The 55,308-nt window shown below is 36.0% G+C and overlaps 1 protein-coding gene across 2 annotated transcripts; it reads left to right on the top strand.

Moving 5' to 3' along the window:
- The first annotated feature begins 24,033 nt into the window (after positions 1-24,033).
- LOC106059870 (putative ferric-chelate reductase 1) lies at positions 24,034-48,290 on the top strand. 2 transcript variants are annotated; one of them, XM_056006756.1, is made up of 20 exons: positions 24,034-24,101; positions 24,221-24,527; positions 25,434-25,561; positions 25,689-25,780; positions 28,183-28,261; positions 29,906-30,091; positions 30,432-30,527; positions 35,048-35,198; positions 36,143-36,273; positions 36,837-37,028; positions 37,973-38,074; positions 38,856-39,009; positions 39,212-39,334; positions 42,930-43,045; positions 43,798-43,884; positions 44,888-44,959; positions 45,261-45,360; positions 45,467-45,643; positions 46,319-46,401; positions 47,753-48,290. In XM_056006756.1, the coding sequence occupies exons 2-20, from the start codon at positions 24,326-24,328 to the stop codon at positions 47,849-47,851; spliced, it is 2,370 nt and encodes a 789-aa protein (XP_055862731.1). In that variant the 5' UTR covers positions 24,034-24,101; positions 24,221-24,325; the 3' UTR covers positions 47,852-48,290. The 2 variants fall into 2 exon arrangements, with proteins under 2 accessions (XP_055862731.1, XP_055862724.1); XM_056006749.1 differs by having other exon boundaries at positions 24,044-24,527.
- The last annotated feature ends 7,018 nt before the right edge of the window (positions 48,291-55,308 follow it).

Here is a 55,308-nt window from a genome sequence, read left to right as displayed (position 1 = left end):
ATTCTGCAAGATGTGGCGCTATGGCACTATGTGCCCAAGGGTCACCACCTTATCTTATCGTATCTTATCTTATACAAAACAGACGTTATTTCCAAAAAGGAAGATGATTACGTCCTACACGTCATGCATCTAGTCATGCATGTTAACCAATGATTTAATTTCTGCCAATTCATTGATTTTCCTGGCTAGCTCAGGCAACCCATGCCATGCTCTAATAGCGCTAGGGAAGAAGGAGCATTTGTACCAAAATTTGTCCTAGCATATGCAACAAGGAATATGCCTTTATCTTTGTGTCTTTTCTGGGTATTTTATTACATTTTTGTTTTTGTATTTGAAGATTATAGTTCAGTGTTTTATTTATAATTGTTACTTTACTTTTGAGTCTTCTATCCTGAAGGCTTTCTAAATTTAATGGTTTATTCCTCATGGGTTGACTCTCGAAGCCTCTTCCAGGCTTTTGTATTGTAAGGCAGTAGAGCTTTGGATTCGGGAGATTATTTCGTTTAGGTGGTTAGCCAGCCAAGTCTAGGCTAATTAATCAAACATAAAAGTAATGCAGTCAAGTGTAACAAATAGAAAAAGAAGTTTCCAGTTCACTATGAAAATGTACATAAGTAAAACAAAGAATGCCACATCAATAGACACGATTAGTCATTTGGCTAAAGCTAGAAGGACATTTGGCAGCGTTCCAATGAAATGTTCTATTCACCTGTAACATTACCTCCCTTTCCTTACACAAATTTATCTCCCCTCAAGGTCTGAGGTCTATACTGGTAGCGATGTAGCTCTCAGGGGTCGTCTAACTCCATATTACCTTAAGCTCAAGCCTTCTAGTCATTATTCATTTTTATTTGTTGTTTTTTCCTCCCCACATAAAAAAGTTCATCCCCTAAAAAGAAATGATATCCTCCCCCTTCCTACAGAAATCTTCACAAATCTCTTGTCAATACTTTCGTAATCACGTGATTAGTGCATTTGGAAACACGGTGGATTTATTCCTCTCTGTTATCTCTAACAACTTTTCATTTCAGATATTGATTCAACAGTTTCCTGAAGAAATCAATAAAAAATAGTGTGGCTATCAAGCTCTCGAGAAAGTCATGATTGATTTTAGAAACTGATTGACATTAGTGAAATGATAATAGAATAGCAATCACACATTGCAGAGAGTGGGGAAAAATTCTTTATGATAAAATAGGAATTACAAATCTAAAAATGTTGGAGATTTCCATGCAAGGGAAGCAAATCTTCTTTTGATGTCTCCGATGTACAAAGAGACTTATTGTTAAGCGAAGAATTGGAATAATTTAGACAATAGTTTGTGTGCAACGGACAATCACATTTCTAAGTTGTTTTTTACAAAGTTTGCACCAACTCACTCTGTCTGTCTGTGTGTCTGTCTGTCTGGCCAAAAGTATGTAAATGTTATTTCTCAGAAACCCAATCTCGGATCAAGCTTAGTGAACACAAACATGAAATAGAAACAATAGATAACTATATCATCTTTCATATTCATAGAGCCTTCTCTTGTAGAATGGTTACCACGCCTGAGAAGGCTTTAGCTCACAAGATCGAAATCAGGTCGTTCAATTTTTGTTTTTAAATTTATTTTTATACATGCTTTTTTACTGTTAGTCTAGATCTATTACAAATTTAATTACAGATCCAAACTAATTGAATAAATTAGTAAATTATACCCTGCCTATCTTTTATAAGATTTCATCACCAATACACACACACACACACATCTTTTCCAATACAGATACTGTGCCCAGTTCACTGTAAGCAGACTTATTTGTTAATTTCACTTGCAAAGTGGGCGGCGCTTTGTCTAGTTCAGTGCATGATCTAATCTTCTATGTGATCATTTTCCATAGACTTGACAACTGTTGTCACTGACCTAGACAAATATGTCCCAGTCTTGTAAGACTTCCTGACTGTTTTTGTTTGAATTCTTCTCATGGAGGTGCCACTACTGCTAGTACAATGATCTAGTCCAGGGCAATAAGAATGCTAGTCAACTCTCTGCTGTTCCCCTGGCATCAAATTATTAAATCAATTCAACCGTCTGATATAACATTTCACATGTAAATTATGAATGAGTCTGGTGTGAATGTATATTTTGGTTTTCTACCTCTTTACCTCTTTTGGGGTCCCTGCATTTTGCGTAATATTTTATATTTCGTGTAAAAAACACTCGTTTTGGGGGACCTCTCAAGTGGGGGCCCGGGGGGATTTTCGAATTCTCCCCCCTCCTCCCCCCCCCAGCTACGCCACTGTTTCTATAGTTATAATGTTTTGTTTGATGTAGTGCGCAAATGAAAAGACACATTTTCTTATGGATAATAAAGATTATTATTATTATTATTTCCTAGTGGGACAAATAGTTAGGACTATATAACTTCCATGACAGGATAGTAACCCATTGCTACCGTTATCATTATAAATGAAACAAACTCTTTGTCCCGCCCTAACATTTCATGTGTAGTAATTTATAAGTCGTTATCAGAGGTTGTCTGAAGCCATAACTAACATTTATTTGGTCGAGGAATACTAACCTTGAAGTCGTAAATTAGTCGTCAAGGACTCTTGACTTTGTGTGCAGATTGAAGACACAGATTCTTTTCTTGACAAATACGTTTTCCTGTTGTCGCTGACAATTTTTTTAACTTTGTGTTCTGCTGAGATGGACATTGGGTTCGTCCTGGTGCGTGGGTCCTTCTGTGGTGCTCAGTGATAAGTAGCGGCACGTGCGTCCTTATACAGTTCTAGGCGTCTATAGGATAGGGCACAAACTACGATGTTTTATTTAGGAGATGCTTCAAACTTGATCGTGGGAATGGGAAGGACCTGTGTTTATAGTGGAGTAGATGTTTGCGTGCTGGGTGTGGGATTCACCAGTCAAAATCAATTAAATAAGTACTTAGTACTATCGCTGCCTTTTTTTTTTTAATTCTTAATCTCTCTTGTCTGTCTTCTCATCTTTATCTCAATCTCTCTCTCGACTGTCTTCTCATCTCTCTTTCTCTCTCTTTCTCTTTCTTCAATCTCTAGTCTCTTTCATCTATCTTCTTGTCTCTCTCTGTCTCTTTTCTCATCTATCTTCTTGTCTCTCTCTGTCTCTTTTCTCATCTATTTTCTTGTCTCTCTCTGTCTCTTTTCTCATCTAACTTCTTGTTTTTTTTTCTCTCTCTCTCTCTCATCTATCTTCTTGTATCTCTCTCTGCATCTCTTTTCTCATATATCTTCTTCTCTCTCTCTCTCTCTTCTATCTTCCCGCCTCTCTCTCTCGTATCGTCTCTCTCTCTCTTCTATCTTACCGCCTCTCTCTCTCTTGTATCGTCTCTCTCTTTTATCTTACAGCCTCTCTCTCTCTCTCGTATCGTCTCTCTCTCTCTATTCTATCTTACCGCCTCTCTCTCTCTCTCGTATCGTCTCTCTCTCTCTTTTATCTTACAGCCTCTCTCTCTCGTATCGTCTCTCTCTCTATTCTATCTTACCGCCTCTCTCTCTCTCTCGTATCGTCTCTATCTCTCTCTCTCTCTCGTCTTGTCTCTCTTTCGTATCGTCTCTGTCAATCATCCCCCCCCCTCTATCTCTCTTGCATTTATCGTTATCATTGGATAATATTGGTTCTTCAATTTTTTTTTTTTTTTTTTTTTTTTTTTTTTTTTAGAAAGAAACTACTTAAAGTAAAACAAATATTTGTGTACAAAGCTTATAGCGTACACGCCCCCACCCCCCTTTATCCAATCTCGGATTAAGTTAAAATTTCACACAATTATTTCTTTTACCTGACAGCACAAGAATCAATAGAAAATTAACCAATTAGTTAATTAACTATTTGTAATTAATTATTTTTGTTTGGTATCTTGAACAAGGAAAAGAAATTATACTTGATGGATGTGATGGTATAAGTTAAAGTTAGTCCCCTTGAAGGCTCTTGGCACTGAATGAAAGTACCCTCCCCTTTTCACATCTGGTCCTGACAAGTGATACGATAGTAGTGCATTGGGAAGGCTAAAAGCTAAACAAAAGGTTAGGGTTAGGGATTTACTATATCTAGGTCAATCCTACAAATAAATACAATTACACTTAACACAAGCTTTTTTAAAAAGTATTTTCTTAAAGGTTTTTTTTGTTTAGCATTTTTTTTTTCATTTACGCTGGTCATACGTCACATCCTAAAGAGCTCTAATGCTCAGATAAATATAAAAATATAACATCCGTTGTACATATAAAAAGTATTGATATGTTTTTTTCAATACCTTTTAGCACTGCAAAATCAAATTATTAAGCTATTTCTTTTGTAGCATAACCTAATCTCAATATGGAATCAAAATTTCACTTATTGATTTTGTACTCATTTGAAAATAAATGAGCAACTAACTAACGCTAATAGAGTAGATTTAATACAAAGATTGTAACTGACACTCATTGAGATGTGTTGTAATTAGAGCTCAGTTGGTTTTATTTAGTTGGCAACAATGACGTTCAATTAAGCGACCTTGACATCGTAAAGGTTATCTTGAAAACTTCAATTGTCTTGACATGCAAACACATTTGGGTAAATTAGCTCAAGTTACTTGTTCTTGACGAAATTTCGGCTTACTTCCAATAGCCCAGTTGTTATGATTGATCTTTGAGATATTACAAGTAATTCCAATTCTTCTTTGCTTTCTGACAACATTGAGTTTGATCTCATGTCACGTCTGTCAATTCGTCCTGTTCAATAAAGATTGTATTTGTCGCTAGTTAAATAAAGACAAAAAGGCAAAAATAAGCAAGCGCAAAGAGACTCGAAAACTTACACCCGCCCACATCTATACACACACCCATGCACTTAAAAATAATGAACTATGTACTTGAAAGCATGTCATGGAATATTTGTGAATTTGCAATCAAATATTTGACCCTTTTAATGCTATTCCCGAATCTGACCCATGAGCATTCAATAACCTTTTCCTTTGATTCCATATTTAGAATATTTGTTAACCGCTTAAATATCTGACCTGACATTAATTGCCGCGTTCTGACGTGACTAGGTTATGCCAGTGGGACCATAGTTCTGTTACCACCTTTGGTCGTTCTCGCCGTCTTGCGTACTGTTTGATCTGTCTCTCACTGTCTACCTCTCTCTTTCTCTCACTCACTCTCACTCTCGCTCATTCTTACTTAATTTCTGTCTTATCTCTATTTTTTTCCAAATAACCTGCACTTCCCCCATTGCCCTACTTTGATGGCAATATGAAGAAATAGGTGCAGAATGGAAGAAAGATTTGTCACTTAGATTCAGAGTAGATACTAGTAGATAACATATACGCTTATGGATCCAGGGAAGGACTCTATAGTCGAAAACCCAGAAAGAGGTGGGGTCGGTATTATTTTCAGATATAGTGGGGTAGGGTTACGGGTAGAAAATTATTCAAAATGCCCATCAAACTTAAATTCTAATTAATACACACAGAAACACTGTTTACAAAGCAGAGCGAATGGTTGCATATTTGTGTTCCATTTTTGGCTAGAGAAGAAAAAATCCGCTCTATGTTTTAATTGTTTTAAAATGGTTAATATTTATGTGCATAAAATATGCATTATTAATTAAACAAAGTAAAGGGCAAAATTCAAAGGATCATAAATAGCTGTCGTTTGAAATATGGGCGTGAGAGTTACATACGTGTTACTTAAAAACTTAAATACTTTAGCAAACAAGGGAAACGCTTTCAGAAGAAAATAAATTACCACTGTACCTATTTTGAACACGACGAAGGCGATTATGAAATCACAATTTTTAGTTTTTGAGGTTGTAACACGACAGACATTCAGGAGATAAAATCAAATAAAAACAAAAACAAAACAAACCAACAAAAAAAATAATATCAGCTTTCCCCAAGGAGTAGGTCTAATTCATTGGCCTCCTTCAGTTGTAGAACAACTATGGTTCATCTCAGAGCACACCTCAGCCCTATTTTGGAGAGACACTCCCGTCCACAAATAGCGCAGGTTACTATGGTGGCTTTTGCTTCGGTGGTAGAGGAGCTGGCCGTTTTTCGGATTGTACGTTTTTCTTCCTTAGCTGAGACCCATGTACTTTCACTGTCCAAAGCTTTTTTGGTCACTGTCTCTCTCCATCTGGTGCGGTCTAAAGCTATGTCTTCCCAATTGTCAGTGTTGATGTTCACTGATTTGAGGTCACGTTTTATTACATCTATGTAACGGAGGTGGGGGCGACCAGTTTTTCTAGAGCCAGTAGCGAGTTGTCCATAGAGGATGACTTTCGGGATGCGCTTGTCCTCCATCCGGCGAACATGTCCGGTCGAATTAAACAATACCAAACACATCTTCATAGTGTTCACAGGAACAAGGGAAAACAGAATGTGTGTGAGCAGTAGATGTATATGTGATAAAACTTTACATGCAAAGTGTTTGTGAGTTTGTTTCGTGTTTTGGTCTTGTGTTCGATATAAAGGTAATATTGTCTTTCTTTATATTTCACAGAGCTACACTTTCAACAACATAGTTATCTTCACCAATACAAAAGAAAAAAGAAACTTTATTCAAAGTTTTCATGCAGGTTGACCATTACATGTCTTATTCCAATGGCTAGACCCACTCGATATTGTATAGTGACACTGTCTTACAGTATTTAATTAATCAAATCCATATTACATTTATTATATGATTTTAAATAGGCAATTGATGCCTTGAATATAATATTGAATATTATTCTCCATTAGAAGTTGACTTCACAATTCTTCATATGTGTTGTCATTTGATGTTGTAAATAAGGTAATACACTGTAGTAAAGTAATGTTGTTTTAAAGTACTGATTTATTATTCAAAGTAGGCCCAATATATTCAATATTGAAACAAAGCTTATTACTCTCATCAAGCCTGAGAATCATCGCTAGACAAAAAGAGCCAAGATAATAATACTGGTAAAGTAAAGTGAATTTGTGACGTGAGATGAGGAGCTCTTGACAATGTATGTACCCTAATATATGTTTGCAGACAAAATGAAAAAAAATTGAGTTTGTATATTATATACCAAAGTATTCTGTAAAATAATGTCCTGCTGAATTAAAGTGATTAGCACAGAATGACTGAAAGCAGCAGGGGTTAAAACACCAGAAATTGCATTACATTTGATCAGTGATTATGTAAGAACCTTGTCAACATTAAAAGCCATTGTCTGCAAACTAACTCTGCTGTGAAGTGTAATGTCAACACACTTTCCTGATGACTTCTTATCGATTCCTATTTCTCTTCTTTTAATGTTTGATGTAGAAAAAAATAGGCCACAGTTCCAGCACTAAATTATGTGTTCTAGGATAGGCTTAGATAAAGAGGGACTCAGAATTTTTTGTTGCAAAAACTACTATCACTTATATAGAGTCACATCTTTATCACGCGCTATTTTGTCGCGTGTTTACATACATGCTCAGCACTCTCAACTTATTTAGGAAACTATAGACATAGTCTGCCAATTAAAACACACACACACACACACACACACACACACACATATACATATATATATATATATATATATATATATAAATATGGCTCCTTTTGTCTCGAAAGGCAATGGATGCGCCCAAGTGAGTCACTGGTTTTGGCTTAATCTTGAGACGGGGCAGAATCTGGTGTGGCTAATCAAGCCAATTCTAGAACGGCAGACTTTGCCAGACTTTGCCACAATTCGTACATTTGTATGCCTCTGATTTAGGGCTAGCAGACAGGGCAGCTTTCTTTTTTTCCCTCTTGATTAAAGCCGCTTCAATTCTTTTGTTCTCAGCAAGGGTTGTCCCAGCACTCACAGTCTGTCTCCATGCACTCCGGTCTTTGGCTATGTTTTCCCACATACTTTCACTGATGCCTGAGGCTCTCATGTCTCGCTTGCAGACATCTCTATATGTTAGTCTTGGGCGGCCCTTGGGTCTGACTCCTTCCACAAGCTCAGCATATAAGATATCTTTCGGGATTCTACCATCTGGCATGCGGGTGACATGTCCGAGCCAGCGTAATCTCCTTTGTGTCAGGAGAGCATACATGTATATACATATATATATATATATATATATATATATATATATATATATATATATACACTATAAAGTAGATAGTAAGGCGTAAGTATGGGTGTATGTCCCTCATAGAAATCAAACCTGTTTGACCAATTTTGATAAATCTTGGCAGTAATGTTCCGTGGGTACTAACTGGAACCGTGGCGTATGTAAAGTAGCCCTAAAACAAGAATAAGACCCACACAAAAATGTTGTCTAGCTCTATGAAAGTATTACTATTTCATGCATCTAGGCCATGTTTACATGAGACAAGATCGAAATGATCTAGATCTAGATCTAATTAAAAAAAACTACACTTTGTACATATAGTTTTTTACTTTGCACATAAAAATACAAAATATAGATTGATAAATATTGATTTCATTATTTAATAAAATTACCTTCAAATTTGTGTTTCAAAAGCATTTTAAAATAAATTCGTTTTTTATATCTGCGACTTGAGACGTCCTGACGTACTTTATCATCCCATTTATTTGACAGATCGGGTAAACCCGTTTTAATTGTAATTTATATCCCATCCCCCCCCCCCCTCGCTTCTTTCATTTAAATAGCTACATGTATCTCTATTAAAGAAGCTTTTAACAAATTGAGTCAACCCTTTTCCAAAGTATTTTATATGTGATATGGATGTAAACTACAAACTACAAGGTATATATCATTCAGAACGAGGCTGATGTCTTGATGCAAGATCTCTGTCTGTCTGTTTGTCTGTCTGTCTCTCTCTCTTTCTTGCTGTCAATGGCAACACATTTCGTTTTGAAACTTGTTATAGCCTTTAATGTTAGGAACAACGACTTTCATATTTATAGACTGGACAAATCTTACATGGTATCCATCGCACATTGTCAGCTATTCGAAATGAGAAGCATAATTTTTTTTCCCATTTAGCCTAAACACAAATTTGAAATTGTTACGCGATCTACATGATCTTCAGAACAGAAGACTAAAAAGTAAAGTAGCAATAATAGATAGAACACTGAACCATCATTTACAAATAGAAAAACAAAACCTAATGAAATACTCAGAAAGACACGAAGATAGAGGCACATTTCTTATTCCTTGCGCTAGAAAAAATTCATACAATTGCTCCTTCTTCCCGAGTGTCATTAGAAAATGGAATGGGCTGCCTGAATTAGCCAGGAAAACCGACTTAGCAGAGTTGAAGTCATTGATTAACATGCATGACTAGATTGGCACATGAAATGCTTAGGACGCAAATATCCTTAATGACCATTGTTTTTACAAAGCTTATATTAACTCACTCTCTTTGTCTGTCTGTCTGGTAACTAGTGTGTACACGTTATTTCTCCCGCACCCCTTCTGGTACCAAATTGAAACTTCGCATAATTTTTCATTGGTATAGACAAGACATGAATCAATAAAAAAGTAACTAATTAGTCAATTAATTACTGGTAATTAATTATTTCATTTGATGTAAACCCATTTTTGCAAAACTACTTTTATTTTCGTGGCGAGAGAGAAACACTTGAAAGAAACATTAGCTACGTTTGAGAAATATATAAATCCAATCCACTAGATTAGTAATACACAAACTAAGGCCCGCTGGCCGCGGGTAATATCCTGCTAGTATAATATAAAGCAGAAAGTAAGGCGTATGTATGTGTGTATGACCCTAATAGAAATGTAAACCGTTTGAACAATATTGATAAAACTTGGCATAAATGTTCCTTGTGTACTAACTGGAACCGTAACTATGTATAGTAGCCCTAACGAGGGTGTCATGTGGCAAACACAACGACAAACCGCCATTGTTACAACTATCCACCATTAATAGTAAAAAACAACAATAACAGGGAGACTATATTAATGAACGTAATGATGTTTACAAAGCTAATCACAAGTCACTCTGTCTGTCACTCTGTCTGTCACTCTGTCTGTCTGTTAGAAACTTTGAACACGACGTTTCTCCCACACCTAATCTTGGATCAAGCAGAACATTTGCACAAGAAATCTATATTTAAAAAAAATAAAAATAATCAATTCGTTAATTAACTATTGGCAATGAATTAATTTGTTTGGTATAGAACAAGGGAAACAAATTGTTCTTGACTGATGTGGTGGCGTAATTTGAATTAGCCTCCTTTATAGTTTGTAGGTCGTCGCCTTGAAATTTGAAGCTAACAATAGATAACTATAAAACTTTCTATTTTCATAAGCGTTTCGCTGACAAAGTGGTAAGTGTGTTGACTTGGGGAGGCTTGACCCTTCAAGTTCTAATTCAGGTCTTTCAATTGTTTTTCTTATAAATGCGATCACGATAACATTGACTTACATCTACCATTCTTTCTCCCCCCCCCCCCTCTTTTTTTTTCCCTTTTCCCAGACAAGTGATGTGTTAGGATCATAGCGTATTGAGAAAGCTAAAAGCCAAAAATTGTGCTAAACAAAAAATATTCAGAAAAAATATTTCTAATCTCTTAGATGTAACTCTCAGATAGACCTTTTAGAGGTAGGCCAGTAACTGGTGACTGTCTAAATAGGTGCTACCCAATAAAAATGTTATATGAACTTAGTTTGTGTTTTTTGCCCAAGATTTCAGGTCAAAGTTGTTCCAGTTTATAAATTTATAGCCCCTTATATATATCTTTTTGTTTCATTAACCAACACCCTAAAAGTATTTTAACCTAGAAAATTTAGCTAAGGTAACGTGTCAAAGGTCACGTCTCTATTGGTTCTATACAGCGAGAACGTCATTCAGTTATCTTCTGTAACATAAATCTTTAAACGTTCTTCATTCGAATGTAACAAACTACAAGGTATATATCATTCAGAACGAGGCTGATGTCTTGATGCAAGATCTCTGTCTGTCTGTTTGTCTGTCTGTCTCTCTCTCTTTCTTGCTGTCAATGGCAACACATTTCGTTTTGAAACTTGTTATAGCCTTTAATGTTAGGAACAACGACTTTCATATTTATAGACTGGACAAATCTTACATGGTATCCATCGCACATTGTCAGCTATTCGAAATGAGAAGCATAATTTTTTTTCCCATTTAGCCTAAACACAAATTTGAAATTGTTACGCGATCTACATGATCTTCAGAACAGAAGACTAAAAAGTAAAGTAGCAATAATAGATAGAACACTGAACCATCATTTACAAATAGAAAAACAAAACCTAATGAAATACTCAGAAAGACACGAAGATAGAGGCACATTTCTTATTCCTTGCGCTAGAAAAAATTCATACAATTGCTCCTTCTTCCCGAGTGTCATTAGAAAATGGAATGGGCTGCCTGAATCAGCCAGGAAAACCGACTTAGCAGAGTTGAAGTCATTGATTAACATGCATGACTAGATTGGCACATGAAATGCTTAGGACGCAAATATCCTTAATGACCATTGTTTTTACAAAGCTTATATTAACTCACTCTCTTTGTCTGTCTGTCTGGTAACTAGTGTGTACACGTTATTTCTCCCGCACCCCTTCTGGTACCAAATTGAAACTTCGCATAATTTTTCATTGGTATAGACAAGACATGAATCAATAAAAAAGTAACTAATTAGTCAATTAATTACTGGTAATTAATTATTTCATTTGATACCACTGGCGGATCCAGTGGGGGGGGGGGCGGTAGAGGCGATCGCCCCCCCCCACTCGGCCGACCCCCCCCCCAAGGGGGGGGGCGGACGAATTTTAGTATAGAATTCACACAATTTGTATACGAATTTATTACTTATGTTAATAATATATACTAATTATTTATATTTCAACCTATTTTTAGATTATTTCGCCCCCCCCCTTCTAGTAATTTGGCCGATTTGGTAGGGTCGGGAGGGGGCGATGGCATCAATCCGCCCCCCCCAACCATAAACTTTCGAGTGGGGGGGGCGGTCCTATTTATTTGTAGAAATCACAGATTGCTAACAGAATCAATTAAATATCTATATGATTAAAACTTTTTATTGGTATTTTAACAGGTCTTTATATTATGTCGTTCATCTTTGGCCGATTGGAAGGGGAGGAGTGAATACCTCTACTGCCCTTCCCATCTAAACCCTTTGAGTGGGGGGGCGGTCCTACTTTTATGGAGAAATCATAGTATGTGAACAAAATTAGTCGAATATCTATATAATATAAATAGGTGGAAGTGCGATACATGCAATCACCTTCCCCCCCATCGGAGAAACCAATACTTTTTCGTTTTTGTATTATAGTAAGAAATTTCAAAAATAAAAAAAAAATCTGTCACTAATATAATTTATATATGCTATAAAGTAAATTCTTATATCGAGTCGCCCAACCCCTATTCTTTAAAGCAAAATGCAATCATTAGCAGAAATTATAAAAAGGAGGGTGGATTAATCGTTTTCATTTTACCGCCCTTCCCCTTTCCAGACAGAGTTTGTGTAATTTCACATGAATTTATCATAACTATTTTAAGAAAGACTTTGCTTTGGAAAAGTTATAATTCAAACGAAATTTTTCAATATATCAGTCACGGTTGAGATGAGTTCAAAAGCCAGATAATCTTTTCCTAGTCGACTTTTTCCAACCTTTACTCTATCTCATATTTTTCTAGTTAAATAAATTTAGGACTTTAACTCACAATTTATGCTTACATTTTATTGAATATTATTAATCGAATATTTTTTTTTTCGGCGGCGATCCTCAAAGCCTTAATCTAAATATGTTGGGTATCTTATCTTTTCAAAGAACAAATCGGTTGTATTTGCAATGTATTAAGGGCCTATAAAGTCATATTAGAATATTTGAATATTTTTCCATATTATTCAAAAGGCCCTTTATAATAGAATGAATAATGAGCTGTAGGTCAGGAGAATGCGTTACTGCAGTGAAGATTGCCAAAAAACGCTTTTAGCGTTGAGGCTTCGCCCCGAACCTCACTGATGAATAAAAAGCTGTAGATGTCAGGAGAATGCGTTTCTGCAGTGAAGAATGCAAGAAAACGCTTTTAGAGTCGGGGCTTCGCCCCGAACCCCACTAATAAATAATGAGCTGTAGATATCAGGAAAATGCGTTTCAGCCGTGAAAAATGCAAGGAAACGATTTTGGCGTCGGGGCTTCGCCCCGAACCCCACTGATAAACAATGAGCTGTAGATGTCAGGAGAATGCGTTTCTGCCGTGAAAAATGGAAGAAAACGCTTTTTGCGTCGGGGCTTCGCCCCGAACCCCACTGATAAACAATAAGCTGCAGATGACAGGAGAATGCGTTTCTGCAGTGAAAAATGCAAGAAAACGTTGGGGCTTCGCCCCAAACCCCACTAATAAGTAATGAGCTGTAGATGTCAGGAGAATGCGTTTCTGCAGTGAAAAATGCAAGAAAACGCTTTTTGCGTCGGGGCTTCGCCCCGAACCCCACTGATAAATAATAAGCTGTAGATGTCAGGAGAAAGCGTTTCTGCAGTGAAAAATGCAAGAAAGCGCTTTTGATTGTCGGGGCTTCGCCCCGAACCCCACTGAGGAAACTTACAGCGCTTTCCCAGACCCCCAAGCGTGTAAGAGAAAAGCCTCAACATGACTGTTTTTTTCCTGTTTTTTTTTTTCGCGAAGATAGAGAAACAGTCTTATTTTATTCTCATATATCGAATATATATATATATATATATATATCCTGTACGCACGTTTATGCATAGGGTTAGGGTTTACTGGGCGTTAGGGTTAGGGTTTGGAAAAAAATCGCCCCCCCCCCCCACTCCAAAGTTCTGGATCCGCCAGTGTTTGATACCAACAAAGGAAACTGATCTCTGAGTATTCACAGATGTGGTTAAATTTGTTGTGTTTAGTCCTCTTCAATAATTGTTAGCGCTATTTATCCTTCTTAAAAAATTATGTATTGTACCTAATTAAACATGAGTACAACATTATCTAATTAGTCAATTGATTATTGGTAATTATTTTGTTTGATATCGAATAAAGGAAATAAATTGAAAATTATTGATATAGTTTTAAGGACGAAGTTCTTCCCCTTTAGATAATTATGTTTATTTTATTTTTTAAAGATTTTTTTTTATTATTTTGCTTTTTAAAGATATTTTTTCGGCTTAGAAAACTCATTAAAAAGAGCTTACAAATAGTTGTTTTATTGGCCAGTCTTTATATTTCTATTTCATTGAATCTTTTTGTTTTATCATTGGTCCAGATATTAGTACATAACCTTTTAAATAAATGGAGAATTATATCTGAACACCATGCGCTGATATTGCAAAGACTATTTGAATATTTATTTCAGAAAGAGTTCATCGAATAGAACTTTTAAAGTTTGAATTACATTAGAAAATATCCACATCTACATCATTACTGCCATGTTCACGCATCTGATAAGTACCGTTGTCCCTAGCAACGCTTTCAATTACAATCTACTGTCTGAAATGTTTTAGTCTCCATAAACTGTGCCAACTGTAAAAAGACCAACAGAGTTTCTTATCTAGTTTGACTTGGTCACTGCTTTCTGGAGGTGTAAATCTTTCTTGCTTTGATCTTTAATCTTTTCTTTATTGACCTTTTTTTAGACGAAGATTTAAAAATAAAAAATAAAATAGATAATATAGTTTTTCATCCAACACTAGCATAAATCTTTTGATATGTGCGTTAGTGTTTATGTATATGAAAGAATGTTCGTTAATTAGTAATATAATCAATTTATCTAGCCATCAACTGTTACATTTCTAGGGAAATCATTAGAGCTGTTTTCGAGATCCGTGTCCTGGTTTCACTCTCTGTTAGGAACATTTCTCGCACCGTCTTAAGTCTAGCTCAAAAGGATTATCATTAGAATATTATTATATTATATTATATATTATTATGATAGTAAAAATGTTTATTTTTCTAAAAAATCTAACATTCATTAGTTTGTCAGAGTAAAATAAAGGCACTAAGATGTATAAAAGAGGTATTATCTTTTCTAGCAAAGTACTTTACTTGTCTTGTTAAAAAAGCCAAACGTAGAGAATGTATGACGCAAGATGTTTATGCACTAAGCTGTCCTAACAATGCTATGAGAGGATGACTAAACTAGATTTTTGTCAATTTATTAAAGTTCCCCTTTTCAGACCTTTTGATCTATAGGGAAGATGATGTTAAGGTCATCTGTTTCAAAATTTTATACTTCACCGAGATTTGAACCCAGGAACCAAGGCTTAACTACTCAGCCACCGAACCCCTGTTAATCTATAGATCACGTTTTAACTTTGATTTTCCTTCATTTCATGAGTTGTTTGTAAAACAAGTTAAATTTAATAGCCAACATAAAGAGTTATGAGTAAAAAACTTTAAAGAAATTACGTTTAAGAGAATGATTTCTGTTAACAAGAAACTTTATAATGTGCAAGTTGTCACGCGAACATGAATTTTTAACATTGGAATTTTAATTTATAACAGCCTATATTTTAATACAATTTAAACTGAAATGAAATAAGTGGAACATTTCAAGTCAAGAGCTTTAAAGCAATTATTAGTTCTACAATTATTTCAATGGATAACATTTGATAAACTAGTGGGAACTATGAAACATAAGGACTTAAATAAAATTAAAACAAAAATAGATTAGACAAGATGGACTTCATTAACCCATGGAACTATATGATTAACCTAGATGTTTTAAAATCAAAATTTAAAGTCATATACAAACTGAGATAAGAAAAGATATAAATGAATTTTACTGATTGGAGAAAATAGAAATAATATTTGTGCAGACTAGGAAATAATCTGTAAGTATTAAAAAAAACAAAAAAACAAAGCATCACTCTCAAGCCTTACGAATATGGGGCAGATGATGCAAAGGTCATTTGTTTCTGAAGCCTACCTGTAGGAGGATGCCATGTGTCCAGCACAACGACCAATCGCCTTTACTATTTCTCAACAAATGTCAGGTACCCATTAGAACTGGGTGTAGAGTTAAGGCGCTGTGAAAATTCCAAAATTCAAAATTTCCCGGTTTCGAACCAGAAACCTCTCGATTTTGAAGCCAAGCGCTTTACCACTCAGCCACCAAATACTATGTGTGAAAGATATAGGTTAAAATGATTTCACGAGATTGGAGAAAGTAGGTCTTTGTGACCCAGGTGTACTAAGTGTAAACTATGACTTGCATCTTTAAGGAGTGGGTTAAGGTTTAAACCTAGGAATTCAAAGATCAACCCAATGTTGTCACAGGTTCACCTTAACTTTACCTGTCTATTACACTGGTTCTCAAATCTCAATTTTCTAATATATTATTTATAGTTTGTACACGATTAAGATTACTACGTATCACCTGCTCGTCTAAGATTAGCGACTCAGGCTTTATCTATTCTTTGCATATGGTGTTGCCATTCACTAAAATATTAGATTGAAAAATATTTTATCAGCTTTGGGGGTCGGACCTTTGGCTTATCTTAGAATCAAAACGAGCTACCCTTTTTATGTCTAACAAGCCGTTCCTTTCTGATCTGGGTGTCTTACATTTTCATGAATAATTTGCATATCTATGTAATACGTGTATGACGCTTAGACACATTTAGCCTGTATGTAAAGAGAGAAACTGATGTTAATCATCTACAGCAAATGGATATTAATAGCAATACAGTTGGATGGATGTATAAATTGTAAAAGGAATACAAGTGGAAAGATGTAAAAACTTTAACAGCAATACAGATAGATAAAAGATCATTGAAAATGTCTAAATCTACCAGATACTTAGATCTATAACTAAGGTTGTGGTGTCAGACACTGGCGGATCCAGGGGGGGGGGGCGGTAGGGGCGATCGCCCCCCCCCCTCGGCCGACCCCCCCTCCCCATCGGGGACGGACAACTTTTAGTAAAGAAATCACACAATTTGTATACGAATTTATTAGTTATGTTAATAATATATACTAATTATTTATATTTCAACCTATTTTTAGATTAGAAATCATAGTTTGTGAACAAAATTAGTTGAATTACAATATAATTTTTATATTATGTTGCTACACTTCTGGTATCTAAGCCGATTCGGTAAGGTGGAGGGGGGCGGGCGATTGCTTCTGCTGCCCTCCCCACTCTAGCCCTCTGAATGGGGGTTGGGCGTCCTATTTTTATGGAGAAATCATAGTTTTTGAACAAAATTAGTTGAATATCTATTTAATATAAACTATATATTGATGTTTTAATCCATTTGTATATAATGTCGGACACACGATCTGATCTCAAATTTTATCATAAGTAAATATAAAATGAAAAACGGTTGTTCCAGGTGGGAGGGAGGATACATGCGATCGCCTTCCGCCCATCGGACAAACCAATACGTTTTTCTTTTTGTATTTTAGTTCAGAAATTACAAAATAAAAAAAAGTGTCACTAATATAATTAATATCTGCTATTAATTAAATTATTATATCGAGTAGCCCCACCCCCATTCTTTAATGCCAAATGTTATCATTAGCAGAAATATAAAAAGGAGCGAGGATTAACGTTTTCACTCTACCGGCCTCTCCCCTTTCCAGATGAAAAGATGACGTTTTAAAACACAAAAGTCAAATGTGGCGACAGAGTTTATGTAATTGCATACGAATTTATCTTAGTTATTTTAAGAAAAACTTTGTTTTGGAAAATTTAGATTTCATACGAAATTTCTCATTATAAGAGTAACAATTGAGATGATCTCTGAGCCCAAATATTATTTTCCTAGTCATCTTTTCAACCTTTATTCAAACTGATATTTTTCTGTTGTAAAAAAAAAATGGGACAATAACTCACAATTTATGCTTGAATACTAAAAATGCCAAACATTTAGAGTAAAATCTAATTGGTTCACTTAATTTCTCCTCCCACTGCCAAAATGTTTTTTTTTAGAGCTTTGCATTATAGTTCTGTAACAAACCAAATTACAAACATGCCTATTGAACAAAATGTATCACTTACAAATGAGCTTTTTTAAAAAATATATTATTTTTCGAATAGATGTTTTTTCGGCGGCGTTCCTCAAAGTCTTAATCTAAATCTGTGAAGTATCTTATCTTTTTTTAAGAACAAATCGGTTGTATTTGCGATGTAGTAAGAGCCTGTAAAATCATATTATAATATTTTTCAAGTAAAACATTATTCAAAAGGTCCTATCTTAATAGAATGAGTAATGAGCTGTAGATGTCAGGAAAATGCGTTTCTGCAGTGAAGAATGCAAGAAAACGCTTTTGGCGTCGGGGCTTCTCCCCGATCCCCACTGAGGGAGCTTACAACGCTCCCCCAGACCCCCTAGCTGTCAAGAGAAAGGCCTCAGACCCCCAGACCCCATAGCTATCTAGGGAAAGGCCTCAACATTGTTTTTTTTTTTTCAAATAATTTTTTTCGACTGCGATCCTCAAAGTCTTAATCGAAATTATATGTGAGGTATCTTATTTTTTCAAGGAACAAATCGGTTGTATTTGCAATGTAGTAAGGGCCTATAAAATCATATTAGAATATTTTCAAGTAAAACATTATTCAAAAGATCCTTTTTTTGAATACGATAAATAATGAGCTGTAGATGTCAGGGGAATGCGGTTCTGCAGTGAAGAAAACAAAAAAAAAAAAAAACGATTTTGGCTTACAGCGCTCCCCCAGCTGTCAAAAGAAAGGCCTCAACAAAACTTTTTTTCTCTGCTTTTTTCGCCGAAGGTTGAGAAACACTGCTTTTTTAAAAACACTCTAATATATATATATATATATATATATATATAAATATATATATATATATATATATATATATATATATATATATATATATATATATATATATATATATAGTGTAAGCGCGTTTAGGCTTAGGGTTAGGGTTTACTGGGCGTTAGGGTTAGGGTTTGGAAAAAAATCGCCCCCCCCCCCTCCAAAGTTCTGGATCCGCTAGTGGTCAGAGTAATAATCGGAAATGAAAAGATGGAGCAAGTATAAGTTTTGATCTTCATTACTTGGGAGTCAGATTGAAAAAAAAGGCCTCACTTGGGAAAAAAGAGTATAATACTAAAACTAAGCTCATCAATGCCATTTACATTCGTTTGTTATCTTTGTCATTCGTAAATCAAATTATCAGCCTACCTTTAAAGGTAATCATTCTTTCTAGAGTGAGATTTAGAAATGATAAAAAATGATAAATGTATTTATTTCCGATATAAAGGATCACTTCTTTTATCTGACATATTGTTGCCTTGAAGTTCGACTTAATAAAGTTATTTATATTTTTATGCTTATTCCTTTGCCATCTACAGGTGTGTAGGAATGATGATCAGTAAAACAACAAACAGCAGTTCAATACTGTTGCTGAGACTTTCTTACAGTAACATCTTGAAAGTCTGAAACAGGCCACCGACCAGCTTCCTCAAGTCGTCTCAGTTCTGGGCGAGCCTCTCTGACTGTCCTCAAGTCGTCTCAGTTCTGGGTGAGCCTCTCTGACTGTCCTCAAGTCGTCTTAGTTCTGAGCGAGCCTCTCTGACTGTCCTCAAGTCGTCTCAGTTCTGGGTGAGCCTCTCTGACTGTCCTCAAGTCGTCTCAGTTCTGGTTAGCCTCTCTGACTGTCCTCAAGTCGTCTCAGTTCTGGGCGAGCCACTCCAAATGTCCCCAAGTCGTCTCAGTTCTGGGCGAGCCTCTCTGACTGTCCCCAAGTCGTCTCAGTTCTGGACGAGCCTCTCTGACTGTCCCCAAGTCGTCTCAGTTCTGGGCGAGCCTCTCTGACTTTCCTCAAGTCGTCTCAGTTCTGGGCGAGCCTCTCTGATTGTCCCCAAGTCGTCTCAGTTCTGGGAGAGCCACTCCAAATGTTCCCAAGTCGTCTCAGTTCTGGGCGAGCCTCTCTGACTGTCCCCAAGTCGTCTCAGTTCTGGGCGAGCCTCTCTGACTGTCCCCATGTCGTCTCAGTTCTGGGCGAGCCTCTCCAAATGTTCCCAAGTCGTCTCAGTTCTGGGCGAGCCTCTCTGACTGTCCCCAAATCGTCTCAGTTCTGGGCGAGCCTCTCTGACTGTCCCCAAGTCGTCTCAGTTCTGGGCGAGCCTCTCTGATTGTCCCCAAGTCGTCTCAGTTCTGTGCGAGCCACTCCAAATGTCCCCAAGTCTTGCTCATGTGCTGGGCACCTGCATCCAAATCTAAGCCCAAACATTTTGTAGCTGTTCCCGCTTTTTTCTTGGGTGTTTCAGATGAGGGCTTGTCTTGTGATGTTGTAGGCATGCTTAATTTGCTCTTATCCAAAGTGCCTCACTAATATTCTGTGAATACTGAATTATTGATTTCCAAGCATAAAAAAAAAATAAAAGTACTAAATAGACTAATTTATTCTTTTTTAATTGATTCATGTCATTTCTATGAATAATTGTGTGAAATTTAACTTGATCCGAGAATGGGTGTGGGAGAAATAAAGTATACAAACTTTTTTCCAGACAGACAGGCTGATAGACAGAGACAAAGTAAGTTGATATAAGCTTTAATATAAGCTTTGTAAAAAAAGGGCTTTCGGGGACCTAAACAAAATTAAATCAATTTAAGCACTTAACACAACAATACTTTAGTTGTTTTTTTTTTTGTTTTTTTTTGTAATTGAAACACTGTAACACTACCCACCTAGGAGAAGGAAAACTCTGAATTCAAACCTCTGCTGCCTTGCAGCTAAACCTAATCATGCGAAAGGCTTCGGGAGTTAACCCTGAGGAAAAATTAGGAGCTGGCGACCCTAAGGCAGTTTGCAGCACCCAGTGTTACACCCTGGGAGAACCTGCGACGCACCTGACCCCAAACTGTATTGGCACTTCTGTTCCTTTGGATACGTGAGCTGCGTGGAAAGTGGGGACATCGTTCCGACCACAGCTAATGCCCAGGCATTCATCTTCGTAATTGAAGGAGATCATAGATAAAAAGAAGTATTCCTTCAGATAGAAAGAATCAAATTTATATCTTTTAAATTTTAATAGTATGTATAGCCGTATAAAGGCTTTCTTATTTTTACAATGTATGACTTCTATAAATAGAAGGAGTCTCAATTATTTATTTTTAAAAGTTTCGTCTTCTTATAAAGCTTTTTTTAGCGACCCAGAAAGGGGAAAAGACGCTATTAGTTTTGTGTGGCCTGTCTGTCCGTCTGTCCGTCCCTTTTAGATCTCAGAAACTAGAAGAGAAAATGAAAATCGGACATCATGATTTTTTAGATCATTAAAGTTATGATGCAACGGCTACTTTTTTCTTTTCCGAAAGTGAACCATCTAATTTTTAAAATTATATATGCAAGCAGATTTTATTCAAAAAACTACATCACTTTTCAATGAAAAACTTCAGGGGAGGTAACTTTTTTTGAAAAAGGTCATGGACTTCTTCATTAATAACTCAAGCTTCATTCATAGATTCGCGCATTGGTACAAAAATTTGCATCTAAGGTCACAATGGTAAAAGTGTCAATGGATTATTATTAAACATATTTTCCATTTATTAACTAACTCATTGAATAGAATACTGATTCAAATGTTGTTTTTAAAAACGAATTTTGATACGAACTTCGTTTTAGTAATAAGTTTCAAAAATAACAAACTACTTTTATATCGCGCAGTTTTGACATAGCCTAATTATAGGGGCCTACACTTGACAGTCTCATAAGACTAAATAAAGCCCAGATCTATATATATATATATATATATATATATATATATATATATATATATATATATATATATATATATATATATATATATATATATATATATTAATGTATTGATAATTTGAAAAAAAAAATTATTAAGGCAATAACCTATCTTCTGACAGCTTAGGGGTGCAGATTTATTTATTATGTAAACAATAGTATCACATTAAGAAATGAATCGGATACGAACAGCATAGTACACCATTACTCAGTAACAAAAGGCCTACTATTCATGATCATAACATTTGCCTAAGTCTATTACAATTATAATTAAACGTGTAAATTCATACGAGTTCTAGTCTAGCTATAGTAGATTCTATATCAAGATTCTATATCTAGTTCTAGATTTAGATCTAGACTTAGATCTAGCTATAGACTTAGATCTAGTTCTAAACCTAGACTTAGATCTTGAATCTAGATTTAGATCTAAAACTAGGTCTAGATCTAGCTAGATCTATGTCGAGTTTGTGTGACAAATGACAATGGAGATTAATTTTTATTTTCGAGGGGAATGTCTTGTCATTTGTACACAATTGTAGCTTAAAGAAGTTAGGATTTTTTTTTTTGTGTTTCCAATTTATCTAATTTTGTAAGAAGAATAAATCTTTTTTTAGTTTCTCTTTATTACATGTAACATGTTATTAATTTTGAATATATGGATAAGGTTAATAATTATTATTTTAAAAATATAAGTGTACGCTAAATGAATAATAATAATAATAATAATCTTTATTATCCGTAAGGAAATTTGTCTTACAATTTGTGCATTACACCAAACAAAAAACATCATAACTATAAGAAACCAAAGTGTACATTCACACCAGACTCACTCATAATTTACATGTGACAAAGTTTATACCAGATAGTTCTTATTTAATGATTTGATTGCCAGGGGAACAAAAGAGTGTTTGTGTCTGTTTGTCTTTGCTATCGGTGTCTTGTATCTCTTTTGTGATGGTAAAATCACAAAATCCTGACACAAAGGGTGATTCTTTATTTCGAGGATCTTGTTAGCTTTTTTATAGATGTTTGTCTCAAACAACTGCCCAAATGGGGTTTGTTTTTTGCCAATGATTTTGCCAGCAGCATTTAGGATTCTGTTAAGTTTATTTTTATTTTTAATGCTCAGATTGCCATACCAGGCAGTGATATTGAAACTTAAAATATTGCAGATGTGAGCGTGATAAAACATAGCCAAGGCCTTTTCGCTAACATTAAACGAGGACAGTTTTCTTAGTAGTCGTAATCTTTGCTGCCCTTTTTTGCTGATATAATCAGTATTTGCAGTAAAATTTAGTTTATTGTCTAGGATAGTACCAAGGTATTTAAAGGTTTGCACAATTTCAATAGTCTCTCCAGCTACAGAAACAATATCATTTTCATTCTTGTCTCTACGAAAATCGATTATCATTTCTTTGTTTTTTTTTACATTTAATAATAAAAAATTATCTTTACAGTATTCTTCAATGTGTTCTAATTCTTTGAAATACTCATTTACGTCTGAGCTCTCTGAGAGCAGGGCAAGAAGAGCCGCATCATCAGCGAATTTTGTGAAGGAGCAACAAGAACTATCGGATTGAAAGGAAATGCTGTGGCTGAGGGGTAAAGCACTTGGAACCGGAAGCCCCGTGTTCGAATCCTGGAAAACACTCTAGGTGGACCACTTCGGAGGCCGATTTTGAGCTTGTGTTTCCACACAAACTGTCGTTGTAACCTTGTTTTTTTTTCCTGCTTTCAGACGTCATTAACGTAGGACTTGATGAAATCCATTAGAATATCTCATTAGAACACAACATACATAGGAATATAGGTTTATTGTGTATTAGACATAAATAAGACTACAGCTATCTTATCTAATCTTATATAATACAAACGTTACTCCAAAAAAGAAGATGATTACGTCCTACGCGTCATGCATTTAGTCATGCATATTAACCAATGACTTAAATTCTGCCAAGTCACTGGTTTTACTAGCTAGCTCAGGCGACCCATTCCATGCTCTAATAGCACTAGGGAAGAAGGAGCATTTGTACAAATTTGTACTAGCATATGGGTCGAGGAATGTACTTTAATCTTTGTGTCTTTCAGAGTGTTTTATTAAATTTTGTTTTTGTACTTGAAGATTATGGTTCTGCGCTTTATGTATAATTGCTACTTTACTTTTGAGTCTTCTGTCCTGAAGGCTTTCTAAATTTAGTGATTTTACTAAAGGTGTTACTCTAGTCAAATGGAATCTTAATAGAACTTGCTTAAATTTACGATCAAATAACATATACAGGACTTACTAAATATTGAGTCTGAAACCCATGCAAAACTCTCTCTCTCTCACACACTGGTCTTCCACTCGTACTAAGCTCCACTTTTCCAGCCCAATGACTTTTGTTCATTTCTTTTCAGAACTCCGGGTATTAATTTTCCATTTAAGATGTGTGTAACTTAAATATATTTAGGGCTTCTATTTGTGGTTAGTTATTACTTTTAATTATGATACAGATTTTTTTTGTATTTGAGAACATTTCTAAACAATGGTTACTATATTTCTACAGTTATCAAGAATAAATCAAAATCCAAACTGGAGGGTAAATTACTAATACATCGAACAAAAGACTTTGTTACAACTTCTTTCAAAATACGACATTTTTATTGAGTTGATGTACAACATGTTGAAATTTTACTGTATATTTTTATTAACTTTCGACTATGTGTACTGTTATTCAAGCGGAGCACCACCATATCTTTGTGATTCGGACAGTTTCAAACCTGCACATGGAGCTACATCAACTGTTACAAACCCATCACCATTTTCAATTTCATTGAGTCAGACCTCATATAAATCTGGCGATACAATACAAGGTAAATCAAAATATATATAATACATATATATATATATATATATATATATATATATATCAAAGTAAAGTTGGTTGGTCGTTGTGCTGGCCACATGACACCCTGCTCGTTAACCGTTGGCAAAAGTAGCACGTGACCTTAGTATTATCTGTCCTATAGATCGCAAGGTCTGAAAGTGGAACTTACTTTTTACCTCCACCCGCCAAAAAAAAAAAACGTTTGAAAATGTATTTCATTTTGTTTGTATAACAATTTCTCATACAAACACACGTATTAATGAAGCAATTTTGTATTTGGGGGAGGGGAGTTTCTACAATGGTGAATTGCGTACCAAAGAGTACTTTTAGAAATAAAAAAAGTAGATGTATTATTTAACATATGTATTTATCCTTTAAATATAGATTTTAAAACAAGAAGAACATTTAAAAAATACTTTCTTAAAAACAGACAATACTTCTTCTATACAACTTCGAGAGCGATTATTTTATTAGTAATGAATGTTATATTTAATGAAAAAAAGATTTTTTTAAACAATAAAATTATCATACATTAGTAATTAAAAGCAAAAAAATCGCTACATAGATGTATAAAGGAATTATCTTTTTTTTCAAAAAGTATTTTTATATTTTTCTTGTTTTGTAAATAATTATAATGACATATATAGAAAATTTGTAAACTTAGGGACTAAGAAAATTGGTTATTTTGTATATACAGTCAGGTACACAATTAAAATAATTGTGCAAAATTTCAACTTGATCCGAAATTTGGTGTGCGATTAATAATAATAATAACGTGTATAAACCTTTTACTAGACAGATAGACAGACACAGTGAGCTGATATAAGCTTTGTAAAATCATTATCATTATAAGTTTTTTTTTAAAGAATTTTTAATTACATATTTTCGACAGTGACATTGACTGGTGGTCAGTTTAAAGGCTTTTTGATTGTCGCAAGAAAGGCTGCTGGTGGTAGAACAAATGTCGGAACATTTACGACATTGACAACACACGAAACAACAACGTGTAATACTCCCTTTGTAAGTAGATCTTATTCAAGGTGTTAGAGGCTATTAGTCCATACAAGAATACTGTGTGCATATAGTTTTATATGGTTTTAAAAAGCTCTTTGTCTGTGAAATTTATAAACTCATAACATATATTTAGTCAGGTGTAACTCACAAGGCCAGTGATATCAAAGCGTCAGCTACTGCCAACTGGACTGCGCCATTGGAGGCGGTTGGAGATATTATCTTTAAGTAAGACTATTTCTCTCTCTCTCTCTCTCTTTCCCTCACACAAACACACACATATTTTATAGTCCAACACACATTTCTTCCCAATCGTTCATCTTTCTTTCTCGTTCTCTCTGTCAGTGGCGTCACTAGGGTCGGTTTAGCTCAGGGTGTCCCCCCCCCCTTTCCATTGCTATCAACTTTATCCACTTTTCCCAAAACAATTCATTTTGTTGAACAATGCAGTAAGCTGATTACCTATTTTCATCGATCTTTTGTACAAATGTAAAATTAGTCCATTTTAATTGAATATCCCATTGTTTAAGACATTTTTCAAGAGTTGTGCTTATTTTTCAAAGTGTATTTATTAAAATTACCTAAACACGTTTCCTTTGTTAGACTTTAGACAGAAACGGTAGAATATTTCGCTGTGTTATCCAAACTTTTACTACTACTACTAAAGTGGAAAATGTTAGTTTGCGCTACTTAAGTCATCCATTGGTCTCAGGGAGCGCTTAAAGATCACCTATCGAGGTCCGGGGCGAAGCCCCGGCTACCAAGCATTTTTCAGCATTGCTGAGCTTCAAAAACTCATTTTCCTTAAGTCTATCATGTACAATTTTTACTAGAAAGAAGTTTGCAGGTCAAATAAAATTTAATTATAGAGAGGTGAACGGGTCGTATCTGAAGTGTGAGAGACATTCGAGGCTGTGTTTCTCTTCTCAAACTTTTATCGTTGGCGCCCGCAATTTTTTTTTTCAGAAATAGTGCTTTGCAAATAATTTTAGACTGTTTTGTATATCCGAAAACGTTCTTTCTGGAGACAGTGTTAGAGAGACCTCAAGTTTTCTATCCATCCAGCAAAGCGGTCTGTTGATGCGCGTTATCTCCTCCAAGCGTTTTCCTTCGTTCTCAGCTTGTGTAGTGTTTCAACGTATTTTTCTTCCCGTAGTAAGAAGAGCCTATGTCAATGTTAAATTATATCGGAGTAGGACGACCTAATAAAGAAATATTTTCTTGGAATCTATTTATTCTAGTTAAAAAAGGCTAAAATTAAGTCTATTAAAGAAAGAGGCCGCATTGGCCAGTACTATTATACGAGGGATGTTCAAGGTACATATAGCACACGTATGTCTTAAGTTCATCTTCGTGTTCAGTAAGAAGCTTTGTGGCGAACTTTTTAGTTTTTGTCATAAAAGTTATTTAAACACTTGAGAGAGTTTATATCATTCTGACTATTCAAAAAGAATCACGTCAGTAGAGACGTTTTTAAATGTCTTCTTCTAAAAGTTTTTAATCGATATTTTTTGCGGACGCCTCACGCTAAAAACAGTAAAAATTTTAAAAGATCCTTATTAGTAGATGATACGAAGTCTTTAACTTACAATATTTTAACTTTCTAAACATTGATAATGTCATTTCACTGGGTTAATATTCAAAATTTGATTGATAACTACAATAAACAGACAACTTTTTAATATATAACCGTGTAAAATAATTTGAATTGCTTCACCCTCTACCCATTGGTCAGGGCGTCGCGTCCTCACCAGAGAACGTCTACCCCCTTCTCAAGGGGTGCCTCCCACCACAGCTTAAGGAAAGCTGCTGTAGTTCATGCGAGTTTGTAATGGTCTTGTTGTCCTAAGATCATCCTCATCTTTAGAAAGGCGGCCTGTAGCGGGACTGTTTTTTTCAAGCAAAAAACATCAATATTACGATGGTACGTTAGGCGAGAAGAATTTGTTTGTACTGCCTTAAAGACGGGGTAGACTCTAGAATCGATCTTGCTACTAACGTAGAAAAGTTCTACCTGGACGATAAACGATGTCACATAATTAATAATTTAATTTGTCTGAAAATTTAGCAAGTAATACAATCTATTTCGCCTAATTAATACTAAAATATAAAATAACTACAATGCAAATACAAACAATGTTTGTTCTTTAAAAAAAACTGCCTTTGCATCCCCTTTGTTATCACGTAACGTTTTGGACATTTTTTACCAAAGAAAATAAAATATATACAATAAGGCCTAAAATAAAATATATAGATCTAGATTTGTATACCAGATATGCCTATACATATTTGGGTATGTATCTTGAGATTTATTTATTTTTTAATCTGCTAGTTTTTGCCAATATTCATTTTTTCCTATTCGAGTGTCACTCCCTAATGGGTGTCACCCGGTGATGACCGAACCCCCAGCACCCTTCTCTCACTGCTCTTTGTCTCTCTCTCTTAATGCGTTGTGAGTTCCATATTTACTGACATATTTTTAACTTCTCTTCATTTTATTGTAACAACGAAATGAGAAAATAAAATTTGAATTGATACCAAGTCGATCTGTCTAGACATATAAGCGCATGTATCGTTCCCATAATTCTTTTGGTAAATAAATAGAAACATTTTGTTTTTCCCGAACCTAGGTATACTGTTGTCATTGACTTTACCAATTATTATTTTGATTTAAACTCATCAGTGGTAAAAGCTCTACAGCCATCAGAGGTAAGTCTAATATAACATACAACTCAATTATTTTACAATATACTTTTTTCATGTCTCCAATCAGGAAGTTTTAAGATTGGCCAATATGAACAGCATGTATGCTCTCCTGACACAAAGAAGATTACGCTGGCTCGGACATGTCACCCGCATGCCAGATGGCAGAATCCCGAAAGATATCTTATATGCTGAGCTTGTGGAAGGAGTCAGACCCAAGGGCCGCCCAAGACTAACATATAGAGATGTCTGCAAGCGAGACATGAGAGCCTCAGGCATCAGCGAAAGTATGTGGGAAAACATAGCCAAAGACCGGAGTGCATGGAGACAGACTGTGCGTGCTGGGACAACCCTTGCTGAGAACAAAAGAATTGAAGCGGCTTTAATCAAGAGGGATAAAAAGAAAGCTGCCCTGTCTGCTAGCCCTAAATCAGAGGCATACACATGTACGAATTGTGGCAAAGTCTGCCGTTCTAGAATTGGCTTGATTAGCCACACCAGATTCTGCCCCGTCTCAAGATTAAGCCAAAACCAGTGACTCATTTGGGCGCATCCATTGCCTTTCGAGACAAAAGGAGCCATATATATATATACTTTTTTCATATCAAAATTAAAAAGAAAACAACAACAAAAAACTGGGCTCATTTAAAAGACTGTCTATGTAGATGATAACAATGGTAATAATAATAATAAACTGAAATGGAAAAAACAAAGAAAATATGGGAACCTAGGCTTGGAGATTAAGCATTTATGGAAGTTATCAAAAAAACAACAACAACAATATACCCAATTGTTATATCAACTGAGGGGATAATGACAACTGACCTCACAAATACCTTCAAGGCCCTTAACATTCCTAGGAACATTCTCGTTGCCTGTCAGAGGGCGGTACTGGTGCAGAAAATTCCTCAGTGGAAAGTGTTAATAGTACTTCAATGAATTTTGTTTCTCTTTAACCAGAGAATGAATACTCATTCCATTCTAACATAATAAAGATAATAATAAAACCCGGATAATATTCGTACTTTTTTAATACACTTTACTCACATTTAAAAGGAAATAATAGTCTGGTATTGTCCAACAATAGAATAAACTGATTGGCTATCAGGCTGTGGTTCGCACCTTCATTGGAGATTAGGAATTTTCGATTCGATGCTTCTCTCGGCCAGACTATTCTATATACACTAAAGAAATGGGAGTGAAAATGAGAATGCTATAGTAGCAAGGAGATATGCTATGTAATAGTGATATCACAGCCAAAGTATTTCAAAGTAAATATACAGAATTCTGTTTTATTTCAATGATTTCATTGACAAGGAATTCAAGAATTTAGAAATCTATTATTTAACTCCCTATAAAATGGAAGCACACTAATGTACAACACAAACTAATATTTTATAAAAGCAATATTGAATAATTTTTTAAAACTGTTATTGTGATGCAAAACATGACTGGCTGAAATGGGTAATACAAATATGTATCTATTTTGATATCAGAACTAGATGATTATTCAAGGATAGGAGAGAGAGAGAGAGAGAGTGAGAGAGAGAAAGAGAGTGAGAGAGAGAAAGTTTTTTAGTGTTAGTTCATTCTTACATGAATATTTTTAAAAACTAAAATACTATTGAATATTATTATTGCATTTAACAGGGTACATTTTTTAAAGATCCTACATGTGGAAAAGGCAGAGGTTGCTATAGCAACTGTATCAACAATGAATGTGACTGGGAGACATCTTGGCAAGACAAGGGAGATTACCTAATTATTTCTTTGAGATCTGTATCTAGAGTTGATAACGTCTATGTCTCTTTGGGATTTAGTAATCAATCATCCATGGTAATTGTATTGCAATTTTTAGTAGGCTTTCTATCTATCTATCTATCTATCTATCTATCTATCTATCTATCTATCTATCTATCTATCTATCTATCTATCTTTCTGTCTATTTATCTGTCTGTCTGTCTATTTATCTGTCTATCTATCTATCTATCTATCTATCTATCTATCTATCTATCTATCTATCTATCTATCTATCTATTTATCTATCTATCTATCTAACTGTTTGTCTGTTTGTTGTCTGTCTGTCTATCTATCTTTATCGATTTATTAAAAAGTCAACCTAACATTGTAGGTATAGGATTTGTAATGTAAAGCTATAATATTTTTTTTCTTTTAGGGCACAGCCATTGTTTATTCGTGTGTTCTGCAGAACGGATCTATTGGACTAGTTCCTGGACAAACAAATGGACACAAATATAATCAAAATAATTTGGTAAGAAACGGCTCAAAGTATTTGGAATGCCGCTAGTTTGGCAAGTTTGTATTTCGTTATTTTACCTTTCCACTGGTGGAGACAAATTAAATCGTTTTTATCATAGTTGGAAGAGCGCGGGTCAAATAAAGTAAGAAAAGGGTAGAGTGCAATATTCATGAATGCAATAAAATAAATAAATAAATAAATAAAAATAATTGCCTGTCAAGTAGAAAAGGGGGCAGTGTTGGCCAATACTCTATGCGAAGAACATTCTGTGTACATATAGAGCACCTTCTTCTATAATGGGTGTGATCGTAAAGTTATCTTTATATTTAGTAAGACTTCTTGTCGCTTTTGTAACACAAAAGTCGTCAACAGAATGTTTTTCAACTGTGGGAAGAAATTCGACTGATCTTTGGTAACTAACTAGAGAAGAATTGCGTCAGCTGAGCTCTATAAAAATGTCTTCTTCTTCAAAAAAAATGTTTTGTTGTCGCTTTTGTTGAAAAAAAAAAACAAAAAAAAACAAAAAACAAAAAAAAACTGTAGATATTCTAAGAAATCGAACCGAAAAAATAAAACATCTCTTATTTGAAATGTTTATATTTTTTAATGAAACATTTTGTAATAATTTCATTTTACTGGTCAAGCATTCCGAAGTGAATTTATAACTGCCAATAATAATAATAATAATTTTATTTATAAAGCGCTGTTAACAAACAAAATGTAGGCTCAAGGCGCTGTTATAACATTACAAACACAAACACGACAGCTAAGATGACAGTTAATCTAAAAAAGTTTTAAACAGATATGTCTTAATGTTCTTCTTAAAAGTGGTGTAGCATGTTGTCTGCCTGAGATCAATGGGGAGTGAGTTCCAAACCTTTGGTCTGTGAACTGAAAAAGCTCGCAGACCATAGCTTTTGAGGGAGAAACGTGGCACTACTAAAAGCGTTGAGTCCATTGAGCGCAGGGCTCTCTGGGGGACATATGGAGTAATCAGTTCGCTAAGGTACAAGGGCATCTCGTTGTTATATATACACTGATGACAAAGTGTGGCGACCTTGTAATCTATTCTCGCTTTCACGGGAAGCCAATGGAGCGTGCGCAAGAGCGTAGTAGCAGAATCTTGTCTAGTTTTTTTAAGGACTTATTCGAGCGGCGTTGTTCTGTATACGTTGCAGCTTGGCTATTTTGTCATCAGGTATACCTGCTAGCACGGCGTTGCAGTAGTCAAGGCGGGAGAGTATGAATGCCACAGCTAGCGTTTTTGTTGACTCCGTTGTTAAATATGGTCGCAGCTGCAGATAAAGACCTTTGCAGAGCTGACTTATGTGTGGGTTGAAAGATAGTGTTGAGTCGAAGAAAACTCCAAGATTCCGCATTACATGGACAAAAGGAACATGGCAGTTCGTGATAAAGAGAGAATCTTTGCTTTCAACTTTTGAGACATTGTTCCTAGTGCCAATCTTAATTATTTCTGTCTTGTCTTCGTTCATCTTGAGTTTATTTTCAACCATCCAATCGCTCACCCTTGCAACGGTACTACTGATTTTCTCTGCCAGATGCGACACCTCTGAGGGTACTGATGAATCGTATAACTGTGAGTCATCGGCAAAGAAATGGTAAAAGATGCCGGTTGACCGTATGACACCGCTGAGTGGATATGTATACATAGTGAACAGTATTGGGCCTAGAACTGATCCTTGGGGTACTCCGTACTTTAAAAGTAAGCTTGTTGATTCCGTACCGCTAACAACGACACTTTGGGTGCGTTCAGTCAGGTAGGATCCAAGCCACTTTAGGACGACTCCTGTTAAACCAAAAGTTGCAGAAAATCTGGCCATCATAATTTCATGGTCTAGCGTATCAAAGGCTGCGGACAAGTCCAGCATGGAAAGAATTGAGATGTGACCTATGTCGGAATTGTGAAGTAAGTCGTTTAGTACCCTGACCACTGCTGTCTCTGTGCTACGGCACTTCCTATATGCAGATTGAAATTCTTCTAAGAGACAGTAATGTTCAAAATGAGAAAGAATTTGCGCTAACATGATGCTCTCCAGAAGATTTGACAGGAAGGGAAGATTTGATACCGGGCGATAGTTTTTTAGACATTCCGGGTCAAGACTGGATTTCTTTAATAAGGGCCTGAAAAGTGCATGCTTAAATTGCTGGGGTACAATGCCTGAAGTCAGTGAAGAGTTCACAATATTAGTAATTGTGGGTACAAGTTCATCTAAACATTCAAGGAGCAAGGAATTTGGAATGGGATCAAGGTCACATGACTTATTTGGCATCTTTAAAATAGTATTTTTGACATAATCTTCAGATACACGCTGAAACTCGCAAAAAGGAGAACTTTGATAGATTGGAGAGTGGTCAAGCTGTGATGAGAGGGATGGCATGTCATTTCTAATCTGCTCAATCTTCCCAATGAAGAATCTATTGAAGGAATCAGGGAGTTCAGCTACTGGGATAGATGACGGCAAACGTTCGTTTTTTGCTCCCCCTAACATTTCAGCGGTGATCCTAAATAGCTCCTTTGAAGAATCAGAAGTTTCGATTTTTTGTCGAATATGACTAGCTTTTGCGTCTCTAATCATACGGTTAACCTTGTTTTTTTCTAGTATGTATATTTGTCGATGTATCGTCAGACCTGTGTTTTGAAATGTACGTTCGGCACGTCGGTTAATAAGTTTGGCAGTCTTTATGTCTTCCGTCATCCAGGGTGCAGATGGCCTAACTGAGACTGTACGAGTGACAAGAGGTGCATGGCTGTCCAGCAACTTTTTCAAACAAGAATTGTAATTGCTGAGAACGACTGTGTTGCTCTGTTGCAACAACAAAGAGGTCACGTCCATTTTGAAGGAGGCAATATCTATGGCTTTAAATTCACTGGAAGTTACGTTTTTCTTTGGCCTTCTTGCTTTTGATGGGCGCATTTCAAAGTGTACAAGAAAATGATCTGACAAGCCGCGGTCTGAGACATTGAGTTTGGCTATAAGCTCACTTGCATTTGTAACAATCCAGTCAAGGGTATGGCCTTTGACGTGTGTCGGAACATTTATCAGTTGGTCTAAGTTGCGATCCTTTAGCGCATTTTTCAGCGACATCGCGTATGTCTCATTTTCACTGTCAAAATGCAAGTTCACATCGCCTATGACAAATAGATCTTTTTTTGATGTGACTGTCAAGGAGGTCTTGAAATTCTTCGATGAAAACTTTTGTTGTCAATTTATTTCTCTTGCTTGGTGATGGGCGGTACAAGAAAGTAAAAGTCATTTTTCTACTGTGGTGGGAGAGGCGAAACTCGCACATCTCAAAGGTGGTGTACGTTGAGCTGTCAGGTCTTATTGTTACATACTTGGCTAGACTGTCTCTGTACAGTATTGCTAGAGCTCTCCGCTGTCTGTTTTTCGAGGTAGACTCTTTAAAATAAAGCCTGGTGGCGTTAGCTCAATGGTTTTTGACTCATCACCAACTTCTTTAAACCATGTCTCACTAAGGAAAACGATGTCGTAGCTATCATCAGTGATGGTGTCTGCAAGCTCGAGAGCTTTGTTACTGCATGACTGGGCGTTGAGGTGCATTATTTTAAGCAGACTGGAGGATGTAGTCACCAGAGGCGTAGCACATTTTGAAGACACCGGAGGAGTAATATCACGAATTATAGGTTTTTGATGGGGACATCTGACCTCTGTTGTGTGAGGAGCAATAGGGGTGGGGTGGTTAATAAAACAGTTTTGTAGGGAACTGCTGAACTCATAGAAGAAATGACAGGGGTGGGGGTGGGGTTAACAACACATTTAAGAGTCCTGGAAACTGTGTGACATGTATCTGTTGAGTTGAATTGCGATGGGTTATACCATAGGCGAATAGGACGCCCAGCCCTAGACCCACGAACTGTCGGCAGTTTACGCCCGATGCTAAGTCGACGAATATTTCGGAAAACCTCGCTATCTAGTCGTGATTTGAGTAACACACATGTGCGTCCTATGCGACGTAGTAGATTAGCGTCCATGACTCCAGTACGGCGATTTGATACACTAGGACTGATGACACACAGGTTTGCGCTGCGACTGCTATGTAGTGGCCACGGTACATGGTTTTACCAAGCACATCAATCCCTCGGGCTATGAGTATCACTCTGTCACTGTTTATCTAGATGCTTCTTAAACTAAAGGATAGTAAATGAATACAAAAACTTTGTTTTTTATCCCTTGAAAATTAAGAATAAAACGAACGTCTTGAGCCCCAATAATTGAGAAACTCTGACTTATTGCATCAAATTGGATTATTGTTGCTCCTATCTGTAAGCTAGAGGGTTTAAGTTGTTTTTTTTTATTGCCTTGTTATATAGTCGTACTTTTGTTTTATCTAATGTATAGTTGTTTTCTGTTATCTAGCTGAATGTTGTATTGTTCTGTGTTGTGTTTGTTCCAAGTTGTATTGTCTACATTATATCTATAAATAGACCTAATAATGTATTAGACATGCACACGGCTCTCTCTATCGCTTTATTTTCCTCACTGTGAAAGACTAAAAATGACATAAGCAATGAGGTCAACAGCTACACAGATGGACTTCTGCAGTGTACTTTCTCTGTACAGAAAGTGACCAATGACTCAAACAAATACAATCTTACCGAGCCATGGTACTTGGTTACTGCAAGAGGAGCATACAATGAAAGTAAGCTATAATGATTGTTTCAGTACCTGAATACATTTTGACCTAGAATCTAAATTTTAAATGGGCTTTAAAAAATCAAAACAAAATTTGAACAATATTTTTTTGAGAGGGAAGGGAATAAAATTGGGGCTTATTTGGATATATTAATTATTTTTAAAAAAGCTTATATCAACGCAATCTTTCTTTCTGTCTAATACAAAGGTTTACACGTTATTTCTCCCACACCCATGCGCGGATCAAGCTGAAACTTTGCATAATTATTTATTGGCATAGACGAGACATGAATTAATTGAAAAAATAATTGATTATTTACTGGTAATTAGTTATTTTGTATAATACTAACAAAGGAAATAAATCCTTCAGTATTCACAGATACAGCGAAATATGTAGGTTATCGTCCCCTTAGATAATTGAACACGTTATTTTCCCCATACTCGGATCAAGTGGAAACTTTAAACATTTATTTATTATACCTAAAAAAAACGTTTAAATTAAAAAAAAAATAACCTGTCAATTAATTATTTGTAATTAACTGTTTTGTTTGATACCGAATAAGGGAAATAATTTCCTCATTATTGAAAGATATAGTTGTACTTGCGGAGCTCTCTCCGTTAGCTAAGCTTTGTTTTTTTAAAGGATTTGTTTAACTACTTTACTTGTTTTCCACTTCCTGCTCTATTTGTACAGATATAAATGTATTAGAGACATGGCATTCATACACATTATTTTGACATCAAATTTGCAATATTTTAATTCTTAATACGTCCTATAGATACAGCTGATACACTGGGGTGGTATTGCAATGGGATATTATTTTAAAAAAAAGAACTATAATGTCTTTTTCTTTCTAACGATTTTTAAATTTCTTTTTCTCATAGTTTCTTTGTAATAAAAACATATTCTTTAAATATCACAGTTAAATACTATTTCCTTGTACTGTGTAGGTGGGTTGATCAGACATAGTCGTATTGACAGAAATGTCACGAAAGATAAGGTCAATCTGACAGACAGCACAACGGACGTCCATTTCTCTACAGTTGTACCAACAACAGCGGCGCCCACAGCTACAGTGCAGGTATCTGTTTTTAAGTTTCGATTGTGAAAAGAAAATAAATATTTGGCATTCTGTGCTCAAACTACGTGGTTAACTCCTCCCCTCCCCCGCTGCCTTACAAAGCAATTTAAAAAAATAATATCTCTTTTTTTTTGTTTTTTGTTTGTTTGTTTTTGCTTCTTTTATTAACCGTTGGACAGATGAACGTCTCATCTGAAAGATAGGATGTGTGAAGAAACAAGTCCTTTTACGTATTAAGTGCCTTTTAATTGTGGAACATTTCAACATAACATCTATACACGGCAACGTTATATACAGATACCCATTTTTACTCGCTGACTTCCTCTCTTCTTGTTTACACACTCGTCACTTCGCCAAAGTCCCCTAACACTCGATACCCAACACTTGACCGTGTGTCACGGTTGACCACACAGTAACCGTGTCAACACACGAAATTTAAATTTAATTTTATTATTTTGTATTCTGCCACGGTGTAATCCTAGAACTATTGTAACAAATTTATATCATTAAAGTATTTCTTCTTTTTCAACGGTTGTCATGTTTGAAATATTGTTTGGTCACAGATAGGTAAATTTGGTAAAGACAGTGACTGCGGATCCAAGAAAGGTTGTTATAGCAATTGCATAAATGATCAGTGCGATCTGCTGTTAGCATGGACACCTAAGGGAAATAACTTTGAGATGACTTTGAAGACTTCTGCTGGGAATGCCAATGATTATTACATTGCCCTTGGATTATCGTCGTCAGGAAAAATGGCAAGTTTTAATTTTATAAAAGACTAGCTGGATAAGACCCGCGGCCCGCGGGCCTTAATTTGTATACCACTCATCTAGTGCATTAGAAAGAAAACAAAAACAAAAACAAACACAATGTTATAAGTAAAGCTAAGGCGTGAATCTAAAATGTTCAATCACAAATTTTATAAAAAAATTGATCTAGTATGTAAAGGATATTTAAGCCATAGTCATCACTAACGAACACTTTAAAGTAGCTCTGACCTACATCAATTTGTAAAATAACTGATATATGTCTAAGACTTAATTTTCACTAGCATAACACATTTTGCATTATAATAAAAGTTATGAGATTCAATTTGTACAAAGATATCAGCTCACTCAGTCTGGTAAAAAGTTTCAACATGTTTTTTTCTCCCATTTCTCATTCTCGGATCAAGTTGACACTTTGCACAATAATTTATTGAACCTGACAAGACAGGACACAATCAAAACAAAACTTAACCAATTAGTGAATTAAACATAGGTGATAAATATCTTTGTTTGATATTGAAATAAGGGGAATAAGTGCCGCTCTGGATGTATTTATGGATTTGATCACCTTATTACGTTTTGACATGTTTTTTCGCCCACTTTTTTGCAGAATTATTTATAACCCATGACAATGCACGAATCAATTCAAAATTTAATCAATTAGTTAATGAATTAGTATTAATTAATTAATTTTATTTTAGATAGCATAAAGAGAGCTAAACCATGCCATTTTCAAATAAATAGCAGTAATAAGCGGTTCTTTCCCTTAGATAAGGTTATTGCTCATCCATAAGGTAATCTTTTTTTCTATTGCTCGTTTCCTGTTCTTCAAAATGTACATTGTCTACTAAACTTTTTAGTGCCACATAATATAAATTAAGAGTAGTCTTTAGAATGAAATGACAGTTCAATCATTTTTAAATTTTGTCCAGGGCCCTGCCAGTGTGATGGCCTGTACTGTCAATCAAGGCAACACCGTGGACGTCCAAGCATCCCACAATACAGACGGCTACAGCAATACACCACTGGACAACGTAAGTTTGGTGAAGATGAAGAGAGAGTCACTTAGCTACTTAAGTCATTTGAGTCACTTGAGTCACATGAGTCACTTGAGAAACTTAATTCATTTGAGCCACTTGAGCCATTTGAGTCATTTGATTTACATGACTCTCGAGAGTCACAAAAGTCATTTTAGTTCTTTGAATAAATGGATTAATTTGATTCACATGATCATTTGAGTCGCATGAATAGCTTGAGCCATTAGAATTATTTTAGTCATTTGATTCACGTGAGGAGCTTGAGTCATTAGATTCAGTTGAGTAGGTGGAGTCACTTGATTCATTTGTATAATTTGAGTAACTTGAGTCATTTGTCTTACTTGATTACCTTGAGTCATTTGAGTCCCTTGAATTCATGTGACTCACTTGAGTCAACTGAGTAACATCGCCAGTTGTGTAAAATGCAGATCAAATAGACTATGATAAAAGTAATTCTGTTACAGGTGTCAGAATTTCTTAAAATTCGTCACGTCCATTTCAGATGTTTGTGTGTGTGTGTGTTATTTTCTCTCTTTCCGCCCCCTTCCCCCCACACACGCAAAAGTTAGCTCTTTGTGTATTCTTGCTCAGAGCTCACGTTGTGTGACAATATGTTTAGAAGCTGAATGTGTGAAATACTCAATATACTTGATTACGTCTGAAGTCATAGTACATAAAGATTATAGAATAAGTTATTTTTATTTACATATATTTTTTCGATTTAGCACTTTGTGAAATATTGTTTAAGATTCTTTTGTAACACTTCTAATACATGCAGTCCAAAGAAGGTTTATCTCTCATCTCGGGCTCCTATAAAGATGGTATACTCCAGTGTACATTCAACAGAGTGACGTCAAGCACCAACAATTTCAATATTTTTGATCTCACGAAACAATGGTATTTGATCACAGCCCGTGGACCTTCTAGTCAAGGTCAGTTAAAATCAAGACAATGCTAGAACCGGCCTTGATAAAAAGGCACTTTGTATCACTTGTACTTTTTTTTCCTTATTGATTTCTTTAGTTTCTATGTGAATAATAAACTTCTAAATCAATGAAGTGCAACAATGTAGATGTGCCATAAAATATGTAAGAACTTTATTGCACCTCACTTCTCTATGATGTCACTGTGCAGGTGGAAGACTGTTACAACATGAAGGAAACGAACGTTTTACCTCGCAAGCTCAAATAGACTTTCAAGATGTGACTGTGGACATCTCACTGGAGGCTTCCAAATATCCAATGATCAAAGCCCACGGTGAGTCTCATTAACGCTTATAAAACTTCGTATGAAATAATATATTATAAACGTGGGTCGTGGCATAATACAAAACTACAGGATTGGATGTTCATGATCAATGCTCCCTTGATGTGATGTTTTTCTGGGGGGGGGGATTTTTTATAAATTAGATATCATACAGGCAGGGCCGGATTTAAGTATGTGTTAAAAGACTTAGACTTAGACTTAGATCCTCCCGCGCCGTTCGGCGCATTGGGCGGCAAGCTGTCTCCATAATGATCTGTCACTGGCAATGTCTGAAGCCTCCTCCCACCTGGTGTCCACTGTTCTGAGGTCCTCCATGAAGGTGTGTCGCCAGTTAATACGAGGACGTCCGTGTTTGCGCTTTCCTCGTTTTGGCTTCCATGTTATCGCAACTCTTGGTGTGCGTAATTCATTTTGACGTAGAACATGTCCCGCAAACCTCATGCGACGCTCAGTCACAACCTCACTAAGTGTTCGACTCCCAGTTCGGCATAGGATTTCCTTGTTTGAGATCCGGTCTGTGTAACTGACTCCCAAAATCCGTCTCAGCCATCTCTGTTGAGCCACATTTAGTCTTTTCTCAATTTTGACAGATGACTTCCACGTCTCACATGCATATGTAGCAGTTGGAATGACGATTGTGTTGAGAAGGGGTATTTTTGTCTCGAGTCCAATGGCTTGGCTACTCCAAATAGGCTGCAGCCTTTGGAAAATGCTCCCTGCCTTTCCTATTCGACATGCTACATCATGGTAAGCATCTCCATCATTTGTTATGATGCTGCCAAGGTACGTGAACTTGTCCAGCTCTTCAAGCTTTGACTCGCCAAGTCTGACGGGGACACCCTTTGCCTTATATCCAACTCGCATAATTTTAGTCTTATCCAAGTTTATGCGGAGGCCAATTTTGGGTGCCTCTCTGTCTAGGCTCTCCGTCATTTCTTGAATGCATTTATTTGTAGCCCCGAGTAGTGCAACATCATCAGCAAAGTCCAAGTCCGTCAATCGGAGTTGTTCATGCCATGGAATACCAAAGGCGTTCATGTTTATTGCTCTCCTCATTATGTAGTCGATGGCTAGGAGGAAAAGGAAGGGAGATAAGATGCATTCCTGTCTCACACCTGTCTCGATTGTAAAATACTCTGTTGTTCCCTCTTCTGTTTTAATGCAGCAACTAGACTGACTGTATAGGTGTCGTAGGATCTGGACGAATTTTTCTGGGATACCGTATTCTCTAACTATTTTCCATAGTGATTCTCGGTGGACACTATCAAACGCTTTTTTGAAGTCCACAAAACTGATCGTTAGCCGTTGTTGGTACTCAAGACTTTGTTCAATATTTCGTAAAACGAAAATCTGCTCTGTACATGATCTGCCTCTTCGGAAACCTGCTTGTTCTTCTCTGAGCCTTTCATCTACAGACTGTTGAAGCCGTCTCAACAAAACAGTGCTGAAAACTTTGCCTGGAACAGAGAGGAGAGTAATGCCCCTCCCGTTGTTGCAGTCTGCCAAGTTGCCCTTTTTTGGAAGCTTTACAATCACTCCCTTTTGCCAGTCCTCTGGGACTTTTGAAGTTCGCCAACAGAGATTTAAGAGATCAGTCATTCTGTTAACAATGCACTGTCCCCCATATTTTAGCATTTCTGCTGATATCATGTCTAGTCCTGGTGCTTTGTTATTCTTTAGCACTGCTATGGTCATGGTAACCTCCTCAGCAGTTATTGGGTCTGTCTTGACCTTGAGATCATTGTCTGGAGAGGGGTCCTTGAATATGTACGTTAGGTCTGGCGAAAGTTGGTTAAGGGTCTCTTTAAAGTGCTCTACCCATCTTGCACCCTGTTCTTCTTTCGTTAACAAAGTTTTGCCTTGCTTGTCTTTTATTGGTGCCCCATGTCCACTCTTTGCTCCAGTGAGATCTCGGACAATACGATGGAGGGTTTTTGTGTCATTTCTGCTTGCAGCTGCTTGTGCCTCTTGTCCCTTCTGCTCAATCCAGTCCCGTTTATCTTGCCGACAGCTTCTCTTTACTTTCAGATCTGCTTCCCTATAGGCTTCTTCCGCTAGGCTGCGATCCTGTGTTTCATTTTTCTGATCTCGTCTACATTTGGCCTCTTTCCTCTCATCTATCAATTTCCATGTTCTGTCTTGTATCCACCGTTCCTTGTATGAACCTCGCCTCCTTCCGATAACTTCTTCCGCGCACCCAATAGTGGTATCTTTGAAGTTGGCCCACTCTTCTTCAAGGGTCAATATATCTGCAAGAGCCTCAAAGCGGTTCGTTAGTTTCAATTGGAACTGTGCTGCAGTATTAAAAGTGTTAAAAGAAAGTTCTATAAATCAAATAAGAACATACAACTAAAATGTTATTTAACCTTGGTTAGGCCAATAATAGAATACGCATCCTCTGCTTGAGACCCCTCAGCTCAAGAAAACATTAAGAAACTGGAACAGACACAAAATAGAGCAGTGAGATTCACGAATATTCACATTTGACATTTGCTATTAGAGCCTGGAATGGGTTGCCTGAGCTAGCCAGGAAAACCAGTGACTTAGCAGAATTTAGGTCATTGGTTAATATGCATGACTAATGCATGACGCGTATGACGTAATCATCTTATTTTTTGAAGTAACGTTTGTATTATATAAGATAAGATAAGATAAGATAAGGTAAGATAAGAAGAAGATATGAGGAGGTCCCGTGGCAGGATTTTTTTGTAGGCTTCTACACTTTTTTGAAAGCCTAAATGATTGAATGAATGAATAAAAATACTTAGATCTAAAGCTTTAGTTTAGTTAGAAGAAAGAAATACAGTTCTTGTCAATTTAACATGACTTTCATTTTTTTTTTTTAAATTAATATGCATATTTAGGTTTTAAAAGTGTATATATTTGAGATTGTGGAGGATAAGGTCCTCGGAAGAGGCCCCTGTCTTAAATCCTTTACTGTATTTACTTATTCCAACCATGCTGCAATCGTACTCTGCTTAATCATGACATTTTGATAGCCGCAAAAAATGCATACATAAAGTAAGAAAAAAGTTAAAAGTTTCTGACCCGTCGAAATTCGGATATATATGTTTCCTTTTTGTAGAGGCCCCTTTCTTGTGGATTCCCTGGGGCTATAGCCCCACCTGCCTTCCTTTAAATCCGGCCTTGCATACAAGGATTCTAATGTTAGTCCTCATTTAAGCTTATCATAATAATAGGCTTGTCGTCGAGTCCGAAGATTAATGAGGAATGCAGTATTTCTAAGCTTAATATAAACTTTATTATAACCGTAAAAGGAACATTTTAATAACCTATTTGACATCATTTCTTGATACTCAAGTCTAGATTATAAAACTAAACTAACATTACAATGAACTCAAATCTGCAGCTAGTCCTGATATTTCATAGCAGTCATGGTGCCAAGGCTCACTTTTTAGATAGGTGGTTAACTTTGTTTAACTACGGTGCATTTTGGGGTACAATTTTCCTTTAATAAAATGTACATAGTGTGAGTTGTGGGTTACATCACTCATTAACTGTACACTGTGCATTGGGTAACGTTTCTGTCAAGATGTCATTTCATTTACTATTGAAATATCTGCAGGTTGCCTGATGGTAATTGCTTGGATGTTCCTTGCCAGTATTGGTCTGGGCTTTGCCAGATTTTTGAAACCTTTGTGGCCAAACAGCATGCCTTGTGGAGTTAAAGTTTGGTTCGCTGTAAGTTAATCAGCAATTGCTTGCACTGACGAAGTCTGAAATAAATAACAAATAAACAAACAAAAAAACCTGATTAACTTTATAATAAAAAACAAAACAAACAACTACAAAAACACTAACTTTTGAAATATAACTAAATAAGAAGATATTATTTTGTTTTCAGTGATCACTAATAGAACTTTTTTTTTTACAAAGCTTACTCTGTCTGTCTGATAAAAAGATTAAACACGATATTTGATTTAAGTTGAAACTGCACAATTATTTATTGACAAAGACAATGCATGAACCAGCAGAAAAAAAAAACCCAAGTAGTCAAATAATTACAAGTAAATATTTTTGTTTGATACCAACATGGGAAACATGGGAAACTAATAATTCGGTATTCATATCTAAGGCTAAATATGTAGAGTTTATCCCCATATATAATTGTACACTTTTTTCTGCCACAGACATTCTCGAATCAAGTTGAAACTTGAAATAATTATTGATTGTATCTAATAAAACATGAATCAATAAAAACAAATTAACCAATTTATCATTTAATTATTGGTAAATAATGATTTTGTTTGATATTGAAAAAGGAAAATAACTTCTAAATTATTGAGAACTATTTTTGCAAGTGTGGATTTCTTTCCCTTAGTTAAGCTTTGTTTTTTTTTAACCTATTTTTATGTTTTGATTGTTTTATTTCACTAGTTTGTAGAGTTCGATGGATATAGACATAAGCTCTTCAAAATAATTGTTTGTTTCAGATGCACAGAGCATTCATGGTCCTAGCCTTTGTGTGTGGATGTATTGGGTTCATTCTTATTTTTGCTGAAATTAAGGATTACAGCGAGGTATTTGTTTAATCGACAGTTTAAGTCTTATGGTACAAGTTATTCTTTTGTTCCTGAAATATGATAAAATATTTGTATCCAAATGTTATATTTTTATTCATTCATGATTCTTTCAATTGTTCCATGCTTGTTGTTCACCATGATTAAAAAAATAATTTTAAAAAGCAAAATGCAAACCAAAAAAACAAACAAAAAACAAACCCATGAAAAACAAGTAGTCACTCACAAATAAACTGCGCGCGCAAGGACATTTTTATTTGGCTTGTAATTGATTTCCTTGGTTTAAAATAGAGACATACGTGTAGTTAACGTACTAAATCATTCATTTCTAATTTATGGAGGCGTGGACAGTGTTAGGGCCATATTGTGATCAACCCTACACGCTCTTTTGTCTTTGTCTTGTATGCAAGGGCTTTACCCATTATACCCCACTCTAGCAGATTTGAACAAGTCAAAAGTAGTTTCCCTTTTCAGACCTTGTGATCTATAGGACAGATGAGGTTAAGGTCATCTGTTTCTTTGGCCAACGGTTAACGAGCAGGGTGTCGACACAACGACTAACCACCTTTAATTTGCCAAAAAAAAAATTCAGGTGCCTATTAGAGATGGGTTGACCCAGAGGCCCCCTAAAAATCCCGAAATTCAAAATCCCAGATTTCCCCGAGATTCAAACCTAGGACATCAGGTTCGAAAGTCAAGCTCTTAACCACTCAGCCGCCGCTCCCCGTCTTATATCTTTTACTGGTGCAAAACTGTATCTCTTAGCAAAAAAAATTATATATATAAGAATAAGATAGAAGGACCCTTAATAAGGCCTCAAGCTTCAGTGCAGTAGCACACGTTGAACACATCCTAGTGCAGATCTAAACGATACAATATAAGACTCGTTACACTAGTAACAATGTACTTTGAAAACATTTTTGAGAAAATTTGGATTTTTCTAAATACATAACCTATTAGGTTTTTTTTTTACTTCAATACATTATGTGTGTATATCTTTCAGATCCAAGGAGAGTTCTACACAAAGGCTCATCCAATTTTAGGAATTATAACAACAGCGTTGCTTGTCATTAATGTAGGTCAAGGTCTTCAAATTAGAATCAGAATCCTAACATACAAGTAGAGAGAATAGAGACATATAGACACGACTATTAACGTATAGAGACATATAGACACGACTATTAACGTATAGAGACATATAGACACGACTACTAACGTATAGAGACATATAGACACGACTATTAACGTATAAAGACATATATACAAGTGTAGAGACTTATAAATATTTTTAGAAATCTATGAAATTGAATGCTATTTACACTTTTAAAAATGCTAGAAACTAGTTTAGAAAAATAAATGTTGTTGTTTTTTTTCAGCCCTTCATGTCTCTGTTAAGATGCACTCCAGACAATCCTAACAGAGTTTATTTTAACTGGGCACACAGGGCAGTGGGCACTATTGCTCTCATACTCTCCAGTAAGTGGACAGGATTGGACTCATTGTTAGTGTAGTATTCAAGTTTAGTCTACTAGACCCTTGTACATTTTATTTTTCTGCCCATTCTATTTCTCTCCACTAATAGCTCTGGCCATAACTGTTGGCCTCTACCTGCCTAAAGCCCAGGTGGACACAGACGCAGGTCTAATCATCATGATAGTCTACTCAGCCTGGCAGTTATTTTTCTTTTTAATCATGTCAGTTCTTAATGACTTGACGGTGACTGTTCTTGGAAAGAAAGCAAGCAAGCCAAAGAAAAAAGGTGACACAATGCTATATAGGCTAGTTTTTTTTTTGTTCTCAATGTTCTTACATTAATATAGATCTGCTTTTTTATGTGCATTATTCATTTTGTTATTAAATTAATTAACTCACACACAAGAGACTCTCTCGATACAAATGTAACTATTGTCTTTAACCAAGATCATTGTAAATATTTAATGGTTAGAAGATTCCAATTGTTAGAGTGATCTTTCGTTTAATATAGATTTAGAGGGTGATTCTTATGATGGCTGTTAATATATATAAATAGCTAGATTTTTGGTGTTGCCGTTGTGTTCATGTTGTGTTCATGTTGTGTTCATGTTGTGTTCATGTTGTGTTATTGACTTTTTTTGGTTCTGTTTATTTGAAAGTCCTGTAAATCTCTTTTCATTTTCTCATTTTTTTCGTATGGTTCTCTAATACCGCCTCCATATTTCGCTACATGGTTCTTTTCTTTTCTCTTCTCTTATACTTAAATGCCTTAAAATATTTTTTTTAATGTTAACTGGATATTTTTTAAAAAAAGTAAAGAAAGAGCAGATGACTGTGATTTACTTAATGATATCAATCCCCTGCCTTTTTTTCTTTTCAAAATGTTTATTTAGTCTAAACATATGCGTTACGTCTATATAGACATAATCTCTAAAAGCATTATTTCATTCAATTCACGAAGGTAACGCCTATGTCATGAATGCTGTCGACGACTATGATAAAATCAAAGAGACGGAAACTGTGGACACTAAGCCAGCACCTCCGGTAAGCGTTGCGTGAAGTCTTTGTCTTCAATCGAGTCCTTTAAACTGTTTCTGGAGCACTTCAATATTTCATGCGAAAATTCAATATTGTTAGGAGTTCAGCATAAATATTGCGATAAGTGTAAATGCTTAGAGTTAGCTATATTTTTATTTTTATTTTTAAACATTTTATGTTATTTCTGTGCTTTTAAATTGTAATTAAAGAGGTATAGTTTTTACAATACCCCTATTCAAGTGAGAATTTTATGGAACCTTCAGGAACAAGGACGCTGATCTCAAAATACGATTTCCCTAGAAATTTAACGGTTGATGTATATCGCTATATATATTACTAGCTCGTTGGCCACATGAAGAAAACTCTAGTTTGGCCGTTATAATTTTTGAAAGTAAATAAAAAATAAATGTAAATTTAGGTTGAGTACTAGACTTAGATCTAGAGCCAACATCGGTTTTGAAATGACTATCGCGTTCTTGAAAGGACTATCGAGTTTCTTGCCAAGGCTCTAAGGGAGGGCTAATCCTTCCAGCCTTGCTACCAAATGGTGTTCATCTCAGGTCACTGGCAATGTCTGAAGCCTCCTCCCACCTGGTGTCCACTGTTCTGAGGTCTTCCATGAAAGTCTGTCGCCAAGTTATACGAGGACGTCCCTATTTGCGTTTTCCTCGTATCGACCTCCACGTCATCCCAACTCTTACTACTTTAAGTTTATTGAAAGATATTTTTACGTAAATCTAATATAGATTGCATAAAGTAGATCTAGATCTAGACTAGATCTTAAGAGTTCTAAATCGGGTCTTAAGTCTAGTGTTAGATCTAGATGTCCATATAATTACAATACCAATAAATAATGGCACAAGTGTGCACTGCCCGCTGGCCGAATGGGTGACATCGTTCGTTCAAGCAGCTGACAGTGTCAAAAATCACCTTCACCAATCCCTTAGTTCGTTGCAGAACCACACGAGATCTGTTAATCATCTTCGTCCATTCCTCTCTGTCCTTTGCCCTGGACAGAATTCCATTCACTGACAGGCCTGTCCATTCTTTGATGTTGTCTTCCCATCGCTTTCTCTGTCTTCTTTTTCCTGGTACTTTTCTTGAAGGAAGATCTTTGCGAGCCCTGAGGATCTTGTGAACCTGACCATAAGAGTTTGAGTTCAATGCCCGGTTTGAACCAAGCATTTTTATATTAAATTTTCACAAATATTTTATTATATTGTAAGATTTATAATGGCGGTATTGTCTTTTTACAAATATTATTTAAAATGTTTTTCTTGTTGACATGTTTAGAACTATTCGAAAATTACAATGTCTTAGTATATCAGAACCAATTCATGACATTCTATCTTCACAGAATGATCTCCTTAAGAAGTTCTTCATGTCACTTCATGGTTGTGTTCTGTCTGCTCTGACCATTGCCTTAGTGTATTACATCATTGTTGGCAACGTCTAGATGTCTCTCGCTGACCAGCTGGACTGGACATATGAAGATAGATTAAAATAGAGTAATAGGAACATGACTTAGTTCAATGCAGTTTAGTAATCATAAGGTTTAAGTTCCAAATATTGTATTTATGTATAATTCTGTGTGGAGTTAGAAGAGTTGTAGGGTATATGATTGTGTTCACAATAATGTAGCTGTGTTAGAGTTACTAATCCTAATCATCTTGAATTAAAGGAGAAATCAATAAATGTAAAGTAATTATGATAGAGAAAGAATGGAGTTTGGAAATTTAAGAGAAATGTAACAGTTACTTGACAGATGAGCTAAAGTTAGTGTCGTCTTTGTACAACATTTACGTGATGCGAACATATATATGTACTGTCTTATTTATTATTTATGAATAATGTTATATGATAATATTCTGAAAATAAATTATCTTTTTTTTAAACCCCTTAGTGTTAATATCTCTCTATATATCATATTCTTGATGGCTCAAGATTATTGACACGGAAGAAATATAAGAAAGATCACTCTTTTATTTCCGCAAGTCGGACGGACTAGAGTTACCCTACGAAAAAAAGGAGAGAGGGGGAAGGGAGAACAGGTAGTATTCACCCGTCACAAAATAGCTGGGCCGGACTTAACCGTTGTGACCATGAAGTCATGAAAAGATCACTCTTTATTTTATTTCTACCCCCCGTAGTTTTAGTCACTAAATAGCTGAGCCGGGCTCAACCGTTGTGGGGCCCTATGCAAAACGGATTTCGCGGGGCCAAGTTTGGGTAGGGATACGGATAATGAGTTAAATTTAAGAGTTTGTATTAGAAAATAAATTCGTCTTTGCATTTTATTCATTCTTTACTACGTACAGAATTACTTTACGAGCCTTGCGTGTAGCGAAGTCATAGGCCTACAATATATCGTAAATTTTTTTTTTACAACATAGATCATGCTCAAGAGCAAGAATTACCAAATGTTTCAATCTTTCTACGAGAATTGTTGACCTCAAATAATTCTTCATTAGTTTGAGGCGCGAGAAGCTTCTTTCACCAGATTCCACAATTACGGGTATTGCATAATGCCGTTTTTTTTTTCATCGCTCGTAGGATTGGCGTTTTCCATTTTGAATGACACTCCAAATGACAATTTGTTTTCTATATATTTCATGAGTTTTCAAAAGATTTTAATAATTTCATGAAATTTTGTAAATCAGGAGGCTGCGGGAATTCTAAGTTATAAAATGGTTTAATTTAATAATTTACACCTAGAATTAGCGCGGGTACTTTGAAAGTGCGGGGCCCACTGCGGTCGCATAGATTGTATTGTCCTAGGGCCGCCCTGCAAAATGACGGCGTATGCTACGCCGTGGGTTGACTAGTTGTTATAATAAACGTTCTGTTCTAAAACAGTTTCTAATAAATCATACTCTAAACATTGTACAATGTAAAAGTCTTTTTTACATCCTTAACAGGTTTACGGTGAACACAGAGTTCATTATTGGGAATAGTCTAAGATGTTTATAATTCTCATACTTGACCATTTCTTTTGACTAATGTACACATGTTCAGGAATATGAAAAGACAATAAACTAATAGAAAGAGGATTTGGCTTTAATGTTGACGACGAACCATCATTTTTATTTGTATACATGAAAAATCACATTGAAGCTCATACTGTTACCGATTGTGCGGTAGTATAAACGTGATCAGGTTTATCTGTAGACATAGTAATACTATAAAAATTGAAACTACAGAGACATCAACAAAATAGCTCTGTCCTTCTTGATTAACTGTTTACAGCTCTAATACTTTTTATTTATTTGGTAGCCTCCCTTGCCATGTGAAAAGACAAAGACACTCGAACCAATGAAAAAAAAACCTATGTAAATTGAACGTTGTAAAAAGAACATTAAAATTTGTTGAAAATAAATATGAAATTTTTCAAACATCTAGTTAGAAAGCAAAGGTAGTCCTAGCCAAGTTCCGAGTCGGTCAGTTGTGCTTACTTCGGACGGTTTCGAGAGAACTACGACACACGGTGTCGTCACTCCGTCGAGGACGAAGAAACAGTAGACCACATTCTTTATGAATGTCGCGTTCTGCATGAAGGGATATCTGGACAAGGATTTGAAAAAGAGAACTGGCTCGTGTGCGGCATAAGGGCTGACCTTGTACGACCTTAAAACTCACTGCCCGCTTCCTTTCACGTGCTCTAAGGGAGTAATCTCAGCATGGTGCGTTACTAGTGGGGCTTCTGGTTGGGTTACAGTATTATCACTTTATGACCAATTACCACACACTCTACAAACAGAATAGGGACTGCAAATAGTAAACTTTCTAAACAGAAATAAGAAATAGTAAACTTTCTAAGAATTTCAGAATATTTAAAGTAGGTGACCGCACACTTCATATAAAAGAATAGTGTCTCTTTATATTCATGATTGCTAAGATAACTTGTAAGCTAGAGTCTCTTGTGCTGTATCAACAGGTCTATAGGTTAAAGTTATTCTGCTCTAATAATAAAAATAAAGTCTTATCTTTGAGCTTTCAGGATTAAAAAAGATTTCATAAAGCTTTTATGTGGCTATTGAGGCTTAGTGGATATCAGCAAGTTTTACCACAAGTGTGGGAGCAGAGACACTGTCAACTGGGAGATGATTCAAAGCCTCTGTCTGTAGTCTTTGTGTCTCTTCGCATGTTGGTCAAAGATTCTAATAATATGAAGAGCAGTGGCGGACTGGGTATCAAAATCGGCCCGGGCATTACCATATAAACTGGCCCACAAATGGCATGTCATATATTTTCGGTGTGGGGGGGGGGATTTTTACCCCACTCCGCAATTTATATATATATATTAGTGTGTGTGTTGTATTGGCCTCCTTCAGTCGTAGAACGTCTATGGTTCATCTCAGAGCACACTTCCTCATGTGGCTGTGGAGCCCTATTTTGGAGAGACACTCCCGTCCACAGATAGCGCAGATTAAAGTGGCTTTTGTTCGGTGGTAGAGGAGCTGGCCGTTTTTCGGATTGTACTTTTTTCTTCCTAAGCTGAGACCCATGTACTTTCACTGTCCATAGCTTTCTTGGTCACTGTCTCTCTCCATCTGTTGCGGTCTAGAGCTATGTCTTCCCAATTGTGAGTATTGATGTTCACTGATTTGAGGTCACGTTTTATTACATCTATGTAAATGAGGTGGGGCGACCAGTTTTTCTTGTGCCAGTCGCGAGTTGTCCATAGAGGATGACTTTCGGGATGCGTTTGTTCCCCCATCCGGAAAACATGTCCAAACCAGCGCAAAAAAGTTGTCTGAGGGCTGTAAAGATGCTGGGAATGCCTGATAACGCAAGGATCTCAGTATTGCACACTTTTTCTTTCCATGTGACTTTCAAGATCCTACGGAGACATCTCAAATGAAATGAGTTCAGTTTTCTCTCTTGCTTTGCGTAGTTGGTCCATGATTCACTGCCATACAGCAGTGTACTCATAATGCATGCCTTGTAGATTTCCATTTTGGTCACCGTAGTTAGCTTATGGTTTTCCCAAACTCTTGGCCTGAGTCTAGCGAAGGTCGAGGCAGCCTTCCCTATGCGTTTTTTTAAATCTCCTTTTCTATAGACAGGATTGTGGATCCCAGATAGCAGAATTCGTTTACGGCGTCCAGCTTGTTATCGTCTATGAGGATAGAGGGTGGTGCTGTAGCAGGTGGTCACATAACATTTGTTTTCTTCGTGCTAATAGTCAAGCCATATTCTTTACAGGCCTGAGAGAAGAGGTACATTAGTGACTGAAGTTCCTCTTGCGTGTGTGCCACTACGCTGCGTCATCCGCGAATAGCATATCTCTTACGAGGGTGGCTCTGATTTTAGTTTTGGCCCTCATTCTGGCAATATTTAGGAGTTTGCCATCAAATCTGTAATGGAGATAGATGCCTTCGGTGGATTTGTCAAACGCATTGTGGATTAGCAGTGAAAATAGTATTTCAAAGAGTGTTGGGGCCAGGACACATCCTTGTTTAACTCCGCTGTTTATACTGAAACTTTCAGAGCTAGCACCGTTGAATGGCACTGTACCCATCATATTTTGGTGGAAAGATATGATTACATTTAGTAGCTTGGGTGGACAGCCTATTAACTGTAAAATTTTAAAAAGGCCATCTCTGCTAACTAGATCGAAGGCTTTTGTCAGGTCAATAAACGCAATGTACAAAGGCATCCTTTGTTCTCTGCATTTTTTCTGGAGTTGGCGGATGGAGAAAATCATGTCAATCGGGGATCTCCCTGAGCGAAAGCCGAATTGTGATTCTGGATAGACCCTATCAGCGAGTTTTCGTAGCCTGGGAAGTATCACTCGAGCAAAGACTTTGCCTACAATACTTAGGAGGGAGATTCCCCTGTAATTGTTGCATTCGCTTCTGTCACCTTTGTTCTTATACAGTGTAATGATTTTAGTATCCCGCAGGTCTTGTGTATATGTGATTAATCTTCATTACATTCTGATCTTTCATTCTTTCAAACGTTTTTTCTACCCTAGAATTCTCTCTTCCTATAATTAGTGGAAAGACAGTACACACCGCCAAGGGACAGTTAGGGAGTCCGGGGGAGCGCTGCGAGCTCTCCCAGTGGGGTCCGAAGCCCAGGAACCAAGTATCATTTCCGTTATTTTAAGCTTTAAAAAATGCATATTCCGAGCTATATACAGTGCAATTAGCCTGCTACTCTTCCGCTAACAAAAATTCAAAAACTAAATTTGCTATTCACTGGAGCTCAGCGACTGGTAGAAAATGGTAAAATGCTTTAGTTTTTTTTTGTATTGGAGGGGGGAGGGCAACCACTAAACCCCTTTTGGCTACGCTCATGAAATTTTGTGACTGTAGTCTGCTTAAGTTGGCTGCACTGGGGCAATAAGTAAAGTTTCCCTTTCAGACAATGAGGTCTGAGGCAAGTGATGGTTTGAACCCCTCCCCTCCCGACTACGCCCATGTGTTCTATTATAGGTGTAAGCCTAATTCTCTTTAAAATATATAAAGTTTGATAACGCATTGAAAACTGGATGGATCCATTCGTAGGATGACATAATGTAGTCTATTTATACATGTATGTAGTCTGGAAACTATAAACAGCTATAGCAGCCTCAATGGGTTTGAAGCTTTTTGGTATTACTTATAGATTACAAACATTTCTTTAAAAAAATAAGATAGTTACGTCCAAGATCTGTGAGCTAAAATATGCTACATTATTTGTTTCCTGACTGACTCAGGAACCCAATCCATTAAAAGATAAGAGAAAGCAGAACGGTTAAAGAGGTACTTACTTAATGTGAAAAGCTCTTGCTTCGTCCTAGTACATTCTCAAAAACGCGATATGTATATATAAATATATAAATTAAATCTCCTTGCATTAAATATCGGATGTGACAGAGCTATATAACTTAGAGTAATTATTGTAATAATTTTCATCATTAATGACTTCATACTAAGCATAAGTTTGCCATTAATTACAAAAAAAGTATAAAAATTTAATTTGATCTAAATATATTTTTTAATTAAATAATTTTTTTTTGTAAGCCTTAAGTGTAGTATTTTTAGATCTATGTTTTTAAATAGCAGAAAGTAGAACTTTATACCCATATTGATCTGTGAATAAATTGGGCGGTTTGCAATTTTGCGTCTGTGTGTATGTGTTTAAGTTAATTTCTATTAAGTATTGTTAAAGAGTAGCGCCTATTTTTTTTTTTGCTGGGTTATATCAATGTTTTCTAACTTAACCTCTCTCATCTCTCTTTTTCGTTAACTACCAATGGAGCCATCAGAAGACGGGGGAGGGAAGGAGCAAAAAAATGGAAGCGCCATCAAAGGTCCATGCCGACCAGCAAAATGATTAGGCCAAACACAGCCTCGAAGACATCAAAGCAGACCATGCCGCCCGTGCATAGCAGAAAATACAGTCTAACGTTTTTCAAATGATAATACGTAGCCTACAGTGTATAGTGTATTTTTCTTTATATTCTTGTTGAATTTCAAACAAAATTAATTGTAAAAAAATAAAAAAACAACAACGACAACAACAACAAAAAGAAAACAAGAAAACGTGTTCGGGACTTTGTGTCTTGCTGCTGTCACTTATTTTTAAAGTTGTCTGCATTGAAATTTATTTTTTTTTGGTCGCGGCCAGACCGGCCCATTTGGTACCGGCCCACCGGGCATTTGCCCGTTTGCCCATATAGCCAGTCCGCCCCTGATGAAGAGCCTCCAACCGTGTTGCCAGTCAAGTGTCACATAATTAAACAAACTAATTATAAAAAAATAATACTTTTTAGAAAAAAAAAGAAAGAACAACAAAGCTTATATATGGGAAAGAACTGCGCATTTACCGTTATGATTCTCAATTCTGTAAGATTCATTTCCATTTTTCTATATCAAACAAAATTAATTAATGACCAAGAATACATTAATTAATTGATTTTTTTTTTATTAATTCGTGAAAAAGTGTGCAAAGTTTCAACTTGATCCGAGATTGGCTGTGGTAGAAATGATCTGTACAAATTTCTTACCAGACAGAAGACAGAGTAAGTTGATATCAGCTTTTCAAATCCTCATTACAGCTTGTGAAGAGTTCAGAGGATGATGCAAGTACACAATTTCAAACGCTGCTCATCATATCCTGTACACTGGCGGATCCAGGGGGGGGGGCGGTAGGGGCGATCGGCCGCCCCCCCCCCATCGGGGGGAGGGGCGGACGAATTTTAGTATAGAATTCACACAATTTGTATACGAATTTATTACTTATGTTAATAATATGTACTAATTATTTATATTTCAACCTATTTTTAGAGTATTTCGCCCCCCCCCTGTTTTCTAGTATTTTGGCCGATTTAGTAGGGTCGGGAGGAGACGATGGCATCAATCCGCCCCCCCCCACCATAAACTTTCGAGTGGGGGGGCGGTCCTATTTATTTGTAGAAATCACAGCTTGCTAACAGAATCAATTAAATATCTATATGATTAAAACTTGTTATTGGTATTTTAACCGGTCTTTATATTATGTCGTTCACCTGTTGGCCGATTGGAAGGGGAGGAGAGAATACCTCTACTGCCCTTAACATCTAAACCCTTTGAATTGGGGGTGCGGTCCTACTTTTATGGAGAAATCATAACATGTGAACAAAATTAGTCGAATATCTATATAATATAAACAGGTGGAAGTGCGATACATGCAATCACCTTCCCCCCATCGGACAAACCAATACTTTTTCTTTTTGTATTATAGTTTCTTATAGTTATAATGTTTTTTGTTTGGTGTAATGCACAAATTGTAAGACAAATTTCCTTACGGATAATAAAGATTATTATTATTATTATTATTATTAGTAACAAATTAAAAAATTAAAAAATCTGTCACTAATATAATTTATATATGCTATAAAGTAAATTTTTTTATATCGAGTCGCCCAACCCCTATTCTTTAATA

This window comes from Biomphalaria glabrata, chromosome 1, assembly GCF_947242115.1.
Source record: "Biomphalaria glabrata chromosome 1, xgBioGlab47.1, whole genome shotgun sequence".
NCBI classification, from domain to species: Eukaryota; Metazoa; Mollusca; class Gastropoda; family Planorbidae; genus Biomphalaria; species Biomphalaria glabrata.
Note: the sequence above shows the minus strand (reverse complement) of the source record. Positions and strands in the feature narration are given on the sequence as shown.

Bases quoted from the DNA above. Each gene is read 5' to 3' on its own strand.
- LOC106059870 (XM_056006756.1), top strand. From the start codon at position 24,326: ATGTACAACATGTTGAAATTTTACTGTATATTTTTATTAACTTTCGAC. The intron at 36,274-36,836 runs GTATCTGTTTTT...GTTTGGTCACAG, and splicing joins CGCCCACAGCTACAGTGCAG to ATAGGTAAATTTGGTAAAGA. The intron at 39,010-39,211 runs GTCAGTTAAAAT...GTCACTGTGCAG, and splicing joins CCGTGGACCTTCTAGTCAAG to GTGGAAGACTGTTACAACAT.